A 72,089-nucleotide genomic window follows, 5' to 3' on the forward strand; every position below is an offset into this window, starting at 1 on the left:
GGTGAAATCCATCAACTATTACAAAAGACGGTTGATGGTACATAACTTACTAGATTATGCATGCAAGGCATTGAAAATGTTCAATAGTACGCAGTAAGTGTACTGAGTTGAGAAGCCAGGGGTAACACAAGCCTAGTGTTCATCATAGATTTTTTACTACCAAGAGAAACCAATTCTTCTCCTTTTTTCTATTTCAATAAATCCCCCTTTTTACTTTCCCATACTACCTGGTGAATTAAATAAATTTGATAAGAATTCCTGGCCTATTCTCCGTGTGATCGACCCCAACCTAGTTGGGTTACTATATTTGGTAGTGACTGCTTCATCCTTCAATTGAAGGTATACTTGGGGCATTATCAGTTATTTAATTTTTTTTATGCACTGACTTATAAGGCCAGTTTTGTAGTGATAGTATTTCCTTTCTTTATGTTATTATCATTTCAAAGTATGTACTTTCTTATTTACAATTTTTGGAGCATTATACAAGGTTGCCCTTTACCTTAACTTAATTTATTTATCTTGCATCTTTATTATACTTATATTATGGTATAGCTCAGTCAACAAATAATGCCTAGTGAGTACCTATGGTTCAAATCTAGGGTAAAAACTCAAAAATGGAAAAAGAGAAGAAGATGGGATCATGACGCTAAAATTATCAAAAAATCAAATTTCTACATGCAATCAAATTTTCAAAAACAATGAAAAGTCATCATATAATATAGAATTTTTAAAGATACTTCAATTAATAATTCATTATGCTGGAGTAGTACTTCATTCGTCTATTTTACTTGTCTGATATACTAGAAATAAATATCTAACAATATTTATTCAATTTAAAAAATAAATAGATAATTTTTACACGTTTCTATCATTTTGCCCTTAGCAATACAATCATCATCAAATTCAATTTCTCAAAGTATTAAATTTGAGTAATTCATTTACTATTTCTTAGTAAATAATGAACAACTCCTGAAAGTGGGAGTAGTTAGCTTGTTGATTTCAAAGTTAATTCAACTACGGGGGACCCAATCCCTTGCATTTGAGTTGGTCAATTTGACGCGTAAGGAGACATGGGCCAATGTTAAAAGGGTATTGTACGCCTTAAATGACACAATTACCCATAGACAGATTCAGCTATTTGAATTAACAAATGGGCAATTCCGTCCAGTAAAAAATAAGATGCGCTGCTTGGAAAAATCTTATATACGAGAGCGGAGCCAGCAAAAAGTAGGGTAGAAGAAGAAAAGAGAACGGCTTTCTAATCATATTCTTTACAGCTGCTACCCCACTAACCGGTTAAGCAAACCCTTCGCCACAAACTGCTCTCTGGCAATTTTGTCTCCCATAAATTTTTTCTATTTACTTTATATTTTGAAATCAGAACCAATATTTTCTGGGTTTTTTTGTCTGGAAAGCCTAGGTTTGTTTGTCTGGAAAAATCCTTATTTTCTTCTTCCGCTTTGGTGGAAATATTACAATTGTTAGATTGGAAGGTTAGTTTGGTTTGATTTGCATATTTGATCTGAAAATCAACATGGTTATATAAACACTAGAAGTACAACATATAAGAAGAAAGATGTGGGGTATTTCTAGATGTTGTGAGAAAATTTACACGGCTGCAGAAGGGGGATCTGGTTATTGTTCCAAGAAGAAGGACGATTTATGTAATGAGGTAATTTTTCAAAGCTTCCTAGTTCCCCCTCTTTTTACTAATTTGTACTGATATATTCCTCAACTTTCCTTTTTTTTTTCTTTGTAATTTCGCATATACTTCTCTATAATCTGGAAGGCAGAAACTTTTCAATGGTATTATAATCAGGGACCCCGATGAAAATTTATCATATTTCCAGCCCATTGACATATGATCTGATTCTAGATTTTTTGACCAGTAATTTTCTGGGGGTTTTCTCTTCTTCTTTTTTCTATTTTTAAAAGTTTCACAGAAAAAAAAGTTTTCTTTGGAAGAGGAAGCTGCCTTCCAAATATATTCTTGTTCATGGTTATTTACTTGTGATTTAAACAAAAGTGCCTTTGCAACAAGTATTATTTTTCTTTTGGTTGAAGCTTGTTCTTTTAAACGTAAACGTCACTGATTTTGAAAGGGACATGTTAAGATAAATTCTCTAATCTCACTCTCCTTATTGCTATTGCTATTCAGTTTGAATATATGTTACAGTGTGCATTAACTATTTTATTTTGGTTTTTAATTTTAAGTCCTCTTGCTTGTACTGGATATTTGCTATTCATATTTGAAAACTTTCTTTTGAAGTTCTGCAGCTTTTACCTAGTAAGAGAGAGTGTAATAATGCATGTAGATATATATTGTATATTTCTGTTTATTAAGAACTGTTCTTAGTTTATCTCTAACAAGAGATTCTGTTGAATGCAGGAAACAGGACGAACCTTGAGCATGTCGAGACTAAAATGTATTTTGCGTGGCTTGGATCTTAAAACATATATCTTTCTCTTTGTGTTGATACCAACATGTGTCTGGGGTATATACGTCCATGGGCAGAAAATCACCTACTTTCTACGGCCTTTATGGGAAAAACCACCAAAGCCATTTAATGAAATGCCTCACTATTATCATGAGAATGTATCAATGGAGAATCTCTGTAAACTTCATGGCTGGGGAATGCGTGAGTACCCGAGGCGGGTCTTTGATGCAGTGTTGTTCAATAATGAGGTTGACATGCTTACCATACGGTGGAAGGAGTTATACCCTTATATTACAGAGTTTGTTCTACTTGAATCAAATTCAACTTTCACTGGATTACCAAAACCTTCTTACTTTGCTAATCACAGGGATAGATTTGACTTCGTCGAGTCAAGATTGACATATGGACAAATTCCTGGGAGATTTAAAAGAGGAGAAAACCCTTTTGTTGAGGAGGCTTATCAGAGGCTTGCATTGGATTATCTTCTCAAACAAGCAGGTATTCAGGATGACGACTTGTTGATAATGTCGGATGTTGATGAGGTACCTAGTAGACATACCATCAATCTCTTGAGGTGGTGTGATGACATACCCTCAGTTCTTCATCTTCGATTGAAGAATTATCTTTACTCTTTTGAGTTTCTTGTGGATAATGATAGCTGGAGAGCTTCTGTACATCGCTACCAATTGGGTAAGACAAGGTATGCTCATTACCGACAGTCGGACATCATCTTGGCAGACGCAGGGTGGCATTGTAGCTTTTGCTTCCGCCACATAAGTGAATTTATATTTAAGATGAAAGCATACAGTCATTTTGACAGGGTCAGATTTTCTCATTTTCTGAACCCTAAGAGAGTCCAAAGGGTTATCTGCAATGGGGATGATTTATTTGATATGCTGCCAGAGGAGTATACATTCAGGGAAATCATTGGCAAAATGGGACCAATTCCCCACTCTTATTCTGCTGTTCACCTACCGGCTTTTCTTTTGGAAAATGCAGACAGGTATAAATTTCTTTTGCCGGGTAATTGCTTGAGAGAAAGTGGGTGATGTAGCTGGACTTTTGTTATATTTTCTTTTGGTGAATGTCGAGGGTGCAGTTTCATTGTTCGTTACTCCTTAAAAATCAAATGACAATCCTGCGGAATGTCCAACAGTTGCTATCATACTGCAGAAACTTTTGGAATGTTCGGATGAATATTCAGATTTGGGGAAGTCCGGGGATTTTTGTATATAGCTTTCTTAGACATGGTTTTCTCAGGACAAATGGGGAGTTTGCTGTTGCAGAACTGCTATTGAAACATGTGCATAACTCTGTATGCTCTAGTATATCAATTCCTGATTATGTTCCCAGATAACATTTACATTCACGGGCATCCTCTGTTGGGAAATTTTGGACCCGTACTAATTTATTCACCTTTCTTGTGTTCCTTTTTCTTTCTAACCTTGTACTTTCATATCACCAATCCCCAACAAATTTGATGATTTAATTAACTTTCTAGTATGCATCGAGTTGGTATTTAGATCTTTGAGGAGAGATTATTTCAGCTTGTGTATGTACACTTACATTCCCTTGGTATGACAATCCTTGTGTTGAATATTTAACAAAAAAAAACAGAAGTATGTGCTGTTCAATGGCTGCTGCCACCAAGAACTGCACATGACACCTTTTCTGGGTGCATTGGAAGAATCTCGTTATCACAGTGCATGAAGCAAAATGGTAGGTCATGGTTTTCCCCCTTTCTTTTTAGGGATCCGGCTGTATGAAACTCAAATGACCCCTTTGTAGTTTGTTACCGACTCACACATGTAGGCTCGGGTTAAAACACTTTACCAAGTTCTTCATTCCAAGGAGTTGCGATTGATGGTCTGTTTGGTTAAGGTTTTTTATTTTTTTTGGGTCCAAACATGTACTTAGTTTTAAAAAGTGAGGTGTTTGATCAAGCTTTTGAAAGAACTTAACTGTTTTTAGGAAGCAGCGGAACTTATTTTTTATAAGTTAAAAAAATAGTTTCTTCTAAATGCATATTTAAATTGTACTTTTGAAAGAAAAAATTATATTTAAAGGCACTTTTAAAAAGTTTGGTTAAACATTAATTGTTGCTTAAAAGTGCTTGTTGAATTTATTGACCAAATGTGAATTGTTTCTCATCAAAGTCTTTTTCGAAAAACACTTTTAAAATAGTGAAAACCATCTTGTATGTATTTATTAGATTGTTTATTGTAAGTTATAGCAAAACTTTTTCATAATTATTGAATTAAAAAAATAATTACAAATTATAGCAACTTTTTAAAAATTAATTTTTTTAATAAAAAATAATTCTTTTATAATTATCAGTCAAATTATCTCCTAATTTTTAGTTTTTTTATGTCCATCTCTTCTGGTTAACTCTTTTGATAATTATGGGAGGAATAATTATTGATTTCAATAATTATCTTTATTTTAAAAAAAAAAATCTGTGTAAATAATAAATATGTGTCTCTCTCCTAAATATGTATATCTATTCCTCTAAATAACCGCATCAGAGAAAATTTTGGTCAAACAGTCTTCCCTATTTATACATGTTTCTTTGCTTTAGAATATATATTCTTTTTATTGGTAAATTCTATCAAGATATTTTAACTTTTCCCACTTTACGAGGCTCTCTGTCAGTTTGTCTTTGGACTTCAAAACATTCCAAACATTCACTTGTAATAGCTTTAATTTTGTAACCCTCAAAACGTCAAGGACTTGTGGAATTCTTTGAATGATAAAACGAATTTGGTCTAGACTCTGTCGAGCAATGCATCTCAATCAAAGTATTTGGCCTTTTGTTGTGTCAGATTAATGACTTCTTTTGATTATATATATTTTTTTAAGTTTAAGAAATTATGTTGAAATCAATTTATATATTCATTTCATTCACTAAATAATACTTCTTACCTCATTAGCAATGCATGTTAATCATATTAAAACTGCTATAAAACAAGATTTTTTATTGTATGAAAAATGGTGCTCATTAGATTATATTCATTATATAAAATATGAGGCAAAAAAAGTGGTATTCTTATATTTTTTATATATATATAAAATGAGTATCCCGACAATAAAAATTAGTATAAAAATTGGTGCTCACTAAATTTTATATTATAGTAAATGTTTTAGTTTATGAAATGGTGTACAAACTGGTATCTATGAATTTCAATATTCAATTTATGAGATATATTTTAGAGATATACTTAATGCAATCAATTTTCAAAGTGATTTTTTATAGGATATACTTGTGTGGAATGTATTGAAAATTGTATGAAAAGTGGTGTTTACCAAATTTTGTATGTTATTAATTATTTTAGTGTATGAAATAAATATACAAATTTATATATAAGGTTGTGATATTTAAGTTTATATGATACCAGTTGTACACTCATTAGTTATATATATGCTTTGCTATTCAAATCAAAATTCTATCCCATCTACTTTCATATTGAATCAAGAATGAATAACCGATTTCATCTTTCATACTAAAGAAAAGAAAAATTCTATCATTTTTCAAAATTTATATAAATTAAAAAAAAAAAAACTTAAAGATGGAATCTTTGATTATGTCTGGAGAAAGTTGTGCATATATATATATATATATATATATATATATATATAACATCAAAAAATTTAGTAAATTTCCACATAGTGGAGTTTGAGGCGTATATATATATACCAATAATAAACAGATAATAATAAAAACTGATATAGTAAAAAGTAGACTAAACAATAAACTAAACAGGTAATATTATCAAAGTAATAGAATGAAATAATATTGGTAGATAATAATAATAATAATAATAATAATAATAATAATAATAATAATAATAATAATAATAATAATAATAATAATAATAATAATCTAGACAGATAGTAATAATAATAATACTAATATATATTATATTATCTATACAGAACAATAATATATATTCATGATAATAATATATATATATAATAATAATATATGATAATAATAATATTATATATTGTATATAAATTATGATAGATAATAGAACAAATAAAATTAAGATGATGCACTAAGGAAACTAGTATAAATAAACAAGTTATTAAAGTAGGTAAGTAGGTATGAAATTAATGCAGAGTTAAAACGGTTGTGTTTTAATATGGTGTAAAATCCTACTCAGTACTCTCTCATTCATTGTCCTTAGTCTAGTGTAGTAGTGATGTTATAAGGATCAAAATATATTTTCTCCCAACAAATTAAATTATTTTTTGCATTTTTTGATTTTATGATTTTTTTAATTTATACCCTGTTCAACTCTTTCTCTTCAGTTTTAGGTATTTTAATAATATATTCTTTAATCACACCCCGGGAGAATAACAATAGTCTTTTTTTTCATATTCATCGGACTTTCCAAATTCTTAGAAATTTACAGATTAATCCATCGTTATTGCTAAAACAATGTGAGAATAACTATATACTAGGGGTATATTTATAAGTAATTTACTAATTTTACAAGATTGAAAAACTGGCGGTAATCAGCTCAGTGATCCAGATCTTATAATATTAACAACACGTCTACTAATAATTAAATATATACTAATAAATAATTAATTTTATAAGATCGAAAAACTGACGGTAATCCGCTCGGCGATCCAGATCTTATAAGACTCCATCCTCTTTAAAAATAGAAAGACCCATTGTATCGGGTAAAGATACAGTTGGTCTAGCTTAAACGGTAGCTGGTAAAGACTTCTCAAATTCGTTAATAGGTGTACGTTCCCCAATGAATACAGAAAGACCTACTGTATCGGGTAATGATACAGCTAGTCCAGCTCAAACGGTGTGTGTATATATATATATAACCTTGACGTGTTTGCATAACCTTAATAGTAATATTTTTAGCTCATTACGAGTCCACACATAGACTTAAATGTCATTTTTAGCATTAATAAGCCTTATAACAGGACTTTCAGCATATAGCCTGAATTGAAACTATTACTACAAGATTATGATATGCAACCTTAGTATCATTGGTTGATAAAATTCTTATTAAGTATTCAGTGCCATATTATATTAGCATCTTAGTATGTAATAGTTAAACACAAAATATTTAGTCAGTCATTTAGGCTAATTTAAAGGAAAGATAATAAAGTAAGCAATAGAAAATTAAAATGCCTTAAAACGAAAGAGCTTGATCAGTGCCTTTTGGAGATTTGAACAAACTTTTATTAATGAATGAATATATTACAATGGGAGCAGAAAATAGTAGAAGGAGTGAGGTGGTTTCTAAAATCTGCCTCCGAATACATAAAATGAAATTATTTTATAGAGGATTCTCCTTGATAAATGACAAACTAGAACTAAAAGCATGAAAAATGTGACATCTCTTATTCTACTCATACATCATTACTATATTGACTAACATAATTTATTTGTTACATCTTCTTTAAATATTCTTTATGAAAGCTATAAAATGCTTTAAAAAGCTGACTTCACATGTCATTGCCCCCAATAATTTTATGATGTGGGGCCTTGTATTTCTTATAATTGCAAGAGATGATATATCATATGACTGAAAAATATATTAAAAACATATATTGAATATGGTTTGATCAATTGGCCTACATATTAAAAAACTAATATTATTAAAAAGCATGAAAACTATGGGAGAAGTCTCTTCTAAACAAGACTCTTTTAAGGATCAAAACTTTTCCTCCAAGAAAGAAATTTGTCAAGTATGAAAAAGTTTATATTTTTCTTTCAGAAAAAGTAAAAGTAATTATGGTATTACTTTTATTTTCCTTCTAAGAAAAATAAAACTTATATTTGGTAAGAAAATCTGGGCAAAAACCCTAACAAATCTTCCCTTTTTGGCTTGATTTTCTTGGCATAATTTGATCCACTTTCTTCGCGTGCATGATGTTTGTTCTTCACATAATCTTCATCAGTGTTGCTTGTCATAGTTAAAAATAAGATTTAAATATCATGGTTAAAAGTAGATTAAAAATTAATATTTTATTTTTATTTTTAAAGGTACAGGAATAGTATTGTTGAAATATGTTTAAAACTTCTTCTCCACATGTAGTTGGATAAAAAATCTTCATTATCATCAAATTGATTGCAAATTGATTAGAAGCGCCTTGAACTTGTCTTCTACCTCATTTTACTAAACCACTGTATCTTTAAACCACAGGCTCTGATACTACTTGTTGGGTTCGAAATCGAGAGGGCGTCATGTGGAAGCTTAGAGTTTACAAAACATATTAGATGAAAAACATATTAAAAATATATTAAAAACACATTATTGAATATGGTTTGGCCAATTGGCCTACATATTAAAAAACTAATACTATTGAAAAACATGAAAACTATGGGAGAAGTCTCCCCTAAACAAGACTCTTTTAAGGACTACATTGTGAATGTTGTTGTGTTATGATATAGGAAGGGGGTCTTCTATTTATAGAGTTTCAAAACCTTTCCTCCAAGAAAGAGGTTTTCCAAATATGAAAAAGTTTTATATTTTTCTTTCAGAAATAGTAAAAGTAATTATGCTATTACTTTTATTTTCCTTCTAAGAAAAATAAAACTTAAATTTGATAAGAAAATTAGCGCAAAAACCTTAACACAAAGCCCTTGCAAATTAGCTTGCATTCGGATTCTTTGGTGGAGGTAGATTATGGTTTAATTAGAGTTTATACTCATTTAATTGTGTGTATGCTCCTAAATTGAATGTTTTTTTATTGATCTTTGGACATACTTGAATTTGATGATATTTGAATTATTGAGACTTATATAAATAATTATTGAAAATAACTTGATGGAATTGCCTTATAATTTTAAGTGTACTTATAAATTTAGTACATCGTATTGTATCCTGAGAGAGTGTGAATTTGATAAAATATACCTAATATGGTTATGGGGGATCGGATACCGCGCCGTTACAAATATAATATTGATATGACTTATTTATGAAGGATCAGATACCACACTAGTACGAAACATGAACGTAGATTGTTCTCTGGAGGTCATGACTAGTTGGAAAAAAATAAGTTCCTTAGCATGTGTGTATAGATTTGTGTTGAATTTGAGAGGTTGTGTGGAATAATAAGCAGATAATGAGCTAATGGTATTCTAATTGCGAGATTTAGTAGGACATAGTTGTTACTTATGGTATTATTATTATTATTGTGGATGTTTACAGTATGGTTGATACTTTTGATGATTACGTGATTTTTTTATAAACATTATTTGGCTCGTTATTTATGTATTTGTTGATTCATTGAATACTTATTATGTGACGATGTCTGTCTACTTGTTATTTGATTTACGTTGTGTACATGCTATTAAATTGAGTCGACCTACGATACCTACCATTATATAGTGATTTGTACTGAGATTGCCATGTACTCTTCTTTTATTGAGTGCAGAAAGTGTTTGAGACTACACGACTTCACTTCTAGCATTTGATAGCAGATCTCGCTCCAAGGGTGAGGACTCCATTTTCAGACTGCCATGGATTATTCTATTAGTTCTTGTCCATTTTTTTGGCAATGAGACATTCCTTATTTTTCTTTATTTTAGATATCTCTTTTAGACATGGTTTTTGTTTTAGAATTTCTTGTACGATGACTTTTGGGTCTTGAGAAATGTCAATACGTAGTAGTTTGATTTCTGTATTAATAATGATTGGCTTTGGATTATTGTTATCAGGGTGGTTTTATGATAATCTCGTTTTAATATTGAATAAGTGATTAGATAATGGTTCGGTTTAGATGGTTCTCCCATAGAAAGATTAGTGTGGGTGCCACTTATGATTATTTGGGTCATGACAAAGTTGATATTAGAGACCTAGGTTCGCCGATCTTATCGTACATGAACATTTCTTGTAAAGTCTTACGGAACGGCATGGAGACGTCTGTACTTTTCTTCAAGAGGCTACAATACACTAGAAAAATACAAATTCTTCTTTCTTACGTGCTATTACTTGATTTCAATTAGTATTTGGCGATTCTAATTAGTATCTGAATTTTTTCATTCTTATTCTCGGACATGGTAGGAACCCAGGAAAATAAAGAAAGAGTTGAGGTGCTTAAACCAGCGATATGGGTTGCGGTTCAAGGTAGAGGAAAAATAAGGGAAGGATGAGGTAAAGAAAAGAGAGCAGCACCTGCCAAGGGTAGAGCTTAGGTGTAACACCTTGATTTTCTGGAATCGATACGACAAACGGTGCTCATGACCCTGAGGGACAACAAGCTAACCCTTTCTGATATCTGTAACTGAGCACTTCATAATATACTAAAATAAATGCAAAAAACTGGCGGAAACTTGCCATAAGGTTCAAAACATCCAAAATAATCATACTGAAAAACTGAATACTAATACATCTGTCTGAAAAGCCTCTAACTATCTGAACTGTGGAGCTGATGGGACATGTCCCCAACTAAATCCGTCTACTGAAAATAAATTGAATCTAATGCCATGATAAAAAATAAGGATCATCCTCGAATGAAGAAGACTCGCTGCTACGTCTACTGCTGTTGACTGAGTCTGGACTGCTAAGGGTGCTCTGGATCTCGCGCTTCAGAACCTATGGTATAAGACACCATAGCGCAAGAGAAAGTATGCGTCAGTACTTTGAATGTACTGGTATGCTAGATGAGATAAGGCTAAATTCAAGGGCTTATGCATGAACATAGCTTAACTGAATAATCATGAGAGTACTGAATAAGGACATATGTATGAATGCATAAATCACAACTGAAATCATCGTGACTCTGAATACTAATACTTGGATACTATTTTACTGACATCTGAACTTACTCTAATACTGTGATACTGAATAACTGAATTTTCTGATATTGATAACTGAGTACTGAAGTTGAGATCAGTCTTATCTAGCGAGTGATCTCTGAAACTAATGATACTGGAGCTGATTAACTGAATTTACTCATATCAATAACTGAATTTTGAGCTTGCTACTATCGACTGACTAAATCTGAGATCAAACCTCTCTAACGGATGATCTCTGAATCTACTACTAATGATAAGAAATGATTATGTCTGAGATCAGACCTATCTAGCAGAAGATCTCTGAATCTGATAATGAGAATAGTTAACTGAATCTGAGATCAGGCCTATCTAACGGGTGACTCTGGATCTGATAATAACAATAATTAACAGAATCTGAGATCAGGTCTATCTAACGGGTGATCTCTGGATCTAATAATGAGAATGATTAACTGAATCTGAGATCAGGCTTATCTAACGGGCGATCTCTGGATCTATTAGTACTGATACTAATTAACTTTATGAGAGACCAGGCTTATCTAGTGGGTGGTCCATGAATCTATGGAACTATCTAAATTCCTTACTAAGATAGGTGACTGTACCTGATAGTCCTGATTTCTGAGATCTACTCTGAAGACTGATACTGAAACAATAACTGTGGGAGTTCTCACTTAATTGACATGCCCCGAATCTGATCTAGTGGGGTCCAAACTATAACCCCAGCTAGAAGGGTGTCAATACCATGCCACGGATAAATACCTCTACTATGGTCAAGCCTCTCTAACGGGTGACCCTGAACAAGAAGTCAAGCCTAAGGCAATATGACAGTAAAGCCTTAATCTAACGGGTGACTCCTGGTCCTGTGCTGGCTACGTAGTTGTAGAGTTCAGGGACTTTTACTAATGACTCTGCCTCTCTAACGAGGAAACCATCATCCTTGCACTCGCTCGGTGCTAGTTACTACTCCCAACTGAAGGACTCTAAACTGATTCTTAACTGAACTTAGACTGAGCTGAATCTATTACTGATCATACTGAGTAACTGAGTTAAGCTGAGTTCACTTGATTCTGAAGACTGACGAAATACTACTGAATCTCGTTATCTGACTGAATACTATTGAGTTCTGTAACTTACTAAGTTTTACTGAAATCTGAATTGAATGCTGAATACTACTGAGGTCTAAAATGAGTACTGAGCTGGATTAGGCTGCATACTAAGATTACTGAGTTTTCTTAACTTTTGTCACTAACTAAAATCTACTGATCATAGCATGACTGAGTTTTATCTTGAGACTGACTCGGCTCTAGACAAGCAACTAAGTTTTTGGGTATAAATACCCCCTGGACTCGAAAGCATAAAGTAAATAAGACCGGACCACACTTGAATATCATGACAATAGACTTTCATTCACAACACAATCATTACGATATCTCGTCAATCAATTAAATGTCATAAACATGTAAAGGTATAGGGAATGCATACTAATATCTCATAGTTGTTCAATAAGGAATACACATGGATAGAATGCATGCAACTTATCATAATACATTCACTAAGGCATTTCAACAAATGCTTGGCATGCACTATTTATCACATAATTGGGGATTTCATGCTTAACATACTAAAAGGCACTATTCTCTTTACTTAAGCATTCTATCAAACATATGGGGAGCATGCTTTGATTATACCACGGATTCTATACTTAATTATCATGAATACATCAATATGATGCAACTTGAAGAGGGTTTATCATGAACATCATACAATTCATCACATACTAGAATCAACTCTTGAAATTAGTAGTCTAAATCATGAATTAAAACTCAACAATACAAAATTATGAACTCTAATACACATAAATCATGATATCTCATAAATATGTAAACCCTAAAATTTTGAAAAGGGTTCATGAACTTCTTGGGTGGAAAAATACTTTGGTCTTAGGGAGAAAATCTATTACTTTACTATTAGGAAAATAACTTGTATCAAGGGAGGTTCTCTTAATCGATATAAACCATGCGAGCTACATAGAGTTCAACCTTTTGTCCTCTTAAGGAAGAGACCCCACGTTGAGGAGGAGCATTATACTCTTGCTAGGGAGGATAACATCAATTCAGTGATCACTTATCTCGACCTCGAGCCCAATATCTCGGCCTTAGGCCCAAAAATCATCTCAGCCTTAGGCCCAACCTACGGTGGCACGTAGTTCTGGGGTAAGAACCGTAGTAACTTACCCAACTCGATGCTAAATACTACTACCCTTAGATTATCTCGCTCATCTCATGAAAATCCACTTTAGAATAATCTCATCGTCCAATAAGAACCCAATAATCAAATCTGTAATCTCATATAGTGAAGTGGATTTCAAAACTCCATGACCATTAGGTTAAATCATTTCTCAATAATCTCAGAATACTCATATCATGGGTTTTTATAGAATAAGAGTTCATAAAATTGCAAATCTCTAGTAGGGCTCAATAACCCATAATTCTTCTCAAGTTGAAACGCATCAAAAGCATAATAGATAGCATATAGATTCATAACTCATGTAGAAATATGGAAATTTCAGCAATTTATATCAAAATCTCAACATACTCATATACTCTAATATCTTAAACATTTCAACTATTAACTTCTCAAGGATTAAAATCATGGGGTATAGGCTAGCTGCAATTTCTCAAGAAAACATATGAAAATCATGCCATTAGACTTCCAATTCATAGGGAACATTAAAATATTGCAATCAATATTAATGGGTGAAAAACCCTAATTCAAATTCATGTAAAATCTCATAGATTGCAGAAAATCATAGTTTAAATAAGCCTTTAGACACAAGGATGAAAGGATTACCCTTGTTTAAAACCCCATATATGTTCGATTATGAAATTAGATAAACAAGCTTACTTTAAACTCTTCTTCTTACTCTTGAGAGAGAGTTCTTGCAACCTTTGAACTTGGGGAACTCAAATCTCAACTTAATTTATAGAATCTATGGTGAGTTCTTGAATTTCTTGGAGAAAGGTTTTAGATTTGCTCTTGAGGGAAAAACCCTAGTTTTTGGATGTTTGGGGAGATAATGAGGCTATCAAGTTCATTTGGAATATATATCTGAGGGTTAAAAGGGAAAAGACCTAAAATCCCCTTTTAAAAAGGACTTAAACATACTGAACGGGGGCTGCGATGATCGAAGCGACGGTCCGTCGCAAGTCTGATGGTCCATCAGGTCGTCCGTCGCACGAAGACCAGAAAAGGGACATACTGCCTCGATTCGATGGTCGAATTGATTGTCCGTCACAGGTTCGATGGTCCGTCGGATCATTCATCTCTCGATGGCCAAGATGATACCTCACTGCCTTAGTGGCGACGGTCTTAGCAATAATCCGTTGCAGCCTTGACGGTTTTAGCGACAGTCCATCACATCCTTGACAGTCCATCATCCTGACCGTCATACTTGGGCCAGGAAGGGGAGTTTCTGCCTTGATCGCGATGGTCCGAGCGATAGTCTATTGCAGACTCGATGGTCTGTCAAATCGTCCTTCGCACCTAGGTGATTCTGACAACTCTCAGTAAAACGGCCATAACTTCTCACCCCGATGCCGAATTTGGACAAAATTGGTATCGTTGGAAAGCTAATTCAATTCTCTACATGACAAAAAGTCAAATTTATGAAAATTATATATGGTTAAAACACCAATCACTTGGGAAGTCACTTCTTAATCTTTTAGGGCCAGAATTACACTTCGCTTGACACGCTTTAAGACTTAGACTACGAGGGAACTTTGCAGGGTCTTACAATATCTCCCCCTTGGAAATATTCACCATCGAATGTTGATAGTTAGACTAGGAACACAGGAAAACAGAGTACACATAGCCGAAGTAATTTGCTAAACGTCTCAAAATCTCTCTAAACTCTTGAATACCTCAGAAATCGCAAGAACTCATGCAAGAATAGATACATAGCTGAACTTTAGATTAGAAGGGCTGAATTAAGGAAGAATAATGTATTCGGATCGATCTAAACTCGTGGAAAAGAGGTGCGGATACTTGGATCGCATGTCTACTTCTGCCTTCCAAGAGCGCCGACTAGTTCCACCACAACACTTTGACCAAGAAAACCTCTTTGTTCCGCAGTCTACGGATCTGAAAATCTAGGATCTCAACGGGAATCTCATTGAATGAAAGACTATTTTGAATATCAGCACTCTTTAAAGGATCTACCACAACGGAATCACCAATATGTTTTTTATACATGGAGACATGAAAAACATGATGAACAGCTGGCAACTCTGCGGGAAACTCAATCTCATAGGCTACTTTCCCAACACGGCTTGAAACTCTATACGGGCTAACATAACTGGGACTAAGCTTTCCTTTTTTACCAAATCTCTTCACCCCTTTCATGGGTGAAATCTTCAAGTATACCAAATCACCCACTTTAAACTCAAGATATCTTCTCCTCATATCGGCATATGACTTTTGATGACTCTGAACTGTCTTTCACCTTTCTCTAATCAACTTAACTTTCTTCATAGCTTTAAATACTGCATCAAGCCCAATCACGACAGCTTCACCCACTTCAAACCATCCTATGGGTGATCTACATCTTCTACCATACGAAGCCTCAAATAGTGTCATGCCGATGCTAGCATGGTAACTGTTGTTATAAGTAAACTCTATCAATAGCAAATGCTCATCCCAACTACCTTTGAAATCAAGAGTACATGCCTTCAACATATCTTTCAGCATCTGAATGGTCTTCTCAGCCTGACCATCTGTCTGTGGATTAAAAGAGGAACTCAAAAAAACTTGGGTACCAAGACCCTGCTGGAACTCCCTCCAAAATTGAGAAGTAAATTGAGTGCCCCTATCTGAGATGATGGATGAGGGAACTCCATGCAGCCTGACTAACTCCTGGATATACAATCTAGCATAATCCTTAGCTGTATAAGATTTGTGCACGGGCAAGAAATACGCGGACTTAGTCAGCCTATCCACAACAACCCAAATAGAATCATGATGACGACGCAAAAGAGGTAACACGGTCATGAAGTCCATATTCACCACCTCCCACTTCCAAGTAGGTATACCAAACTCTTGTATCACACCACCAGGTATGTGGTGCTCTACCTTAACCTGTTGGCACATTGCATACTTTGCTACGAACTCGGCTATATCTTTCTGTATACCATTCCATTAATAGATTTCCCGCAAGTCGTGGTACATCTTGGTAGTGCCGGGATGAATAGAATACCGCGCGCCATGCGCTTCAGCCATAATCCTCTGCCTCAGATCATCAACACACAGAACACACAATCTACCTTGCACTCTCAACACGCCATCTTCCCCTTGGGAGAAAACCTCTACCTTTTGGCCCTTAATTGACTCCTTCAGTCTTACCAAACTAGGATCTCGGTCTTGCTTTTCTTCACTTTCGACACTAAAGAGGATTCAAAACTACTCTGCACCAAAGTACTTCTCTCAGCTGAATAAAGCAACCTAACACCTAATCTATCCAAACAATGCATATCACGAGTTAACCCTTTCTTACCTTCCTCTACATGGGCAACGCTACCCATAGACAACCTGCTAAAGGTATCCGCCACTACATTGGCCTTGCCCGGGTGATACAACATACTTATATCATAGTCTTTTAACAACTCCACCACCTCCTCTGCCTAAGATTCAACTCCTTTTGAGTAAACACATACTGCAGGCTCTTATGATCAGTAAACACATCAATAAAAACACCATAAAGATAGTGTCTCCGGATTTGTAAAGCAAAGACTATAGTAGCTAACTCAAGATCATGGGTTGGGTAATTCTTCTCATGCAGCTTTAACTGTCTAGAAGAATAGGCTATAACCTTACCTTTTTGCATCAACACATAACCCAAACCAATTCTAGAGGTATCACAATACACCACAAAACTATCTGTACCATCAGACAAAGTCAACACAGAGGCTGAAGTAAGTCGAGTCTTCAACTCCTAAAAACTTTTCCCATAAGAATCTGACCATTGGAAATTAACTTTCTCTTGAGTCAACCGGGTCATAAGAGACGCAATAGAAGAGAAACCTTCAACAAAACGATGGTAGTAGCCCGCTAGACCCAAGAAACTTCTAATTTCAGATGAGGAGATAGGTCTAGGCCAATTTCTCATAGCTTTTATCTTTTGGGGATCAACTCTAATACCTTCAGCTGAAACAACATGACCCAGAAAGGCTATAGAACTTAGCCAAAATTCACACTTACTGAATTTGGCGAACAACTGGTGATCTCTAAGAGTTTGCAAGATAATTTTAAGGTGATTCACATGGTCATTCTCAGTATGGAAGAATACAAGGATGTCATCTATGAAGACAGTGACAAACATATCAAGATATTGCTTGAACACTCGATTCATGAGGTCCATAAAAGTTGTTGGGGCATTGGTTAGCCCGAAAGATATGACTAGAAATTCAAAGTGACCATTGCGAGTTCGGAAGGCTATCTTTGGAATATTACATTCCCTCACTTTAAGTTGATGATAGCCAGATCTAAGGTCTATCTTGGAGAAATAACTTGCACCTTGCAACTGATCAAACAGGTCATTAATTCTGGGAAGATGATACTTATTTTTGACTGTGACCTTGCTAAGTTGATGATAGTCAATGCACATACGCAAGGAACCATCTTTCTTTCACACGAATAAGATAGGTGCACCCCAAGAAGAAATACTGGGCCTAATGAAACCTTTGTCTAAAAGATCTTTGAGTTGGTCTTTCAACTCTTTAAGATCTGCAGGTGCTATATGGTATGGTGGAATAGAAATTGGCCTGGTATCGGGAAGAAAATCAATCCTTAATTTTATCTCTCTATCAGGAGGTACCCCTGGGAGATCTTTTGAAAAAACATCTGGAAACTCATTAATAATTTTGACTAACTGAACAGTTGGAACCTCGAACTTAGTGTCTTTGACTCTAACTAGGTGATAGATGCAACCCTTGGATATTAGCTTTCTGGCTTTGAGATGGGAGATAAAATGACTCTTGGGAGATAAAATGACTCTTGGGAGATACCAAACTCCCGAACCACTCAAAAATTGGCTTATCAGGAAACTAAAACTTGACCACACGGGTACGACAGTCTATAGATACATAACAAGAATGAAGCCAATCCATACCCAGAATAAGGTCAAAATCCACCATGTCTAACTCTATCAAATCCGCAAGTATGACTCTATCAAGAACAGTAACATGACAATCTCTATACACTTGTTTAGCAACAACTGACTCCCCTACTGGTGTGGAAAAGGCTCAGAAATCTTTTTAGGACTTATTTTGAAATTCATAGTTACAAGTGGGGTCATATAAGAGAGACTTGACCTGGGGTCCAACAACACATAAACATCAAAACAAAAGACGCTGAGCATACCAGTAACAATATCGAGAGAGTCCTCCTGCTTTTGACGGGATGGTAAGGCATAAAATCTATTCTGGCGCCTACCGCCAGCATTGCTAGATAAAGCACGCTGAGCAGGGGCGGGGCGAGGTACAGGAGCTGGTGTACTAGTAGCCTGTGCCTGAGGTCGGGCATCTCTATTCCCCTATCTAGCAAGAGGATAATCTCTAAGTTTGTGGCCCTGCTTGACACAACCAAAATAGCCCCTCAAATCTATGAAACACTCATTGGGATGATCCCTACCACACTTAGCACAAGAAGGATAACGGGGCCTGTTACCAATACTATTCTGCGACCTAGAAATAAAAGACCTGCCTCTTTGCTACTGCCTGCCTCTAGGCATGAGAGCACTAGCTGATGAAGGTGCTGGCATAGACGGATGTCTCTGAAACTGAGGGCGGTTCCCTACATGGAACCTAAGCTTTCTAAACTCATGCTGCTCAGATCCAGCCCTTTTGTTACCCCTCACTTTATCTTTCTCTCTAATCTTATCCGTCTCTATCTGCTGGGCATGCATCATTAACCTAGATAGATCCATATCCCTATACAGCATCATAGTCCTACACTTCTTCAGTACCAACCCAGAAACACCGGTCACAAACTTGCTCATACTAGCCCGGGTGTCAGAAATCAAATTAGGAGCATACTTGGCCAACTGGTTGAACTTCAAGCAATACTCCTTAACAGTCATGTAGCCCTGTCTCAAGTTCATAAAATCCTTAATCTTTGCATCCCTTATCGTAAGTGGAAAAAACTTGTCCAAGAATGCATCTTGGAATACTTTCCAAGTCATAGGAGCAATATTCTCACCTCTACCCTTCCTCCACAATACAACCCAGTCATAATCTATGTCCTTCAACCTGTAAGACACCAACTCAACACTTTCTTCCTCAGAAAAATACATTACCTACATGATCTTTCTCACCTCCTCAAGGCACAACTATAGGTCCTCAGCTGCCTTGGACCCATAAAACTCTGGCGGATTCATCCGCATAAAATCATAAATCGTAGCCGTAGCTACATCACCTCCCTACTGATTAGCAACTGTAGCCTAGTTATTGGCCCGAACATTGGCAGTGACTGCTTGTGCTAATGCCTGAAAGGCCACCCAAAACTCGGTATGAGACACAGTCCCATTCAAAGGATCAACAGGTGGGGTTTGCTCATCATCGTTCCTATGGGTATTCGCTTTTCAGAGAGGCATTTTCTGAAATAGAAGAGCATGAATTATTAGATGAGAGGGACAACTGTAGGAACGATAGATTCTAAAAGAAAAAATAACTATTTCCTAAAACATCTCACAGCCTCTTGCTCATAGATGTGGTGCGCTACACACCGATGATCAAGACTCTACTTAACGTAGCTTATCAGACTCCCTAGGACTCCTTAAAATCGTAGGCTCTGATACCAAGTTTGTAACGACCCAAAATCACCTTTGGGGATGTTACATGGTGCTTAAGGCTACAAGTAGCCCCAAGCTAACCCTTTGAGCATGTTTCTACTAATAACACTTATTTCAAGATAAAATAATTCAAACACTAGGATATTCATATCATATGAAAGGAAATACGGAGAAAATTCTCGGTCCAAATGACCAAACAATACCAAAAAACCTCAACACAACCACAATCTAATAATTAGTCTGACAAAGACTCTACTAATCCAAGAACTAGAGATCTATTGGAACAGGTCCCCAACTGACTCGAAATGAACTAAAAGTAATAACATAGTCTCTCCAATGCTGAAATGTCTGACGATAGGTCCTCGAACCATGAGGACTCAACACTATAGAGATGTAGATAGAGGTACTCGAAAGTCACTGACGAGGCTGGGACTGAGCACCTGAACCTACATTATAAGACAATATAACACATAGACGTATATGTGGATCAGCACTTGGGAATGTACTGAGTATGTGGGGGTGCATACATTTCTATAAAACAACATCAATACTCTTTAATCAAATCATGCATGTAATAAGTAATGACTCACATGGCTTGAATAAGTATAAAATGTAAAGCTTATAAATCATGTAGAATGGAGCATGTAATACAAATCTCCTGAGTCATCATTGTTTATCTTTAAAATCGATAATCTTCTCTTATTCTCATTACCCATAGGCTAAAAAAAACTTTAAACAATACTTTCAACTCATTCATATGTCTAATGGAGAGTAAAACTTCTTTGATGCTCAAGAACTCATAACTCTTTTGAACTCAAGTACTTAGAATTTGGAATCATATAACTTTGAAACATACTTGAAGGTATTTTATTCACTTTAGAAAAATATCTCGTTTCAAACTTTAGGGAAATCATTCTATCTTAATGGAAAGATACTCTAGTTTAGGGAAATAACTTATCACATAGTTTTAGAGAAAATACTTATATCAAGGGAAAATACTTTGGTCTTAGGGAGAAAATCCGCTACTTTACTATTAGGAAAATATCTTGTATCAAGGGAGGTTCTCTTAACCGACATAAACCATGCGAGCTACATGGAGTCTAACATTTTGTCCTCCTAACGAAGAAACCCCATTTGAGGAGAGCATTATACTTTTGCCAAGGAGGATAACTTCAATTCTTTATCTCAGCCTCAGGCCCAATATCTCGGCCTTAGGCCCAAAAATTATCTTGGCCTCAGGCCCAACCTACGGTGGCACATAGTTCTGGGGTAAGAACCGTAGTAACTTACCCAACTCGGTGCTAAATACTACTCCCCTTAGATTATCTCGCTCATCTCATAAAAATCCACTTTAAAATAATCTTATGGTCCAATAAGAACCCAATAATCAAATCTGTAATCTCATGTAGTGAAATGAATTTCAAAACTCCATGACCATTAGGTTAAAACATTTCTCAATAATCTCAAAATACTCAAATCATGGGTGCTTATAGCATAAGAGTTCATAAAATTAAAAATCTCAAGTAGGGCTCAGTAACCCATAATTCATTCTCAAGTTAAAACTTATCAAAAACATAATAGATAGCATATAGATTCATAACTCATGTAGAAATCTAGAAATTTCAGCAATTTGTCTCAAAATCTCAACATACTCATATACTCTAATATCTCAAACATTTCAACTATTAACTTCTCTAGGATTAAAATCATGGGGTATAGGCCCAGCTGCAATTTCTCAAGAAAACATGTGAAAATCATGCCATTAGACTCTCAATTCACGGGAAACATCAAAATATTGCAATCAATAATAATGGGTGACAAACCCTAATTCAAATTCATGTAAAATCTCATAGATTGCAAAAAATCATAGTTTAAATAAGCCTTTGGACACAAGGATGAAAAGATTACCCTTGTTCAAAACCCCACATACCTTAGATTATGAAATTTAATGAACAAGATTGCTTTAAACTCTTCTTCTTACTCTGGAGAGAGAGTTTTTTCAACTTTTTAACTTGGGGAACTCAAATCTCAACTCAATTTGTCGAATCTATGGTGAGTTCTGGGATTTCTTGGAGAAGGGTTTTAGATTTGCTCTTGAGAGAGAAACCCTAGCCTTTGGATGTTTTGGGAGATACTGAGGCTATCAAGTTCATTTGGAATATATATATGAGGATTAAAAGGGAAAAAACCCAAATGCCCCTTTTAAAAAGGACTTAAAAATATTGAACGGGGGTTGCGACGGTCGAAACGATGGTCCATCGCAAGTCTGACGGTCCGTCGGGTCGTTCGTCGCACGATGACCAAAAAAGGGACATACTGCCTTAATGCGATGGTCGAATCGATGGTCTGTCACAGGTACGATGGTCCATCAGATCGTTCATCGCTCTATGGCCAAGATGAGACCACACTGCCTTAGTGACGACGGTCTCAGCGACGGCCTGTCGCAGCCTTAACGGTCCTTCGTCCTGACCATTGCACTTGGGTCAAGAAAGGGAGTTTCTGCCTTGGTCACGATGGTCTGTTGCAGACTCAACGGTCTGTCGGATCGTCCGTGCACCTGGGCGGTTCCGACAACTCTCAATAAAATGGCCATAACTTCTCACCCTAATGCTGGATTTGGATGAAATTGGTATCGTTGGAAAGCTAATTCAATTCTCTACATGCAAAAAAGTCAAATTTAAGAAAATTCTATATGGTTGAAACACCAATAACTTAGAAAGTCACTTCTTAATCTTTTAGGACCAGAATTACACTTCGCTTGACACGCTCTAAGGCTCAGACTACGAGAGAACTCTGCGGGGTCTTACAAAATTGCTCTTTGTATATTTTAAAAGTTATGTATGAGTGAAAGGACCTTACTACCTTTCTCCCTTTTTAATAAAAAAAACAACCACAAAAATATGCAGGTCAGCATCGTTGACCTCATTACGATAACTATCTTCCATGTCGTGGGGCTATTGTGGAGGCTTACTGCCTCCATGACCCAAAACTACACTAAAACCCATCCAAAAATGCCGAAACTCTCCCGGTAACCTTTTTACATCCCCATACATAATTTTAGTCAAAAATTAATATATTTTAAGTATGGAAAGGCTAAAAATAAAATACACAAAATTTAAGGGTGTTACATTATCCCTCCCTTAGGATCATTCATCCTCGAATGATGAGCTAGGACACATTTTCATACGAGAATAATAATAATGCACTAAAATCAAAAGATAAATGCAAATTATAACAAGAAAGAACGAAATTCATATGTCAAGCTTCTTCGTCCGTTACATGGAATAGAAATGGATATTTAGCCAACATACTCTCTTCCATTTCCCAAGTGTCTTCTTCCACTTTATGGTTCTTTGTAACACCCCATATAATTCTTAACTTGATTTCACTCCTAGTTGTTTGTATAGGTCTATTAAAGCCTGGAAATTTTTAAGTGTTGAGAGACTTAGGCTTATGTTGAGCCTCCTAACTTCGAAGGTTTTAAATTTGGTTTTTTCGATCCTAGACAGGGATTTTTGAGTCAATTCATGTTCAGGGGTGTAAAGGGCATGTCTCAGGGGAGTTTTAAATTTTTTAGCCGAGGATTGGGCCGTGTTTGGATCGTGAAAATAGTGGGTCACTGCGATTGCACCGCGTCGTAGTGCCTATGATGATGAGCTCCTTGGTGCGTTGCGGTGGGTCCCCAAATGGGATTCTTGTACGAGTTTAATTTCCTGAGGGACAATTATGTATTTTCTTATCAAATTCTATTCATCTAATCTCGATTAATAACATTATTAGGGAATGAAATTTCTCATTCCCTTCAAAATTACTATCAACCAAACCCTTCTCTCTTCCTTAAATCAAGAATCAATCCTCCTAAGTCCAATATTCTTAAGAAAGGTGTCAAGATTAGGGTTTCACTCTTCAAACTAAGGACTTAAGGTATGTGGGACTACCCTAAACTCCATGGGCATAGATTTAATTATTTTATCAAATTTAAAAATCCCTAATCACGTTTACAAAGAAGTGTTTTGATGTTGTTTTAAAAAGTATGTGTCATGGAATTGTTTGATGAAAATATATATTTTCTTGAATCACTTTTCATGGATTTAAAATTTAACTATATATATATATATATATATATATAAAGTTGATTTAAAGCATAAATGACTAAACTCCCTCACTTATTAAGATATCTTTGATTTCAAGTGTTGTGGATTCTTTAAATGCATGCATTTTCTTAAAGAAATTAGAGGGTGAATTCTTTACTAATGAACATGGAATGATACAGTTTATGACATATTGAGAGGGTGTTTTCATATGGTAAACATTTATTTTGTCAAATTAACAATTTCCACCAGTTCTAAGTAATACAAACATGATATGGCCTCCCTATGTTGTACCTTTGAGAGGAGAATATTTTGGAGTAAATTTAGATGAAAACATATAACATAAATCTTCATCTCACTTGATGTTTAAAACCTTGGGTGGTCATTAACATGATGATAAGTGAAAAGGGGTTATTTATATGTTATGGATTGATATGAATGACTTGCAAGTCGAGAAATAACATATCCGGTGATAATATGCCCCTAATGGAATAAGTGTTGTATGTTTTGAATACATGAAGAAATAAAGAATGATTTTAAAGAACTAAAAGTCACTACTGAAAATTACCCTTATGATACCAAACTTTTTGGCTTCTTCAATGCCACTGCTGCTCCGACTTCAATTTCATTTCTCAACTTTTTACTTCAATTTCTGAGCAATTTTAGGATTTTCTTCTTCAATATGGTGATTTTAAGGTTAGGATTTTCCGCTCTCAAATCCAATCAACACAGGGTTGTCAAAACTCCTGGTAATTTGCTCTATTATAACCTATTTTTTCCCTCTTTTAATTCATTTGGATTCAACATTGTTGTTATTTTTTTCTAAACCAAGACAGATTCTAAATTTAAATTAATGTGCATACTTATTATAATCATATATGAGTATGCTCAAATTGGGTAAAACGTTTCCAATATAAAGCACGCAGTAGTTTGGGTTCGTTGTAAAATTCCAATGATGGCAATTTGTGCCCTTGATTCATTGCTAATAGGTCTGGAGGAACTGAACGATAATGTTGCTGATTTGGATATTGCTGAACAGATGGAGCAAGATGGGAATTTGCTTGACGCTGTTTTTACGTTGCAAAAATTGGGTCAGTATATTGACCTAATGAAAAAGTTGAACATGATTTAATTGTGAATGTTCGAGGTAAAAGTGTTATTAAGGAAGTTGATGAGGATGCTGAATTTAAGTTTATAGAAGCATGTATTGGTTTATTAGTTGATATTGATAAGGAGATTACTATGATTCATGATTTCATACGTGATAATTATTGATTGAAATTTCTTGAGTTAGAGTCAGTTGTAGCTAATCCAATTGAATTTAGTTGTGTTTTTAAAAAGATTAGGAATAAAATGGATGTGAATTTTGTGGATTTGGAGGGATTGTATCCCGTGGAGATTATCGAGGTTGTTACTATTTCAGCATTAAGTACAATTGGTAAGGCGTTCACAGAAGATGTTTTGTATAAGATAGTACAAGCATGTAATAAAGTGCTTGCTCTTGATTCTACAAAGAAAAAGGTTCTTGATTTTATAAAAAATCGAATGGGATGTCTTGCTCCTAATCTTATTGTTGTTTTCGGGAGTGTGGTTTCTGTGAAATTTGTGGGTGCTGCTCGTAGTCTGTTGTCCTTGGAAATAATGTCTTGTGATGATATTGAGCTTCTTGGCACTAACTTAAGAATTTACCACTATTCCCTCCCCTGGAACCTTATTATACTGGTCCGTTAGGAGCAGGTTATATTAATCAATATGGATTGTTTAAGGGTACACTTCCTGATTTTAGGATCCTAACCTATCAACGGTTAGCAAAAAATATAAATTAGCTTCCAATATGGACTCGACTAGAGGAGACCCTACTGGAGAATATGGAATATCTCTTAGGGAGGAGATTCTCCAAGTGATAGAGGAATGGAAAAAACCTCGTCTGGTTCCAGTTCCAGATTCTACTGAATCTGAGCCTTTTAGGAAAAGAAGAGATGGCCGTGGTCCTGGCCATTTTCTTCCCATAAAGAAGAAACATGCATATAATATTATGAAGCTAGTTAATAATATAATCTTTGGAATACCTGAAAAATTCAAGGAGGGTTATGGTATGCTTGGTCAGGTTGGAAGTGGTGGCGCAGGCACAATGTCAAGTTCCGCTTTCAAGATATCAAATTCTGGAAAGCAGCTTGCTCGCAGTGAAATTCAAAGAAACTAATGATCTGAGGCTACAACTTTTTCTAAGAGTAATTAAATATTGTTTGATAGATTGGCCATGGCTTGGGTAAGTAAACTAGCAGTAGCTGTTACTATTAGTTCATCTATTTTTATCAAGTACTCTAGTGATTTCAAGCAATTTGTAATTTATGAATTATTATGTGCTTGGTCACTGGAGAATGATTAGGCATGACACGGAGCAACTGCAGCTTACTGAGGATATGACCCTAGACAGGAAGGTGTGGAGGTCGCGGATTAGGGTTGAAGGCTAGTGTGAGTGTGTGGTATGGCTAGGTGTTAGGAGAGTGTGGGGGTGGTAGTCCTCTTAGGTTTGTGAGTGTATTGTTTACTACTAGGACAATATCCGTTTTCCTATTTCTTATTTCGTCTTGCTCGGACTTTACTTATTTTGTATTTCCTTGGTATTTACTGTTATTATTTTATCACTTATTTCTATTGTGTTATACATCATGTTTCGAGTTGCATTATGAACTTGCTATACTATTCTCTCTCTTGAGTCGGGGGTCTATCAGAAACAACCTCTCTACTTCTTCGGAGGTAGCGGTATGGATTGCGTACATTTCATCCTCCCCAAACCTCACTGTGTGGGAATATATTGGGTTGTTGTTGTTGTTGTTGTTGGCGCTGGAGAATGATGTTGGTTTTTTTTTTGAAAAAAAAGAGTATGCTCACCTTGTAAAAGTTTTAGACTATGTATATAGTTTGAGGTGGAGTTACTTTTGATTAGTAGTGTATGAGCACATCCGGCACTGGGACCAATCTTCTGTTGCTTTTGCTTTTCAGATTGCTGAATGCCTTCAGAATAATCTTGAATACAGTGCTAATTGTGGAACGATTGTTCAGGTGTTTCTTTTACGCCATTTTCCTATGGTCTAAATGGCCACACACATAATCAAGTCCATTACATGTCATTGTGCTCTATGGAAGTTCTGATTTTAGTTTGATAATGTCCAGGGAGCAGTACCTCACCCCCTCGAGAAAATGACCAAGGACTTCTTTTCGAACATCAACAATATACTGAAGAAAGCTGCCGAGGAATTTTATACCAAAGTTTAAGAAATAACTTGCTTTAACCTGCCCATATAAACCAGAGGGAGCAATGTGAATAACGGTGAGTGCTTATTGATCACTTCGATTTTGGTCCCTCTAAATCTAACACTGAAGGTAATTTTTTATTTGATACCTTGTAGATCAAATTGAGCTTGTCATTTCTGGTAGGAATAAATGATGATATGGAACTCTGCACTAACTTACTTATATGAGCTTTAAAATATGTGTCCAAAATTAGGAAGCTTCAAGTTTCAATATGCTCTTAGGATGTGGGTGGAACTGAAATAGATGATATTTTTGCCGACTTTTGCTAATTGAGACTTGATCAATTTTAGTGGCTGTATGGGAGAATTTGGGCTAGATATCGAGCATATGGATTTTGATAAATTATTTTATTGCTCAGTAACTTCTTGTCATAGTCCAATATGTATCCATTTGGTATATTTTGACTAATTCGTGGCAAACTTGGTATTGTAAAGATGTGTAGCTAACTCATTTCTACTATCACACAGGACGGGAAGACACTGGACAATCAGTTGGAAGTTGCTGAAGGGATGAAGTTGGATAGGGGTTACATATCACCATACTTCATCACAAATCAGAAGAATCAGAAATGTGTATCGTTTTGGTTTACTAATCTTAGTTAAGCTCGCACATGTGGACAGTGAAGCACTTGCAACTCTTATTTTGAAAAATCTTTATGCTGGAATCAAGGTATGTTGCTGAAATATTTTCTCTGCTATTTGTTGTTTAACTTATCAGTTCGGTGATTATATATTGTTGGTGAACGCTTACAGGTTTGCGCCATCAAAGCACTGGGCTTTAGCGAAAATAGGAAAGCTAATTTGTAGTGCATACAAACTTGAAAAGTTGGAATTAGTCTCTCTCATCACAACTACAACAACAACAAAAAACCCAGTGTATTCCCACATAGTGGGGTCTGGGGGGTAAGATGTACGCAATCCATACCACTACGTCAAGAGAAGTAGAAAGGCTATTTCCGATAGACCCCCGGCTCAAGACAAGGAATAATAGACAAATACTTAATAAAGCATGGAACAAGATGGCGAGACTAGTAAACAAAGAATAGTAAACACATTCGTAATAAAGCATACAACAAAGTGTCCTAGCAAGAATAATACATCTACCAAGTAATGTCCTACCCCAATGACTCAAATTGGCACTAGCCTTCTATCCTAATCCGCGCCCTCCAGATCTTCCTATTTAAGGTCATGTCCTCAGTGAGCTGTAACTGCTCCATGTCTCGCCTGATCACCTCTCTCCGATATTTGTTCGGCCTACCCCTACCCCGCCTAAAACCATCCAAACCAAGCTTCTCACACCTACGAACTGGGGCATCCGTGTCCCTCCTCATCACATGCCCGAACCATCTCAATCGTACTTCTCGCATCTTGTCTTCCACCGAAGCCACTCCAAACTTTTCTCGAATAGTCTCATTTCGAACTCTATCACCCCTATTAAGCCCACACATCCAACGCAACATCCGTATTTCCACCACTTTCAATTTTTGAATGTGAGAGTTGTTGACTGGAAAACATTCCGCTCCATACAACATGGCCGGCCGGACTGCCACCTTGTAGAATTTGCCTTTAAGCTTGGGCGGCACCTTCCTATCACACAACACCCCCGAGGCGAACTTCCACTTCATCCATCCTGCTCCAATATGATGGGAGACATCATCGTCAATCTCACTATTCCCCTGAATCATGGACCCCAGATACTTGAAACTATCCCTCTTACACGCCGTCTGGGAATCCAACCTTACTACCACCTCGTCTTTCTGCCTCACGTCATTAAACTTGCATTCCAAATATTTTGTCTTGCTCCTGCTCAACCTGAATCCTTTAGACTCAAGGGTCTGTCTCCACACCTCTAATTTATCATTCTCACCCCCTGCGTCTCATCAATCAAAACTACATCATCTACAAAAAGCATACACCAAGGCACCTCTCCTTGAATACGCCGCGTCAACACATCCATCACCAAAGCAAACAAAAATGGGCTAAGAGTGGAACCCTGATGCAACCCCGTCAAGACAGAGAAATGCTCTGAGTCTCCTCCCTCCGTTCTCACCTGAGTCTTAGCTCCATTATACATGTCCTTGATTGCTCTAATATACGCCACCGGTACCCCACTCGCCTCCAAGCATCTCCAAAGCACCTCCCTAAGGACTTTATCGTACACGTTCTCCAAGTCGATAAACACCATGTGCAGATCTCTTTTCCTTTCCCTTTACTGTTCTACCAGTCTCCGCACCTGGTGAATTTTCTCCATCATCGAGCGCCCAGGCATAAATCCAAACTGATTTTTCGAGATAGCCACTATCCTTCTCAACCTCAACTCGACCACTCTCTCCCAAATCTTCATAGTGTGGCTCAATAACTTAATACCTCTATAGTTATTGCAACTATGAATGTCACCCTTATTCTTATAAAGAGGGATCATAGTACTCCATCTCCAAGCCTTGGGCATTTTCGCCGACTTAAAAATGCCGTTAAATAATTCGGTCAACCACCTTAAGCCAGCCTCCCCTGAGAACTTCCAAAAATCCACAGGGATCTCATCAGGCCCCGTCGCCCTACCCCTACGCATCCTGCGAATAGCCTCTCTTACCTTTTCTACCTTAAAACATCTACAATAACTAAAATCACGACACTCCTCTGCATGCTCCAGCTCCCATAAGATAATAACTCTATCCCCTTCTTTATTCAATAACCAATCAAAGTACGACTGCCATCTCTTCTTAATGTGACCATCCTCTACCAATACTCTAGCATCCTCCCCCTTAATGCATTTCACCTGGTCGAGGTCATGACCCTTCCTTTCCCTAGCCTTAGTAAGCTTAAACAACCTTTTTTCCCCTCCTTTCTCCTCTAACCCCGCATACACTCTCTCAAACGCTGCCGTCTTAGCCGCCGTGACTGCTAACTTAGCCTCCTTCCTAGCTATCTTGTACTCCTCCCTATTAGCTCGCTTCTCATTTTCATTCCTACTCTCACCCAACTTAGCATACGCCTTCTTCTTAGTCTCCACTTTCTTTCTAACTTCTTTATTCCACCACCAATCCCCCCGACAATGGCCCGCACAGCCCCTGGAAATACCCAACACCTCACTAGCAGTCTCCTTGATGCACCTAGCCGCCCTATCCCACATACCATCCACGTCCCCCCTGCACTCTCACACCCCCATTCCCGCCACCTTCTCCCCTATTTCGCCCACATTCACCGGTGTAAGGCCACCCCACTTAATTCTAGGTCTACCCTCCTCACCCCTTCTCTTCTTATCTTTATTAATACCTAAGTCCATCACCAAGAGCCTATGCTGGGTTGAAAGATTCTCAATCGAGATGACAGTCCTTACACAACACTATATCCCCTTTCCTAAGCAACAAAAAGTCAATTTGCGTCTTGGCTATCGCGCTTCGAAAGGTGATCAGGTGCTCCTTCTTTGGGAAGCTCAAATTCACCACTACCAACCCAAAGGACCTCACAAAATCCAACAGAGCAGTTCCCTCCTCATTTCTATCCCCAAAACCAAAACCTCTATGCACATCGCTAAAGTCTCCTAGTAACGCCCTAATATGCCCATTGAAATCCCCTGCTGCAACAATCTTCTCAGAAGTAGGCACTCCTCTCACCACCTCATCCAACGCCTCCCAAAACCGCATCTTCTCCTCCCCATCCAAGCCCACTTGCGGTTCATAAACACTACACACAATCAGAGTAGACCCCCCAATGATCAACTTAATAGTCATTAACCTATCGCTGACCCTCTTAACCTCCACTACCTGCCTTCTAAGCTCTTCATCTACTAAAATTCCGGCTCTATTCCTCTACCTCTCGCTACCATAGTACCATAGCTTATAACCATCCACATCCCTAGCCTTAGACCCTACCCACTTAGTCTCCTACACACACGCAATATTGATCCTCCTCTTTCTAAGAATCTTTACTAGCTCTATAGACTTACTTTGCAGAGTACCTATTTTCTAAGACCCAACCCGCAACCTATCAACTCTAGCAACCCGTCTTTCTCTACCTCCCCTAATGTTGGGCCTAGCCCCTTCTCCCCTACCCGCTCTTCCCTCCTCCCCCACCCCTATCACAGGCCCCCGCCCTAACCCCCTCGGACATGACCCTATCCTACCATCAATGCCCACAGCCACAACTCCTAGAAAAAACAAACAACAATGTTAATCAAGCAACAACAAGAAATATAAAGAACTAGCACAGTATATAATATGTAAAATAATAAAGAAAAAGTCAAACCCACCAATTATAACTAAGTCAAGCAATGGAATAAATCGGAAATATGCGACAACAGACAATTCCAACAAATTAAGCACAATTTAAGAAACAGGAGATAATACTAGAAATTATACGAAGAATGAAATAGCAAAGGTTAGAAGTCACCGAGTTACGCTTGTAGACCAAATCCTCTTTTCCTGTATGCTATGTTGGGTCCCAGCAAACTGATACCAACACTGGTCGCTGGGATAATTGACCGGAGCTTTGCCGGAGTGCCTCCAGAATCCGAAGTTGTGGGAACCAAATCTGGTTGGAACCAAAAGTACCGTCAGATGGACCCGCTGGATCGGTCACTTGTGACCAGAGCTGCGCGCTGCCTGTGTCACTGGAGTCGAGCCAACGATGACCTTGACCGCCTGCAAAAGCACGAGTGGTTCGAACGACGGAGGGGGATAGGAAATGGGAGAGAGAATTGGGGAGAGAGAAGGGGGAGTAGGAGTTATCCTTGCATGTTACCGGCGCTCCGACGCCGTTGCCGGCGTCAGCCGGTCAAGGGGCAGTGGTCGTGGGTTTAGTGAACGTTAGAGAGAGAGATTAGTACACTATAATATCACATCACATATTCTAATGTCTCTTTCATCACACATTAGAGAGAGAGAAGAGTAGTACACTATAATGTCTCTTTCATCACACATTTTGATAAATATTATTTCTCATATCTAAGTTCAAACTTAAAGTAAAGCTAATCTTCTTTCTTTCTGTAGTAGTACACTATAATACTTAGTAAGTAGTGACATGTATATAAGTTATAGCCCATTGTTTGGTGGTAATATATCATATTTATGCAGCATTATGAGGGGACACCCTTGCTTTCTTAGTATGCAGTGACAGGCACCACAGTTATACCCTATTTTTCGGTGGCATGGTATCGCAGATATGCAACATTATGTGGGGGTACCCTTGCTTATAGGGCACAGGCCTACACTAAGAAATTACGATAGTAGTGTGTATTTGTCTAAGTCTGTGTAAAACAACTAAAAAGATAGTAAGGGTCAGTCAGATCTCTCTCCTAAATGATCATGTTGAAGAATCAGTCAGATAAAAATTTTTTGAGAGGATTTTCTATTTACATGTTTTGATAGTTTTCAGTTTCGTTGTTGTTTTAGCTGTGGTCTACCTACATCAAGAGGCCAATGGTACTTACTGGAAATGGTGCTTGTAGCCATGGCGGTGATTCCAGTCTCTTTTGCTATATCATAAGTATTACAAATCTGAGCCATAATCTATCTAGCTTGGACTCTTTGAGAATATCGATGTTCGACACGAGTGTGGTAATATTTTTGAAAGTCTAAGCAACATGGACCTCGATTTGCGGAGGGTCTATTAAAAATAGCCTTTTATCTCCTCAATGTAGGAGTGAGGTTACATTGGGTTGTTGTTGTTATTGCAGCTGGGAAAGTGGCAGGTTTGAAAAAGCACAAAAGTTTCCGCATAAAAGGAAAAAAGCCTAGCTCAGAGACGGAATGAGGGTTGCAGAGAGTAGAGAGGAAAGTTTAAAGGTTTTTTGCTCCTCCCTACAATACCGGTGATTTCAATTTTTGCTGTGAAAAAGTTCATAAATTCAACAATCCTTTTTTCAGTTTAACTCAACCAAACGACCCCTTAATGTTTACTTGTTCTCTCTGAATTCTCACACACAAAGTGAGAATCAATAGTTGTAATAATTGTAGAAAAAATTCTGAGGCTATGCTGATTTTTCTTTTTCCTCCATGAAAATTTATTGTGCAGCAGAGTAATTGGATCTGTATTTTGATGAGGAAACCCATAGGGTTGATGACATGCAACCGGTGATTGAAGCCATGGCAGTGTTTCCAGTCTCTCTTGCCATTCGAGAAATGATACGTTATTCATCGACACAGGTGATCGTAAGCTGCAGTTGAGATTTTTATCAAAACAGGAAGGGATTAAGCTATTAAATGTATCATCACTAGAAGAAGGCCAAAGGTCTGTTGAATTCCACAGATTAATTGGAGAGAAGACGGCAAGGCTTAAACCAGATACATTGTGGGTATATAAAATGTTCATTGCTTCATATTGTTACTTGACAGGTGTTTGAGATGGGTGTTTTAATTTATATGCAGCGAAGTCGTAGCCCTTTCTTGTTACATTGATTACTGAATGTGAGTCCTTGGAGATATCAGGAAAGCAAAAAGCATTTGACTAAGTTGAATCGTGCACAAACTCTTAGGACATTTGTCTAAAATGAGCACAGGATGTGAGATTCTCATTTTTCAGGTACTAAGTACTATACTTACTATATTTATTGTCATTGTCAATTCTGTTTTCTTGCCTCTGTAGAATCTTTAGGTGGTTTATTTTTATTTCTTGTGAAAGTGAATACACAGAAAATATGTGTTTGCTTTGTTCCTGTGTAGAGATCCTTAAAATAGAACTGCATTTGCATATGGATGAATTCCATGTACATTGTATATATGTGACGATATAAACTAAAAAACAGATATGATGCAACTCATATATTAGTCTGCCTTTTACGCCAACAGCTCAAAATGTTAGCTCATATCTCCAAATTAGTATGGTAAGATTTATTTGAGTAAGCCAATGATGACAAAGTCAGATCGTGAAACTGCTACCTTATTTCCAAAGGTTACAAGTTTGAGGAATGTCACGTACTGTGACGATCCAAACTAAGGCCCTAGCTGTGATGGGTACCCCACACATATTTTTATTAGCAATTATTTAGTCTCATTAGAGGTTTATAAGCACATAGCAAATTAGAACACTTCCAGTTAGTTCTTATAATATTGGAGTAAAACATGTTCAATCGAAGCAACATGGACATTGAGGATCCATATAGAGGACCTCCATATAAGAGAGCATCAATCTTAACATTTAATGGCAGTTTCTCCACTTCTTATATAAGGCAGTTTCTCATTAAGGCAAATGGCATGACCATCTCTGGACGTTCAATTTACCTTCTTTAATTGGGGATATATATTTTGCATATGTTCATCTATACATCTTAAGATATTAGACTGCTATAATTTGTTCATCCACCTTTACATCTTAAGGCCTGCAGCTCTACAATACTCTTAACTTGGAAATTGAAAATTATACTATATACATGATTAAAATTATTTTTTATGTATATATAGTAGATGTTTCAGTGTTTCGTGTTCCGTGTTCCATGTTTATTACGAATCTGTGTGCTTTCCTCTGCTTTATATTCCTGCATTCCCGCTTTACTCTGTTTTATATTCCCTATGGGTGCCGTATTTATGTTATGTCATCTGCTGCTGTGCTGTACTATGTGTTTGTGTGATATCTCGTAACTTGAGCCGGGGGTCTTTCGGAAACAGCCTTTCTACTTCATCAGAGGTAGAGGTATGGACTGCGTACATCTTACCCCCCCCAGACCCCACTAAGTGGGAATACACTGGGTTTGTTGTTGTTGTTGTTGTATATAGTAGATGTTGTATCCCCTTCGGTTAGTTCGTATGTTCACTCGTGAAACCCCTTGGTGAAAATCCTGGCTCGTCACTGCTTTCCATCGCTGGTACACAGCTTCTATAGCATTCTTTGGAACAGTTTCTTGGTAGGCAGAGAAAAATTGCAAGCTATTTGTTCCTTTCTTAGTATTTCACTCTGCAGGGGGTAATGAGGACTCTCTATTGGGCATCCTACGTCAATACTGAGTTCACAGAATTAGTGGTAACTGGTTAATTTGGTTGCTGAATTGCAGTCATAGATCGCTATAAGATTTACGGCCTACTTTTTAATCCATTTAGGATGAGAATCACAAAAGCTCTGACTATGGAGCTCCTCCATTCCATCTCTCATCAAATTTCTTCGTCAGCCTGCTAGTGATTCATCAGTTTTGGCAGCTTGATAAAGGGTTTGATGCCTTAGAAAAAGAGCAACAGTATATCAACATGTCTTCTTCTTATCTGACCGAAAGATTTCATATACTTACTATAGGTACATTTTATCACTAAAACATTCTAAATGGCTTGGTGACACACAATCGAGATCTATCACAAATTTTGTTCCATTCTTGTGAAGTTCTATATTGATAGGTTAACAGTTTAACTAAAATTTATTGGTGAAAATAAAGTTTCCTGTGTTACTTGAAGTTTGATTCTGATTTGCAGCTTCTCCCATAAAAAATGTCAACCAAATAAGTATCAAGTTTGGGATGTGTACTATTGGTCAAAGCCTGTACAAGTCCTTCATTGTCCCAAAACTTGAGCATTTCTAGTAGCTTGAAACTAGAGGTTTGTCTCAAAATCTTTTTGTGCTTTTCCTCTTTTCTGAATTTTAGCGTTAACCATTTTGCAATTCTTAGTGATTGCATCTCAAAGTGAACTAGTTTATAAGTGAGGAATCACTGCTTTGAATACTTTGCGATTCTCTTGCTAAGCAATCTTCTTCATTGTTCATGATAAGACCAGCAGATGTCATAGAATTGTCATAGAAACGTCTGATGCAATTTTCATGTCAAGATTTCTCATTAAATCCTTTTTAACGTCCTCCACGTATGAGGCTATGATTTCTAACCTGGATATGATCCCTTTCTTCGTCAAAGTCTCCTGACGATATTTTTGAAAAGACTAATATCATCTTTTTATTGCATTGGTTCCATGCCCCTCTGTTATTCGTACTTAGCAATGACTTCCTTAATTGAATCAACTATTGTTTGTTCATGGATATGTCCTTCACCTGTCTTCTGATTTAATTTATTCCAGAATTTTGTAAACAATATTCTTTTGAGGCATTGAAAATTATTAAGATTCAATTTTACTTCCACAGACCATTTCATTATCCATGGAATAGAGAACTCAATAAAAAAAATACATGGTAGAGATTTCTTTAAAATAGATATTATCTCTCTTCAATTTTATTAATGTTGGAGATACTTCTAACATAAAGTATATAAACTTTTAAATGATTCTGGTAAAGTTTTTATGGATGGTCCATGGTGAATCCACCATTGTCCAGACCAATTAGGAATATTTTGATTAAAAAAAAATTTCACAAATTTTTATAAACCATGAATGTTTCTTATTAGGATTTTCATATAAATGCTTTATTAAAGCTTTCGATATAATCTTAGTAATTAAATTTGACTGAAAGTTTTTACTTTTCTTTAAGAGTACTAATACCCCATTCCTCAAGAGTAAAAAGCTTTTTAATAATAATTTTTGAAAAGCTCTAAACTTTTATAATATTTTTAGTTGGGTCAAAATGCTGAATTTTAGTTGATCTTGTGTGAGAGAGTATTGTCTCAAAATGTACCCCGTACTTATACTCAATAGTAACATATGATGTAGTATCTAAGTACCTCTACAGTAATTGTCATAGATCGTCTTACTCAATAGTAACATATGATGTAGTATCTAAGTACCTCTGTAGTAATTGTCATAGATCGTCTTTCCATTTTAAATCATTTTGATCCACGTTAAGTATTACTTCATTTGTTTCATTTTGTTCAATTCAATATTTTCGTTATTATCATTTGTCAGAGCACTTGAATATGAGGATATATCATTCTCCCTTTTTTTGGATTCAATAAACTCCAAAAAATTTTGATACATTTGTTGATCTTTATTAAGATCTAAAGCACTTGTAATATTTGCATATATCAATTTTTGACTTTTAATTTGGACAAGGACGTTGCGTCGGTCCATTTCTGATTGTCCTCTTCCCCTTCCTCTATTAGAGGAGGTTGAAAATTGTGATTTCATCCTATATAAGAGAAAGGACATCAATTTAAATATTCTCCGATGAGAAAGTCAGGAAGACTATTATCAGATCCCTTTAAATATTGTATTTCAAAATCAAACAGAGACATTTGTTTAGAAACATCATGCTTACAATCCTTATTAAAAATGAATTTTGCTGCTTGAAAATCATTTTTACTAAAAAAATTTGATTATATAAATCTCCTTGGAACTTCAAAACACATTTTACTATTTCAAGAATTTCTTTTGCAATAGTTGCATAATTCTTCTAGCTATTATTTTATTTTTTAGAATAGAATTGAATAATATAGGATTATTGTTTTAAAATTCCTCCATATTCAATATCAGAAGCATCTGTTTTCACATTTTTCCCCAATTAGGATTAGCTAGTGTAAGGCATGGTTGGTTATTAACCTTTGTCTTAATATTTTTGGCAGCTTGAGTATGATCTTCTATCTATGATTTTGGATTCTTTTTCAATCTATTATATAAGATAGATGTATCCTTAGCAAAGTCCTTTATAAAAGAAAAATATAATTTAGATTTCCCAAAACCTCTGTAACTGAGTTTTATCAGTTATAACATCTAGAAATTTAGAAGAAAATTCTATGCTTCATTTATAGGAATTATTATTCTATTGTCAATATTATGACCTAAGAACCTTACTTTTATTTGAAAAAGAGACATCTTGAGTTTAGATATTACCAACCCATTCTGCATAATAATTTTCTTAAATAAATCTAGGTGTTTAAAGTGTATTTCTATATTTTTTGAAAAAATTAGTATGTCATCAATATAAACTATCATAAAATTGCTATAAGGCATGAAAATATCATTCTTAATATTTTGAAATTTGGAGATAGCATTTTTGCAATTCAAAAGGCATCACATTCCATTCGAATTGGCTTATAAGAACATTAAAAACAGTTGTGTATTTATCAGATTCTGCAATTTGAATTTGTCAATATCCTAATTTTAAATCAAATTTTAAAATATTATGGCGTTGTATTACCTTTCTAGTAAATCTTTTTTATTAGGTATTGGATATCGAATCTATTTCAGAACTTTGTTGAGAGGTTTATAATTAATAACTAACCTTGGAATCCCTCTTTCCTGCTCTACTTGTTTATTAACATAAAAGGCAGTACATGACCATGGTGATTTAGAAGGTCTTTATAAGGCCATTATGAAGAAGAAAATCAATTTCTTTCTTACATAACTCTAAATATTCTGAGTTCATATGGCATTTTCTAACTTTAGTGTGAATATTATCTTCTCTAAAGTCATCTTCATATGGAAGACTAGCCACATATTTTTTTTCTTTGCCAAAAAGCATTTGAGTGCTCCCCACAAATTTCTAATGAAAATCGATTCTTAAAAAAATTTATTTTTTCATTTAATTTAGATTTTTTCAAAGTCTCTTCTATTGTTAGACTATAAATTTTATTTTAAAAAAAATCAATCTGTCTATTTTTGGAAAGTATTTTTTCTTTTATTAAATTTAGAAATCGCGTATATGGTGGCAAACACCATTCAAATTTAATTTTCTTGTTATTAAATATGTCAATTACATCATTTTCATTCCACCAAGTAATAGAATATAAGTGAACAAACAATGGCACCCCTAAAATAATTTTGTCACTAATATCTTTTACTAAAACAAAGGTTTCTGACATGCATGATTTGCCTTGAAAATTTTATATTCAACTCTCATTTTATGACCACTAGCATTTCTTAAAATATGAGTAGTTATATGAAAATATTTAGAAGGATTAAGCCTTCTTGTATACAATTAAAGTCTGCTCCACTACAATTAATGAGAGCTGTAAATTATTTTTTAAAGTTATAATCAATCAAAAGAGTTATCTTTGCATAAAATTCCTGACGTGTTATAACTTCTATTGTTTGATAAAATCCTTTTGCTGGTGAGTTAGGAATATTAGCTACAATATTTGTATCAAGATTTTGATTTCTAGAGTAGATATTCTTTTATCTAAGATGATATTATTATTTTTGAGGTTGGTGATTTCCTTTTTGAGATTATCAATCCTTTCCTTAAATTTTGGATTGTTGTCGGAGTATTAGCTACTTTCTCCTTTTCCTTGAGTAGTTTTCGAACTTCAGTCATAGTATAAGAACCCTTTTAAGAAGGAATTTCCTATTTTTCTTTAGGAGAACTAGTAGAAGGTTTTCCCATATGACGCATTATTTGAGATTTTAATTTTGGATCTTTATTAGTTTCTAGAAGTTGCCAAATTGTCATTCTCAAGAACATTAATTTCTAGATCCTGAAACTGTGAATAAATATTATAAAAGCATCATCTTCATCCTTGTTATCTCAAGGTTGTCCTATTTGATAGGGTAAATACTGATCTTCAGAAGACATATAATGCTCATTCTAAAGAACTCTTAATTATTCATCTGCAGAAAATTCTTCATCATCACTCTAATCCGGGCTTGAATTTTTCGGAGAAGAGCTTAATAGTATTTTATACAGAGATTGTTTCATCTCTTCATCTATGTTAAGATTTTTAATCTTATTTTTAACTTTACAATTCCTGTGTAATACCCCGAGAACTCTAACCAATAGTGCCACCATGACTCAAGCTCATGAGAAATAAATTATAGTGCTTTGGTTGTTTTCTGATCAAGGGTGATGTGTATTAAGGCCTTAAATATATCCTAGCGATTAGGTAAATCAAAACATCCTTTACCGATTGAATTCTTGATAAGGATTTTGGCATAGTCAACTTTAAACGAGCATATATCTTGTTACACTAAGAAATTTTGAGCTCATGACCCACCAACATATAGATAAATGAATTAGCTTTCCAACGGTACCAATTTCACCCAAATTCGGTATCGGAGCGAAAAGTTATGCCTATTTTACTCCAGCGTGTCAGCTTGGAAACTGTGTAATGATATTTCGTGAAGACTTGTCACAAGTCTGACGGCTTGTCACAAAATGTCGTCACCTTAAGCAGAAAATCACAAATTCCAACATTTTGTAACGACATTTTGTGATGATTTGTCACAAGTCTGACGGCTTGTCATAAAGTGTCGTCAACCTTAAGCAGAAAGTCATAAATTCCACCCTTTTGTGATGACATTTTGTGACGACTTGTCACAAATGTCGTCAGCTATTTTTTTAGCAATTAAAGGACGTTTTTGCCAGGGTATTTTGGTCTTTTCTCATATTTTGGAGGCCCTTATATATATGAGAATTCCCATCCAAACCCTAATTTCTTCATATTCTCTTCCAATTCTCTTAAGAAAATATATTTAAGGTTTCATTCAAGAACATTAATCTTCCAAAAATTATCCATAAATCTTCAAGATTTCTTCAAGAACCAAGTTCCTCATAGTGTGGGCTTCGAGAATCATTTATTACAAGTGCGGATAGAGTCTCAAGCACTAGAATTCATCCAATTTCAAAGATTAAGGTATGTGGGGGTTTTGAACAAGAGCAATCCTTTCGTTCTTGTACCCAAAGCTTTGATTTCTATTATGGATTTATATGATTTTGCAAGTGGCTTTATACCCAAATTACTTCATCATGAGACTATGAGAATATAAATTGTTCAAGCTCTGTTATACATGATTATTTTACTATTCCTAAGTTATGACTTGATATTTAATATTGTGAATTTCATATTTCTACCATGAGTTGATATTTTAAGTGCTTTCAAGATATGTGTCAAACTTTAAGCTTCCTTATGACAAATTGGATTATTGAGTATATTGATTCATGAGATTGAGTTGTTACAATGAGTCTTGATATTTCCTCGAAGTTATTGATGTTTCCATGATTTAATGAATTGATACATTTTGATATTGAGAAAGATTGATTTGATTTGAGTCGAGTTAGGAATCCATAAATTGATTATGATTTGATAAATGAGAAAGAGATTTGATTTGGTCTTCATGATAGACCTTTGTGATATTTGTGGTGGATTTCCTAACGCTTTCTGAGCTTGTGTCTGGGAGTAGTATTTAGTATCAAGCGGGAAATGTGGTATTTCTTCCCCCGAAACTACGTGCCACCGTAGGATTGGTATTGATATTTGTGGGCTAGAGGCCGAGTATGAGATTGTGATCACTAAATTGAGGTTGTACTCCCTGGCAAGAGTACGACGCTCCCGCCAATGTGGGGTTCTCTCCTTAAGAGGGCAAAACGTTGGACTTCATGTAGCTTACATAGTTTATGTCGGTTATAAGAACCTCCCATGTCCATAAGAGTTGAGTTTCTTGAGTTACCGAGTCACTCCGAGTCTTGAGTTGTTTATGATAATTCATGAGGTTTTTATCATATGATTTATTTACTATGAGATAATGAAAAGTATGTTTCAATCTAACTCAAGCCAAGTGAGCCATCATTGTACGTATGCATATTTTCATGAAATTGATGATGATATTTACATTGTTGCATGCATCCCCACATAATCAGTACATTTTAAAGTGCTAACCCACATAGTTTTTTAGGGGCTACATTTTCTCGTAATGTAGGTTCAAGTACTCAGCCGCAACCGCATTAGCGATATTCGGGTGTCTCACTACGTTTCCTCAGTGATGAGTCCTCATGGTTTGAGGATCGTGTCTATATTTTTGTGATATCATTTTGTTGTTATGGCTTTTAGTACTGTTGAGTCAGTTGGGGGTTTGTCCCAAAGGCTCCTTGATTTTGATGTATAGAGGCTTTGTTAGACTAGAGGGATAGTATGTAAAGACATTCAACATATATTTTGGTTGTACAGTTTATTAATCTCCAGTATCTCTCTTGAACCAGATGTGATATATCTCTTTATTATGCATGACTATTGTTGAATTGAGTTCCTTGAGGTAGTGTCTGGCTCTGAGGGTTAGCTTGGGGGCTACGTGTAGCCCTAAGCACTGTCTGAAGTCTTGAGATGGAAATTTCGGGGCTTTATAAAGCTTGGTATCAGAGCCTACGGTTTAAGTTGTCCTAGGTCCTAGGGAGTTTGACAAGCCACATTACGTAGAATCTTGATCATCAGTGTGTAGCACGCCGTATCTATGAGCAAGAGGCTATGGGACATTTTAGGAAAAGTGGTTTCTTTCTTTCTAAAGTTTATCCTGCCTACAACTCTATTTATCTGTGATTAACTCATGCTTTCTTATAATAGAAAGTGCCTCCTCGTCGAGCTCGTTGAAACAACGAGCAACCTCAACCCGTTGATCTCTTGAACGAGCATGTGTCTCATGCAGAATTTTGGGCAGTTTTTCAGGCACTAGCCCAAACATTTACCGCCAATGCTCAAGCTAATGCCCAGGATACTGTTCTGCCTCAACAAGAGAATAATTCTATTGCAGCTCGAGTTCGTGACTTTATGCGGATGAATCCGCCCGAGTTCTATGGGTCGAAGGTAGGTGAAGACCCACAGATGTACTTGGATGAAGTGAGAAAGGTCACCTAGATTATGCATGTGACTGAGGAAGAGAGTATTGAATTGGCTGCCTATCAAATGAGAGATATTGCATATGATTGGGTGGAGATGTGGAGGAAGAGTAGAGGGGATGATGTCGCTCCCATGACTTGACAGTTATTCCAGGATGCGTTCTTGGACAGATTCTTTCCTCTTGAGATGAGAGAAGCAAAGATAGAGGAATTTATGAATTTGAGACAAGGCTCTATGACTGTTAAGGAGTATTGTCTTAGATTCAATCAGTTATCCAAATATGCTCCTAGTATGATGGCCGACTCCAGGACTATCATGAGCAAGTTCGTGATCGGTGTGTCGAGTTACATTATAAAAGAGTGTAGATCTGCTATACTTAATAGGGAGATGGACTTTTCTCGATTGATGCTACATGCCTAACAGATTAAAGCTGATAAGGTGAAAGGGAGGGAGAAAGTAAGAGGGAATAAAAGAGCTAGATCAGAGCAACAGGGGTTCAGTCAGTCCAGATTCTATAAAGGGAAGCGGCCTCAATTCCAGAGATATCTGTTTATGCCCGCGCCTTCCTTAGTTAGTGCTCCCGTACCTAGAAGCAGGCATGAGCAGGGGAATAGGCCTATCCTGTCCAGGTCTCAGGAAAGTGTAAGTAACAGACCTCATCCTCCTTTATATGCCAAGTGTGGTAGAGATCATTTTGGCGAGTGTTTTGTTGATCTGTGGGGTTGCTTTGGTTGTGGCAAGTTGGGCTACCGACTTAGAGATTTTCCGTATACTAAACATGGGAGTTGAGATGCTCGTCCCCTGAGTCAGGTTACCAGTGCCCTCGCTCCCATAGTCCTTCTAGTTTCTCCTGAGGGCGCCTCTTCTAGTACTGCTGGTGGTTCGCACCAGAATCATTTCTATGCTATACCACCTCTCTAGGAGTAGGAGGATTCTTCAGATGTTGTCACTGGTATGCTCTGTGTCTTTCATTTTGATGTGTATGTATTGATAGACCCCGGTTCGAGTTTCTCTTATGTGACACCTCTGGTTGCTGTAAATTTTGAGATGACCCTGAACGGATTTCTAAGCCTATTCTAGTTTCTACCTCAGTAGGAGAATCTGATATTGCTAAGCGAGTGTATAAGAAGTGTCCTGTCACTGTCCTTCATCGGGTCATATGTGCTGATTTGATTGAGCTAGATATGGTTAATTTTGACGTCATTCTGGGTATAGATTGGCTTCACTCGTGCTATGCATCTATAGATTGTCGTACCCGAGTGGTCAAGTTTTAGTTTCCTGATGAGCCCATTTTTGAGTGGTCTGGGAGTTTTGTAACTCCGAAGAGCCATTTCATATCCTACCTCAAAGCTAGGAAGTTAATTTCCAATGGTTGCATCTATCACCTAGTTCAAGTTAAAGACCTCAAGTCTGAGACTCCGATTATTCAGTTAGTTAGCATTGTTAATGAGTTTCCCGATGTTTTCCCGGAAGATCTCCCAGGGGTCCCACTTGATAGTGAAATAGAATTCGGGATTAATCTCCTTCCCGGCACTCAGCGTATTTCCATTTCTCTATACCGTATGGCTCCCGCAGAACTTAAAGAGTTGAAGGAGCAACTCAAAGATCTCTTAGACAAAGGCTTTATTAGACCAGTGTTTCCCCGTGGGGTACACTTGTTCTATTTGTGCGTAAGAAAGATAGTACATTGCGTATGTGTATTGACTACCGTCAACTCAACAAGCTAACTATCAAGAACAAGTACCCTCTTCCTAGAATCAATGATTTATTAGATCAGCTACAGGGAGCAAGTCATTTCTCAAAGATAGACCTTAGATCCGCCTATCATCAGCTTAAAGTGAGAGTGTGATATTTTAAAGACAGCCTTTCGAACCCGTTATGGTCATTTTGAGTTTCTTGTCATATCCTTTAGGTTAACCAATGCTCCAGCAGCCTTCATGGACCTCATGCATCGAGTGTTTAAGCAATATCTTGATATGTTTGTCATTATATTCATAGACTATATTCTTGTGTATTCCCAAAGAGAGGATGATTATGCCATTTTAGAATTGTCTTGCAAACTCTTAGAGATCATCAATTATTCACTAAATTTAGCAAGTGTGAATTTTGGCTAAGGTCAATTGCTTTTCTGGGTCACATTGTTTCCGTCGAAGGCATTAGAGTCGATTCCCAAAAGACAGAAGCTTCAAAGAATTGGCCTAGACCTACCTCCCTGTTTGACATTAGGAGTTTCTTGGGTCTAGCTGGTTACTACCATCGTTTTTTTTTGAGGGTTTCACTTCCATTGTGTCTCCCATGACCCGGTTGACCCAAAAGAAAGTTAGGTTCTAGTGGACAGATGCCTATGAGAAGAGTTTTCAGGAGTTGAAGATTCGACTCACTTCAGCCCCAGTGCTAGCTTTACCCGATGGTACTGATGGTTTTATGGTGTATTGTGACGCTTCTAGAGTTGGTTTGGGTTGTGTGTTGATGCAGAGAGGTAAAATTATAGCTTATGCCTCTAGACAGTTGAAGTCTTATGAGAAGAATTACCTAACCTATGATCTTGAATTAGCAGTTGTAGTTTTTTCTTTGAAAATTTAGAGACATTATTTGTATGGTGTTCATGTTGATGTGTTTACTGATCACAACAGTCTGTAGTATGTGTTTACTCAGAGGGAGTTGAATCTTAGGCAAAGAAGATGGTTAGAGTTGCTAAAAGACTATGATATGAGTGTGTTGTATCACCCGGAAAAGGCCAATGTTGTGGTAGATGCTGTTAGTAGGTTGTCTATGGGTAGTGTAGCTCATGTAGAGAATGATAAGAAAGAATTGGCTCGTGATGTGCATCATTTGGCTAGGTTGGGTGTTAGATTGCTTGATTTCGCTGAAGGGAGTATGTTAGTTTAGAGTAGTTCTGAGTCTTCTTTGGTCTCGGAGGTAAAAGAGAAGCAAGACAGGGATCCTAGTTTGGTCAGACTGAAGAAGTCAGCTAAGGATCAAAAGGTAGAGGTTTTCTCCCAAGAGGGAGATGGTGTGTTGAGATTTCAGGGTAGATTGTGTGTTCCCGATGTTGATGATCTAAGGTAGAGAATTATGGCTGAAGCGCATGGCGCGCGATATTCTATTCATCCCGGTGCTACCAAGATATACCACGATTTGCGGGAAATCTGTTAGTGGAACGGTGTGAAGAAAGGCATAGCAGGATTTGTGGCAAAGTGTTCCACTTATCAATAGGTTAAGGAAGAGCACCAAAGGCTCGGTGGTTTAATGCAAGGGTTTAGCATTCCTACTTGGAAGTGGGAAGAAGTGAATATGGATTTCGTAATTGGCCTGCCTCTTTCTCGTCGTCATCATGATTTGATTTGGGTTGTTGTTGACCGGTTGACTAAATCAGCTGATTTCTTGCCACTGCATTCGTTTTATACAGCTGAGGATTATGCTATATTGTATATCCGTGAGTTAGTCAAATTGCATGGAGTTCCTTTGTCTATCATCTCAGATAGGGGTACTCAGTTTACTTCACAGTTTTGGAGAGCCTTTCCGAAGGGTCTTGGTACCCAAGTTCATTTGAGTTCCGCTTTTCATTTGTAGACTGATGGTCAGGCTGAGTGGACTATTTAGACTTAGAAGGATATGTTGAGGTCATGTGCACTTGATTTCAAAGGTAGTTGGGATGACCACTTGCCATAGATCGAATTTGTGTATAACAATAGTTTCCATGCTAGTATTCAGATGGCCCCGTTCGAAGCTTTGTATGGGAGAAGATGTAGATCGCCTATAGGTTGGTTTGAAGTAGGAGAAACAGTTGTGATTGGGCCTGATGCTGTGTTCGAGGCTATGGAAAAAGTTAAGTTGATTCAAGAAAGATTGAAGACCGCTCAAAGTGGTTAGAAGTCATATGCGGATGTGCGAAGAAAAGATCTTGAGTTTAATGTTAATGATTTGGTGTACTTAAAGGTTTCACCCATGAAAGGGGTGAAGTGATTTGGGAATAAGGGAAAGCTTAGTCCCCGTTATATTAGTCCATACAGGATTCTGAGCTGTGTTGGGAAAGTAGCATATGAGGTTGTGTTACCCGCGGAGTTGTCTAGCATTCATCCGGTATTCCATGTTTCTATGCTTAAGAAGTGTATTGGTGATTCTGTCATGGTTGATTCTTCCGAAAGCTTAGATATCCAGGATAGCCTTTCATTCGAGGAGATTCCAGTTGAGATTTTGGATTTTCAGATCCATAGGCTAAGCAACAAAGAAGTTTCTTTGGTTAAAGTGCTTTGGCGAAATCAATCTATTGAGCGTGCTACTTGGGAAGCCGAAGCTATTATGCAAGCCAAGTACCCTTACCTCTTTTCTGTGAGTTTGGAGCGAGCAGAAGGTGCCATTATTTTTTAATTCCGCCCCCTTCTTATTAAAGATTCAGCTGTATGTGTCTACTTCCATCACGAATTCGTGCATTTTGTATAGTATCCGAAGGTATAAAGTGAAGTAAGTCTTTGAGTGAGTCGTTCCAGCTATACGTCCTCATTTTTTCTAGTTCTTGGCCTATCTGGCAACATTTGGGGACGAATGTTTCCAAGTGGGAGATATTGTAATACCCCGAGAACTCTAACCAATAGTGCCACCATGACTCAACCTCATGAGAAATAAATTATAGTGCTTTGGTTGTTTTCTGATCAAGGGTGATGTGTATTAAGGCCTCAAAGATGTTCTAGCGATTAGGTATATCAAAACATCCCTTACCGATTGAATTCTTGAGAAGGATTTTTGCACAGTCAATTTCAAACGAGCATATCTCTTGTTACACTAAGAAATTTTGAGATCATGACCCACCAATAGATAGATAATTGAATTATCTTTCCAACGGTACCAATTTCACCCAAATCCGGTATTGGAACGAAAAGTTATGCCTATTTTACTCTAGCGTGTCAGCCTGGAAATTGTGTGACGACATTTTGTGATGACTTGTCACAAGTTTGACGGCTTGTGACAAAATGTCATCACCTTAAGCAGAAAGTCACAAATTTCAACATTTTGTGATGACTTGTCTCAAGTCTGACGGCTTGTCATAAAATGTCGTCAACCTTAGGCAGAAAGTCATAAATTCTACCCTTTTGTGACGATATTTCATGACCTTAAGCAGAAAGTCACAAATTCCAACATTTTGTGACGACTTGTCACAAGTCTGACGGCTTGTCATAAAATGTCGTCAACCTTAAGTAGAAAGTCATAAATTCCACCCTTTTGTGACGACATTTCGTGACGACTTGTCACAAGTCTGACAACTTGTCACAAATGTCGTCAGGTATTTTTTCAGCAATTAAAGGACGTTTTTGCAAGGGTATTTTGATCTTTTCCCATCTTTTGGAGGCCCCTATATATATGAGAATCCCCATCCAAACTCTAATTTCTTCATATGCTCTTCCAATTCTCTTAAGAAAATATATCTAAGGTTTCATTCAAGAACATTAATCTTCCAAATATCATCCATAAATCTTCAAGATTTCTTCAAGAACCAAGTTCCTCATAGTGTGGGCTTCGAGATTCATTTATTACAAGTGCGGATAGAGTCTCAAGCACTAGAATTCATCCAATTTCAAAGATTAAGGTATGTGGGGTTTTGAACAAGAGCAATCCTTTCGTTCTTGTGCCCAAAGCTTTGATTTCTATTATGGATTTATATGATTTTGCAAGTGGGTTTATACCCAAATTACTTCATCATGAGACTATGAGAATATAAATTGTTCAAGCTTTGTTATACATGATTATTTTATTATTTTCAAATTATGACTTGATATTTAATATTGTGAATTTCATATTTCTACCATGAGTTGATATTTCAAGTGCTTTCAAGATATGTGTCAAGCTTTAAGCTTCCTTATGTCAAATTGGATTATTGGGTATATTGATTCATGAGATTGAGTTGTTATAATGAGCCTTGATATTTCCTCAAAGTTATTGATGTTGCCATTATTTAATGAATTGATACATTTTGATATTGAGAAAGATTGATTTGATTTGAGTCGAGTTAGGAATCCACAAATTGATTATGATTTGATAAATGAAAAAGAGATTTGATTTGGTTTTCATGATAGACCCTTGTGATGTTTGTGGTGGATTTCCTAATGCGTTCTGAGCTTGTGTCTGGGAGTAGTATTTAGCATCGAGCGGGAAATGTGGTATTTCTTCCCCCAAAACTACGTGCCACTGTAGGATTGGTATTGATATTTATGGTCCAGAGGCCGTGTATGAGATTGTGATCACTAAATTGAGGTTGTACTCCCTGGCAAGAGTACGACGCTCCCGCTAATGTGGGGTTCTCTCTTTAGGAGGGAAAAACGTTGGACTTCATGTAGCTCACATGGTTTTTGTCGGTTATAAGAACCTCCCATGTCCATAAGAGTTGAGTTTCTTGAAATACTGAGTCACTTCGAGTCTTAAGTTGAAGAGTTGAGTTGTTTATGATGATTTATGAGGGTTTTGTCATATGATTTATTTACTATGAGATCATGAAAAGTATGTTTCAATCTAACTCAAGCCAAGTGAGCCATCATTGTACCTATGCATATTTTCATGAAATTGATGATGATATTTACATTGTTGCATGCACCCCCACATACTCAGTACATTTTAAAGTGCTGACCCATATATTTTCCTATGGGCTACATTTTTTCGTAATGTAGGTTCAGGTACTTAGCCGCAGCCATATTAGCGATATTCGGGTGCCTCACTATGTTTCCACAGTGGTGAGTCCTCTTGGTTCGAGGACTATGTCTATATTTTTGTAATATCATTTTGTTGTTATGGCTTTCAGTACTGTTGAGTCAGTTTGGGGTTTGTCCCAAAGGCTCCTTGATTTTAATGTATAGAGTCTTTGTTAGACTAGAGGGATGATATGTACAGACATTCAATAGATATTTTGGTTGTACAGTTTAGTATTCTTCAGTCTCTCTTTTGAACTCGATGTGATATCTCTTTATTGTGCATGACTATTATTGATTTGAGTTCCTTGAGGTAGTGTCTGGCTTCGAGGGTTAGCTTGGGGCTACGTGTAGCCCTAAGCACCGTGTGATGTCTCGAAATGAAAATTTTGAGGCGTTACATCCTGGCATAATAACTTATTCTCCCACATTTGTTACAAGCATTAGGCTTGTTAGATTTAATGAAATCTTTTCTTGGTTTAAAATCTTTCTTCTTCCTATATTTTTTCTTATTTCTCTTGTTCTTCCTATGATGAAACTCTTTCTTCTTTCTATGCCTATAAGGTTCTCTAGAACCCTTAGGAATATCTATGAAAAATTGTTCACAAAATTCTCCTACTTGTCTTTCATTAAGACGATATCTCTTAATTTGCTGGTTTAATCTAATCTCATTACATAAGGATAACTCTTCCTGAGTACAAACATTAATCAATTTTTCATATGTGTACTCATCATAATTAATACTTGTTGCAAATCCCTTAAGAGATTTTTTAACTCTTTCCGCAAAGAGCGTTGGTAAATCATCTATAAATTTAGATTTTCAGTGAGAATTGGTACTCTCTGGTAATTCCATGACTCTTGATAAGAACACATCTTTGTACCATCTAAAAGATGTAAGAGTCTTGCACCTTAAATTTTGAAGCATTGTTCTAATAGTCTCACTATTATCAGACTATCTTCTTGAAGAATGTTCCTTAATATTAAGGACTAACGTATAAACTGTATTTTGAATTGGCTGGCCATCTTCAGTCTTAATAGACTGTAAAATCCTAGAACGCTGGTCTAAGGTTAAATAATTATCCCACCAACCTTTTAATTGATCAGTAAATCCTGCAATAATCATTTTTGCAATAGTTTTATCACCATTATTATGAACTTTATAAATTGTACTATACATTAACATTCAGTGTACTACTGTAGAAATTTGGCTGTTAGTAAAGTCATCTATGTTCCATTCATAGATTTCATATCCATTATAACTATTAGAGGCTGTTATCTCTTGTTTCTCCAACAATACATCTTGAGGAGTAGATCTAGGATAGTAGTACATCCTTTGAATCAATTTTCGAGCATACTTTTCGGAGATCTTACGAATCTCACTAGGGACCTCATGATTATCTTCAAAACTATTAAGGTTGCTAATAGAACTAATTTTTAATGCATTAAATTTTTCTCGTAGCAATTTCTCTAAATGTCTCAAATTTTTATTTAATTTAAATTCTATAATATCGGGGGGTGGGGTGGGGTGGGGTTGGATACTAGTAGTAGCAATAGAAACTTGAATTCTCTTTTTATTATCACTATGATCCATTTTCTTTAATTCAGAAAATATTTTATCAATCCTATCATGTATATAAACAATTTGTTCGCCCAATATGCTCATATAAATAATAGCATAATTTTGCTGTTTGATCATTATATTAACATGTTGGGCAGTAATAATGGCAATATCATTTTTAAGTAATTTTGCAGATGCAATAAAATAAATTATTTTGTCATCTTATTCAATTTGAAAAGATTGTTGAGGGGGAAAAACTGACTTGGCGATTTCACCACTACTTAATATATAATCTTTTTTTAACATAGAAATATAATTATCAACATATTTTACCATGAACCATAGAACAAACGCAATGATTTTATTATGAGCAGATAGGTTTTTATAAAATTCTTTCTGAAAGAAATTCTTTTCTTCTTTATTAAAGTTTTGAAAAAATCAATTTTTAAAAAGTTCCCATCTAGATTTAAAGAATTCATTTGAGATTATTTTTCTTGTCGGTGATTCTGAAATTAATGTTGTTTTGATTCATTTCAAACCTGTAGGAAATTCATTTCGAATTTAGTTGGATCCACATCTGAAGCTATATTATCTCCATCTAATCTAATATTACTCACTTTATTGCTTTATCTAATTTGAGAAGTAGAGGCTCTAGACGAAAAATTAACAATATTATCAATAGGAGAAATATAAAAAAAGGTTGACCTAGTTTATTTTTGATTTCCCAAGGTATCTCCCAGCCCGACAGGCTAAGGACTAATCCTCCGTGGATCTGAGCTCCATTTAAGGGTTTGCCGCTGGCCAATTGGTTGCTGCATACACAAAACGGGAATCGAACCCCTGACACTTGCTTAAATGACCTAGTGAGCTAACCACTAGGCCAACCAAGCTTGGTTGGTTGACCTAGTTAATCTTATATGCAACACTAATATTATCAACTCTATTTATGATAGGCGTGGGATCAAAAAATCTAATTTTAACAGCACTATCTATGGTCTGTTCAACTTCTGTAATTTCACTATTCACATTATTTTGAGAAGGGGTAGCTTCCTCAAAAATCTATTCTTTGGAAAAGTCAATTTCATTTCATTTAATAGGTCTTCTAGTAATAAATTTTGACCTACCAAAATTGGTTTCTATTAAAATAATCTCATTTTTAAAATTCATAATTTTACACATAAGATTTAAAGTATATAAAGGTTTATAATAAATTCTATAACATATGCATATATATATATATATATTAACAGTGTGAAGATCCTTAGAAAAATAATTTAAACTTTTTGCCCTTCATTAAAAGACTCTTTTTTAGACAAAACTGTCTTTTCACCATTTCTTCAATTTATTATTTAATTATATTTTATTATATTAAATAGACTTCCTAAAATATATGAGACTCCTAAATATTAATTAATATTTTCCTTTCTACTGTTTAACTAGAAAAATACTTCTAAAATAGGATCTTAAAATATATAGGACTCCTAAATATTGATTAATATTTTTTTCTACTGTTCAACTAGAAAAATACTTCTAAAATAATACTGTTAAATACTTTTATAAATATACGAAATAAGATACATACCTCTTGAATTTGTAAGTCAGTCTTTTTTCCTTTTTACGAATGAAATTATTCTATGAATTGTTACATATGGTGAAGATAAATTCATCCATGGACAATTTGGATTTGGTTTTAATTTGCATTTTTTTTTCAAGTTAATTAATATAATTCTCAATATTTGTATGATCTATTTCACATTTATGTATGTTCTTTTGTTTTTGCTTTGTCACAGAAGTTGAGGTTGATGCTTTTTTATATGCATCTTGATGTTGTTGTAAATATTTATATTCATTGAATTATGTATGTTATTATGGAGTATTTTGTCAGTTTGATGCTCTCTCGATTTTTTAACTTTGCGGTTATACATTGGTAATTAAGGTTAATTTTTTTTTCTTATTGGGAGAATATGATTGATGCTCATCTAACTTAATTCGGTTGCATATCTAGATTGATGGATGCTTGATTTTCTAACCCTCAACTTCTTCACTGTTCTTGTCAACATAATAGAATTTAACGTGTGTGTATATATGTATCTTCTTTGTTTTCATTTAAGTCATTCTTTACCGTTCTTGCTCAGAAGAAAATTATTTTCATCAAAATTGAAGCTTTGTGATCACTATTGTATTGTTTTGTTTTAGATTGCAGGTCGCAAATGAATGTCGGTTGGCTTTGAAGAATTTCTTGTGTAAAGGTTAGGTTTAATGGTATTGTTTTGATATCTTTATTATCTTATTGTTTTATTTTAATTTAGAGATGGTAGATGAATGTCGGTCAACTTTGAGAAATTTTTTTAGGTAAAGGTTAAGTTTAATTGTATTGTCTTAGTATCTCTATTAGTTTATTGTTTTGTGATAGTTTATAGTTCGTACATGAATGTCGATCGATTTTGAGGAATTTTTGTGTGTAAACTTTAAGATTAATTGTATTATTTTGATATCTCTTTTATCGTATTATTTTGTTGTAATTTACAAGTGGTAGATAAATGTTGGTTGACTTTGAGAAATTTTTTTAGGTAAATGTTAGGTTTAATTGTATTATTTTGATATCTCTGCTTTGATGATTTTTTCTTATGTAAAGGTTAGGTTTGGTTGTATTACTTTGATAACGCTATTATTGTATTATTTTATTATAGTTTACAAATAGTAGCTGAGTGTCAGACGACTTTGAAAATTTTTTATGTGTAAAGATTAGATTCAATTGTATTGTTTTGATGTCTCTATTATTGTATTGTTTTATTGCAGTTTACAAGTGGTAGGTGAATGTCGATCGACTTTTAGAAATATTTTTGGTAAAGGTTAGGTTTAGTAAATAAATTCTCCATCTTTACATACTCAAAAGATATTGAATTTAATTATTGTATTCGTGTTTATTATTTAAACAAATATCCTATTTAGTGTAATGTTTGAACTTATTAAAGTGAGACACATGCGAAACACATACACCTAAACTAGTATATATATATATGTACATATATACATATTACTACTATATTAGAAATGAGCTATAGTTTCAACATGCCTGCTTCAGCAGACTGCTTGCTCCGTAATTTTACTATATCATCTCTAATTAATTATTATAAGTCATTTTTATATTAAAAAATAATATTATTTAACATAAAAGTAAAATAAACATTTATGATATATCTCCTTTAGCTGCTTCAATTATAATTTTACTAAATGTTATCATTAATTAATTATTATGAGTCATCTAAATATTCAAAAATAATAATATTTAATAAAAAGAGTAAAACAGATATAAAATGATAAATTAACTCTTGATATTTTAAATTAACTTGACGTCTTATATGAGACCTACTTAAATTTGTTCCACAAATATTTTTTATAGTAACTTGAGAAAATTGAAGGAAAGGTGTCTTTTAAGTCTTAAATGAAGGATTGGTGACATTGACCAACAGATAGAGTCAAACATCATTAGAAAACTTGATTAAGTTAATTGAGGACTTGATTAATATTTTCAAAATTTTCTAATCTTTTCAAAAATACAAATCAACCCACCCCACACTTCTCTAAAATCCTAATCAACCACTCTCTCTCTCCAGCTTCTCTTAACCAACAGTTCTGCAAAATTTCTCCCTCCAACCTCCGACGACAAATAGTTAGGCGAGTTTCTTTTCGAATTTCAACCGTCAATCGACGTGAATACTTCTCTGGCGATAATAATTTCGAGTTCTTCGTCCTCTCATTTTCTTTTTCACAGGTAAAAAATTATGAAGAAACAGAGGAACTTGAGCTAACTACTCTTTTGGTATTGAAATGTGGACTGAATAAAACCCTAATTTCTGGATTTCTATATTTTTCTTTTCATTGTCGTACTGATTTTAGAACGGAGAGAATTTGTCTAATTTATATTCTCTTCCTCCTAACCTCCACTGTAGGAGTGCATGTCTCCCTCACCTTATTGGATGGTATGACACCCCTCTTGGATTTCAACTCCTCGGCAGCTTCAACAATAGCCTCTAGCTTGTCGAGGAGTTTATCCTCTCTATCCTTGCACACTTTACATTTGCAATGAGAATATGAGGGTGAGGAGGGGTGAGAGGGCCACTATAAGGATGGGAGGGACCGGTGTAGGGGTGAGAGGGAGGACCTGTGCAAGGGATTTTTTCAAACATATTTATTTTTTGCTGAGCACCAACATGCTCATAATCACGACTGGAAGCAGAAGCAGAAGAAGGATGGCTGCCACCATCACAAACAACTCCACCAGCAACACCCCCAGAAGAAGTACCTGGATCTGTTGCAGTTTGAGTTAGGTCGTGAAGAGCTTCATCATCAGACTGACCTTGCCTAACTGCTCTTATTATGGATGTTTCTCCATCAAATTCCTTCTTTATTAACTCCACCATTGGGTCTTCTTTTGTATCAACAAGACCCAGAGTAAGAAAAGAAGTCATCCCCAGCTCATCAATAGTAGGCACGATTCAAGGATGCACAACTTATAAAAAAATGACAGGAGGAATTTAAATCATATAATAATAATTTGCAGTCAGTTGGGTTACATGGGGATCGGGTTATGTTAACATAGCCAACTTATGCAACAGACGATCTAGCTACTGCAATAGCTGATCTGTATGTTGAAATAGATTGATAATATATTGCATTAGAATACCCATCTGTTGCATAATTTACAATAGATGGGTAATCTGTTGAGTAGGGTTCAGAGAGCAAAGCAACATATGGTTAATCTGTTGCGAAATATGGATCGTCTGTTGTAACAGATTACCCATTGCACCAGTTGTAGTTGACGGATAATCTCTTGCAACAGATGGAACATCTGTTTCAAGATCTTTCTTTGAGGCAATTATTTTAGTTGAAAGAAGGCGTACTGCATCATCCGGAGGGTTAAAGAGATCAGCCTTATTAATATTTTTTTGCTGCTCTCTACTGCAGCCAACCACCTAAGGATCCTTGGATGAGAAACCTTATCCAGGTAATCCGTGAAATGCTTTCGGAGGGGAGGAATGGCTTCACATGCCCAAGCCTAAAAATTGTAAACAGGAAGCAAGCAAAAAAAAGTCACAAGTATATTCAATATAAATTAATGAATGAGTAAAAGTAGTGATCAATTTTACCATGAAAGCCGTATAATGTGGTCGTCTTTGGCTTTAGCTCTTTCAGTAAATATTTGACAGTCAAGTAGTAGCTGTCGTAGCCCCAAGGATAATTGTTGAATCTCCAAAAATCATTAGTAAGCACCAATAAATCACTTTCTATGACTTTTTTGACGTCTCTTGCCAATAAAACGGAATGGACAAACCAAACTAAGCACAATTTCTCCCTGTAGTACTTTGGTATGTCTTTATTCTTGAGATCCGCTATCAAATCCTTCACTTTGTATATAGGTCCAACAATGCCCAACAACTCATATTTTTTTACCTTGCATTTGTTGGACCCTTTGTGGGGTGTTTTCTTGATGACAAGTTCTTCTGGACGATCGCATCTCAAGCCCATCACAATGGCAAACTCTTTCAATCCAAAACAAACCGACATGCCACAGTAGTTGATCCAGACTTCATCCATATTATTTCCTCCCTCCTTTAGACCTCCATCATCCCCCATATACATGATCCTGCACTTGAGAAGGCCATGTACCATGATCATTGGGAAACAGAGAGGGCGGGCCCCAGACAGCTCAAGAAAGTGTGCAAAGCAGCTCTTCTTAAAAAGTCCATCTATGTTTTCCTTCTTCATAATGCTCCTAAGTTCGTCAAAAGGTTTCCCCAACTGACATTTAAGTACAAGATCAGCAAATACTGCATTAGGGTTATTCATCGGCATCGCAACTCAAAACTTGTCAATACTAATGGTTTTGACAGAATCATGCTGGAATTTCGATGTTATTTCACGCCACATTGGTGAGGAGGAGTTATCATTTTCCTCAGCTTCATTTTGCTCTAACTGAGATTTTTCTGGAAGTTCCTCCGAATCTATCTGTACTCTAGACTTTTTTGTTTGGTGATCAGAAGTTGATCCACTTTCTCCACTTTCTGTTTCTTTTCTTTTAGGAGACATCTTTTAACTACAAACAAAAGAAAAACAAAAAATACATTGCATTTGATGTCTGCATAATTTTTTTAAAAAAAGTAAGACAAATTTCAATAAATTATTCTTACAACATAACCAAAAAAATACTCCAACGGACAACCCATCAGTTGAAACAAATTGGGAACCCAAATCTGTTTGAAGACCTATTTAATATCTCCCCACAGATATTCCACCTGTTGCAACAGGTGGAGAAATTTCAATAAATTATTTTCTGCCACATTATAAGAAAATACTCCAACGGATAACCCATCAGTTGGAACCGATGGGGAATCTGTTTGAAGATCTATTTAATATCTCCCAACAAATCTTCCACCCGTTGAAATAGATGGACCACCACCACCAAAACCAATGCCATGACAATGCCACCAATACCACCACCAATGCCACCAATATCAACACCAAGAACACCAACACCACCGCCAAAAAACATAAATATCAACACCACCAACAATAGCCACCAAGAACACCACAAACACCATCCAATAATACCACGAGTCAACAAAACACAGAAAGAAAAACTAGGGTTTTCTCCGGTGCTTCCTACTTTTTTAGCATCAAAACTCAAAATTGTTAATCCATTCTCGAAGATAATACAATTAAAAATCTTCTTTTTTATCATTAACTAAAAATCTCTATTTTTTAGAATAAAGAACAAATGTAGAACTCTTCTCGAACTCTGTTACATGCAAAGATATAGAAAACAACGGATACAAGCAGGAATAAAGTCGAAAAAAACAACTATATGCTGTCGTAAGTAGGAAGAAAATTAACCTGTTTTGAAGGGTTGAGCAATATGTTGAGTAGTTGTTGCTTGTATTATTTGTATTGTTAGAGGGAGAGGACACCCCAAGAGAGAGAGAGAGAAAAGCGAGAACTTAAGATTTGAAATGAAAAGTTTTTTGCGCAAATGGATGATTTATATGGGTTGATTTGTAATTTTGGAAAAGAATGACAAGTTTTGAAATTGCTAATTTGGTCCGAATTGATCTTAATTAATTTTAAAAATTTTAAAAGATATAGTTTTTAAAATATTGAGTTGATGAGAACTCATTTCTACTCAGAGTGATCGATCGATGACTCGGGTCGGGATGAACGCAATACCAGTGCCATGCAATTGTAAAGACTCGATTGGATTTGTAGTTAACCCTGCGAGCTTATTCATTCATCCGTAGTTCCACCTAAATCAACTTAGGTACTATCACTATCCTAACATTGAGTTGATGAGAACTCATTTCAACTCAGAGTGATTGATCGACGACTCGGGTCGGGATGAATGCAATACCAACGCTATGCAATTGCAAAGACTCGATTGGATTTATAGTTGACCCTGCGAGCTCATTCATTCATTCCTAATTCCACCTAAATCAACTTAGGTACTATCACTATCCTAACATTGAGTTGATGAGAACTTATTTCAACTTAGAGTGATTGATCGACGGCTCAGGTCGGGATAAATGCAATACCAACACAATGTAATTGCAAAGCGTCAATTGGATTTGTAGTTGACCCTGCGAGCTCACTTATTCATCCCTAGTTCCACCTAAATCAACTTAGGTACTATCACTATCCTAACATTGAGTTGATGAGAACTCATTTCAACTCAGAGTGATCGATTGATGACTCGGGTCAGGATGAACGCAATACCAATGCCATGCAATTACAAAAACTCGATTGGATTTGTAGTTGATCCTGCGAGCTCACTCATTTATCCCTAGTTCTACCTAAATCAACTTAGGTACTATCACTATCCTAACATTGAATTGATGAGAACTCATTTCAACTTAGAGTGATCAATCGATGACTCAGGTCGGTATGAATATAATACCAACACCATGCAATTCCAAAGACTCGATTGGATTTGTAGTTGACCCTACGAGTTCATTCATTCATCCCTAGTTCCACCTAAATCAATTGTTATAAAATCTATTGCAACAAACAACTAAGATGTTGAAAATTTTCAGACAGGTACATATATATTGTAACAGATGACATATCTGATTTAATTATCAAATAGATATTTGCATCTGTTATGACAGATGACTGAGTTGTTTGAAATTTTCAAAAAAATATTTATATCTGTTGTAATAGATGACATATCTGATTTTATTAATTATCAAATGAACATTTTCATCTGTTGTCACAGATGACTGAGCTTTTGGAATTTGTAAACAGGTATTTATATATGTTATAACAAATGACTGAGCTGTTTGGATTTCTAAACAGATATTTATATATGTTTCAACAGATGATATATCTGTTTAAAAATCTTTTTATCTCTTTTAATTTTAAAGCAAGAAACTTCTGGTCCGAGTAGATAATATCAAGTAGTAGTACTTACTACTAAAGGCGATAAAAATGTTTCTTGGATATCTCAAAAGTGAGTTCATTGAGCAGTTTTGTCTTGTCTTTTCAATGTCAGTAGTCTTAGTCTTCCTAGTGCCCCTCTAATTATTAATGAAATTAATGAATATTGAAAACCTCCGAGTCTACGTACATAATACATCTATAGAAATTATCTCATCTCTTCCTTCAGCTGCAGTTTATTTGTTTCAACTCTCATCTTTTTCTCTCTCCTCTTTAGGGTCACAACCTCTTTTCTCTCTTTTATCTTCTTTTCTCATAAAGATATTTTTGGATCTAAACCCAGTCATATCTTTCCTCAACTTAAATTTCTATTTTGATCCCCTTTTTGATATTAAGGTATAGTTCATTATTGCTCTTTCATTCTCGTCTTCTTCTTTGCATGTTATTTACATCTAATTTTTTATTTAATTACTATTTACCCATATAACATTGATTAATTTTTTTTAAGGAACTTGTAAGTGTTGAATAAACAATCCAAGAATTTTTATTACAATATGAGAAAAAAGTTATTTGTTGGGAGAAGTTTAAAAACCTTATTGGCAGTATCATTTTTTTTGTATGTATTTTGTTTGTTTCATTATTGTTGATGCAGTTATTGATGTTGTTGGTGGGGTTGGTGTTGTTGAAACTTGTGGTGTTGTTGATGGTTCTGGTACAAAGAATGTTGCTTCTTTGTTGTTGATGTTGTTGTTGGAATAAAGGTTGTTTCTTTTTTGTTGATGTTTATGCTGTTGTTGATGTTGCAACAGATAGAGAAACTGTTCGAACAAATAAAACCACCACAAAGGCTGGTTTGATGTATTCCATCAGACTCTACATCTGTTGCAACAGACTCCACATCTGTTATAACAGACTCCACATCTGTTGCAACAGACTCCATATCTGATGCAACAAACTCCACATCTACATCAATTTTTTTCTCTTCTTTGTAGATATAAGGAACTGACAGTTGATCAACTTTTGATGGACTATCTCAAGAGGCTGTAGTAAAGATGGGATCGGAGGAATAAGCTGCTTGTAGATGGAACCAATTCATATGTGGGAGGTATGTATTACTGATAATGTTATCGTGGAAACACACATAGAGTGCACTGATTTTGTGAATGATGTTTTTACTGATTAGTCATAGATCGTTCAAACAAAATGTCTACAATTTTACAGTTAAGTTTGGTAGGTCTGAACTGATAAGGATGAGAGACCATGAATATGGTTCTGATAGCCTGTTAAGATTTAATGTCGGTTGTTGCTTATGTTTATTTGTCAAGCATTGTGAAGGGATCTATTTTTGTGTCATTGTAAAGAGATTCAATAGCGATTGGACTAACTTTTATGGTGCATTGGACCCTTAGAGGGCCTTCGAAGCTTAGCACTACATCTAATAAGAACGGAAAACCAATATATTTATTGCCCTAGCCAAAATTTATATGGCTGGGTTGCTCACTCGGGGTGATGATTTTATGTCAGAATGTGCGGTAAGAGAATGCTTTCAAAGGAAAATAGGTGGTTGATGGAAGACTATATCATCTGAGAGCTAATTGAAGAAGAGACATAGGGTAGAAAGTAACTTCTAACGAATCTGGCCGGTGAAATTATCTTAATAGATGCGAGATCTGAATCAAGTGCAAATATGAAAGTGTATCCGGTAATGTAATTTCATCTATTGTGTCTCAGAAAGAAAAATAATGCAGATGGACACTTTGCTAGGGAGCTGCGTGGTCGGGATTATTACCTAGATAAAAAATAGGAGAAGACCAACAAAGAAGCCTCACGGGCATCGAGGGTAGAAATAATGTATAGCAAGTCTAGAAAACTTATGCCAACAACAACTGCAGTTAAAATAAGGAATCTAAGCGAAGGTGACAAATTTCTGAATTTTAAATTTCATCTCATGCCTTCTTGTTTGTGTTTTCGATTAGGTTCACTGTCGTTGAACTGATCGGAAACACAAACGAGATTGAAAGGCAAATAGAGTATCATTGCTTCCTTAGCAATATGGTTATAATTAATTGTGTTTTCTTGCCTTGACATGCTTTCAACATTCCTTGGAGAAGATCAGATGCTTGCTGTAGTATGTGAATCCCGATAATTTTCAAGCTTGCCTTCAACTTGTTGATTTTGTATTCAAGATGGTCGTTGCCCTCTTCGAAGTTGGTAAAGAGTTCCTCATCTCTTGTGAGCTCGATCAGGAATACTATCTTTAAAGTTGTGGCATTCTAGAAGCCCTTCAGAACCCTTTTTTCAGAAGTCTTAAAGGATACATGGAGGGTCTATGTGTTTGTTTTAGGTCAAAATGTGTTGATGCACGTTGAAGATGTGGTCCCAAAAGTTGAACAACACACTTTTATCTACCGTTGCTCCATGCATCTTGCTCAACCAATTTGATAAATTAGCAAGCATGGAGTTACGTAGCGTGTGATCTAAACCGGCTCTACCAAGCCTATCAAACATTACGTAACTCTAAGCTCATTACTTTATCAAAAAAATATGACCGAGTTAGTGCATAAATCGAACGAGCTCAATCTCTCAGCCTTTCTGCTGATTGCTCTTCTCCAATATAGATGACAAGATATCTGCTATGCAAAAGTCTACACCGTCGCCAGACATGTTCCCAGGAAATCATCTCTGGCGATGGTGTAGACTTTTGTATAACAGATATTTTGTCATCTATATTGGAGAAGAGTGATCAGCAGAAAGGCTGACAGATTGGGCCTTTTTTCTATGTGCACTATCTCGAGCATATTGTTTTGATAGGGTAATGAGCTTGGAGTTACATAACGTTTGATAGGCTTGGTAGAGCTGGTTTAAATCACATGTTATGTAACTCTATGTTTACTAATTTATCAAATTGGTTTAGCAAGATGCATGGAGCAACGCTCAATAAAAGTATGTTGTTCAACTGTTGGGTCTACGTTTTCAACGTTCATCAATACATTTTGACCTAAAACAAACACAACGACCCTCCATGCATCCTTTAAAGCTTCTGAAGATAAATTGTTCTGAAGGGCTTCTAGAATGCCACAACTTTTAAGGTAGTATTCCTGATCGAGCTCACAAGAGACAAGGAACTCCTTACCAACTTCGAAGATGGTAACGACCAGGTTGAATATAGAATCAACAAGATGGAGGCAAGCTTAAAAGTTATCGGGATTCACATACTACAACAAGCATCTGATATTCTCAAGGAATGTTGAAAGCATGTTGAGGCAAGAAAACACAATCAATTATAACCATATTGCTTAGGAAGCAATGATACTCTATTTGCCTTTCAATCTCATTTGTGGTTCTGATCAAGTCCACTGTCGTTGACCTGATCGGAAACACAAACAAGAAGATGGGATGAAATTTAAAATTCAAAAATTGCCGCCTTCACTTAGTTTCCTTATTTTCACTGCATTTGTTGTTGGCGTAAGTTTTCTAGACTTGCTGAATATCATTTCTACCCTCGATGCCCGTGAGGCTGCTTTGTTGGTCTTCTTTTATTTTCTACCTAGGTGATAATCCCGACCATGAAGCTCCCTAGCAAAGTGTCCATCTGCATTATTTTTCTTTCAGAGACACAACAGACGAAATTACATTACCGGATACACTTTCATATTTGCCCTTGATTCAGATTTTGCATTTATTAAGATAATTTCATCGGCCAGATTCGTTAGAAGTTACTTTCTACCCTGTGTCTCTTCTTCAATTATCTCTCAAATGATATAGTCTTCCATCAATATTTCCCTCGAAAGCATTCTCCTATCGTACCTTTTGGCATATAATCATCAACCCAAGCGAGCAACCCAACCATATAAATTTTGGCCAGGACAATAACTATATTGGTTTTCCATTCTTATTTGATGCAGTGCGAGGCTTCGAGGGCCCTCTAAGGGTCCAATACATACTTAAAGTTAATTCCAATCGCTATTGGTTCTCTGCAGTGACGATAAATATTGATCCCTTCTCAAAACTTGACACGCATAAACACGAGCACCAACCGTCTGTAATTCATAATAGGGTATCTGGACCGTCTTCATGAGGTCCTCAGCCTTATTAATTTTGAACCCATCAAACTTAACGGTACAATGCAGGATCTTATTTGAATAATCAATGCCTAATCAGTTAAAAATTGCATTCACAAAAATATTTTACTTTGTATGTGTTGTCCCGGTAACCTTATCAGTAATACATACTTAACTCCCACACATATGATAGTGGCTCCATCTGTACGCACCTTATTCTTCCTAGCCCATCTATGGCTTAAATTGAATAAACAGATGACTAGCTTATTGCAACAGATGACACATCTATTTATATTGTCAATCAATTGGAGACATCTATTACAACAGTGATCAACCTGTTGCAGAAATCAAACAGATATATACATCTGTTGTAAAAAGATTGCCAGTATGTTGTAAGTTATCTAACAGAAAAAATATATGTTGTAAGTTATCTAACAGAAAGAATATATTTTGTAACAGATGTCAGATGATTTATCTGATGCAACCTATATCGAGTCACAACTCAATAAAAGCAGTTCTTGGAAAGAACTAATTAGTAATAATAATCTGAAAAGTCATGACGTATCACAATATTTCTTAATTTAATTAATTCATTACTTTTCACATTAATTAAAAATATAATTAATAAATGGAGGTGAACAATTAGATTATATGTTGCAACAGATATGTTATCTGAGGCAACATATTTAATATTTGTTGTAACAGATAATATATTTGTTGTCACAGATGTGTTATCTAATGCAACAGATATAGAATCTGTTTCCACAACTCAATAAAAACGGTTCTTCGAAAGACTAATTAATAATAATAATCTAAAAATTCATGACTTATATCACAATATTTATTTTCTTAATTTAATCAAAAATTTAATTAATGTATGGAGGTGAATAGTTGCTCCTTTTTGCCTCTCATTCAAATTCAATCCTTTATAAATAGGTCCGCCCTTACTCAATCGTTTATTCAAATACACACACTATTTATTTATTGCATCTCGTCTTTCATATTACACTCTAGAAGATAAGATTATGGCTGACCCAATGTGGGACGTTGCTTTTCTGCAAGACGTCGTGAATGAACTTCGAAATCAAGTTCATGATCTGCAATAGGAATTGGGAAGAGTTAGATCATGAACTTGATTTCGAAGTTCATTCACGACGTCTTGCAGAAAAGCAACGTCCCACATTGGGTCAGATCAAGAATGCTCCGCGAGATATGTAGGCTGAGGAGGGCCTTGTTGCTACTTTCGATTGAAGATTGGCCGGCTGGCAATGATGATACTGATAATAATAATAATAATTAGACTATTATTTTTCTTTTAGTCTATTATATGTATTTTTATTTGTTTAATAAATAAATTATGTTTGATCTTTGACGTTTTAATTCATATTTAATTTTCATTCTGTCTATTATCTTCTCAACAAATATTTCGACGATTCGACGTAAAAAGCTATAATTTAAAATCCAGTAGCAATAGTAAGATTTATTTGTTGGGTTTGTGCAGGGGTTGATTTGTGTTGTTTCAAATAGATTAATCATTCGTTGCAACAGATAATTAGTCTGGTGCAACAGATAAACATTCTGATGCAACAGATAATTAGTCTGGTGCAACAGATAAACATCCTGATACAATAGATAATACGTCTGATACAACAGATAATATGATGATACAACAGATAAATAGTCTGATGCAACAGATTACTCATCTGATGCACCAGATGATTGATCTGTTTAAATTGTGGGCACTTGTGCTGGATTCATAATCGGGGTTCTATCCATTATTGAAAAAACAGAAGTGTACCCAAATGGTCAATAAAAATAAAAATCATAATTTTACTTACCAAAGTAACCTATGAAGTAATGCCAAAGTGGAAAGTGATGTAGTAAACAAAATTTAACCTAAGAAATTGGTCAGATCACAGTAGTAGCGTTGTACCAACAATTATAGCAGCAAGAACAAATGGTCAACAAGAAGAAGATGAAGCAGAAGATGACGAATAAAGCAGCAGAAACAGAAATAGCTAACAACAAAAATTGCTAAGAGAGAGAAAACAATAATGGATGAGAAGAGAGAGAAATACGCCTTTTTTTCCTCCGTTTCCCGTTATTTTAGGTATACATTGGGATCAAAGTATAAATATTAAAACTTGTGGGTTATTTTAAAACTTCCCCAACTTTCTTAATACATAATAAAGTAATTGTCACCTCCAACTAATAATTAAGACTTGTGTCACCTACACCTCATTTTAAAACTCTTTTGTCACCTGTGGCCCAAACCCCCTAGTAACTTTGTTATGTCACTTTTTACTAAATATCTCCCCAAATTAATTATTATTAGTTATCTAAGTTCTAAAAAGATAAATAATATTTTTAAAAAAGTAATATGGACAAAAAATGATAAATTAGCTCTTGATATTTTAATTGAACAGGCTTCTTGCTTCGTGAATTTACTATATCACCCTTAATTAATTATTATAAGTCATTTATATATTAAAAAATAATAATATTTAATACAAAAAGTAAAATAGACATTTATAACATGTCTGCTTTAGTTGCTTCAATCATAATTTTACTAAATATCACCACTAATTAATTATTATAAGTCAGATAAGTATTAAAAAATAATAACATTTAATAAAAAAGATAAAATAAATATAAATTGATAAATTAACTCTTGATATTTTAAATTAACTTGACGTCCTATATGAGATCCACTTAAATTTTTCACTTATCACTTTTTACTAAATATATCCCAAATTAATTATTATAAGTCATCTAAGTATTAAAAAATTAATAATATTTAATAAAAACTTATATTGACATAAAATGATAAATTATCTCTTGATGTTTTAAAATTAACTTAACGTCTTATATGAGGCTCACTTAGGTTTTTTTTTCACAAATATTTTTTATAGCAATTTTGCTATATCACTTTTTACTAAATATCTCCCCTAATTAATTGTTATAATTCATCTAATATTAAAAAATTAATAATATTTAATAAAAAGATAATATAGACATAAATGATAAATTAACTCTTGCTGTTTTAAAATAACTTGACGTCTAATATGAGGCTCACATAAATTTTTTTCACAAATATTTTTTATAGTAATTTTGATATATCACTTCTAATTAGTTGTTGTTAGTCATTTAAAGCTTGTTTGCTTCATTGTGTCAATCGTGATTTTACTATATCACATCTGATTAATTATTATGGCCATTTAAGCATTGTGTCACTTAAATTGACATTTGTGATTTATTACCTCACTTATAAAGGATGATAAATAGATAGCAGATCAACATGATTATTAGTGTTGTCTACTTAGATCTTCTCTTTTATATTTCTTTATTAATCTATTGTATATTTGAGAATTACGTAAAAGTATTATAAATCATATTAACTAGCAACATAAAATAATTAAAAGGACGTAAAAAAAAAATTATTTGACTCTCTAAATTTTGTTACTGCCACATAAATTGGGATACAAGAAAAAATATTATAAATTACAATAATTAATAATTAAAAATATTATTAAAAAATATGTAAAAAATTTAGTTAACTCTCAAAATTGTATCAATGCACTCAAAAATTAGACATGGAGTGTAATATATATTATTTAAATTTTTTTTGTAAAAAGTATATAAATCACAATAGTTAATTTAAAAATATTCTTCACGTTGGGCCCGTGCTAACACGAGCCATATCACACCTAGAGAGAGAGAGAGTGTGTGTGTGTGTGTGTGTGTGTGTGTATATATATATATATATATATATATATTACTACTATTAATAAGAGTGAAGAAGTAGGCAACACTTCGTCAACATGCCTGCTTCTTCACCTGCTTCAGCTGCTCCGTAATTTTACTATATTATTTCTAATTAATTATTTTAAGTTACTTATATATAAGAAAATTAATAATACTTAATTTTAAAAAAAGGAAAAATAGACATTTATGACATGTTTGTTCAGCTGCTTCAATCGTAGTTTTATTATATCACCATAAATTAATTATTATAAGTCATCTAAGTATTAAAAAATTAATAATATTTAATAAATAATAAGATAGATATAAATGATAAATTAATTCTTGATGTTTTAAATTAATAGGACATCTTATATGAGACTCATTTAAAAAAATTCACATATATATTTGCTCAATGATTTTACTATATTACCCCTAATTAATTATTGTAAGACATTTACATATAAGAAAATTAATAATATTTAATAAAAAGAAGGTAAAATAGATATTTATGACATGTCTACTTCAGCTGCATCAATCGTAATTTTACTATATCACCCCTAATTAATTATTATAAGTCATTTAGGTATTAAAAATTTAATAATATTTAATAAAAAATAAAATTGACATAAACGATAAAGCTCTTCGTCAACATGCCTGCTTCTTCACCTGCTTCAGCTGCTCCGTGATTTTACTATATTATCCCTAATTAATTATTTTAATTCATTTATATATAAGAAAATTAATAATACTCAATTAAAAAAAAAGATAAAATAGACATTTATGACATGTCTGTTTCAACTTCTTCAATCGTAGTTTTATTATATTACCTCAAATTAATTATTATAAGCCATTTAGGTATTAAAAATTAATAATATTTAATAAATAATAAAATAGATAAAATGATAAATTAATTATTGATATTTTAAATTAATAGGACATCTTATATGAGACTCATTTAAAAAAATTCACAAGTATGTTTGCTTCATAATTTTACTATATTACCCCTAATTAGTTATTGTAAGACATTTACATATAAGAAAATTAATAATATTTAATAAAAAGAAGGTAAAATAGATATTTATGAAATGTCTAATTCAGCTGCTTCAACAGTAATTTTACTATATCATCCCTAGTTAATTATTTAAGTCATTTAGGTATTAAAAATTTAATAATATTTAATAAAAATAAAATTGACATAAAATGATAAATTAATTCTTGATATTTTAAATTAACATGACATCTTATATGAGACTCATTTAAATTTTTTAACAAATTTTTTCTTATAGTAATTTTGCTATATCACTTCTAATTAGGTATTACAAGTCATTTAGGACATATCCTCTTCGCTGCTTCAATCATAAAATTTGGTTGACTCTCAAATTTATTTCAGTGCTATTTAAATTGAAATAGAAGAAAAAGTATTATAAATCATAATAATTTAAAAATTAAATTATTTTAAGAATATAATTGATTATCAATGCCTCAAAAACTTGGATAAGGAGAGTAACATATATTATTTAAAAATTACATAAAAAATATTATAAATTACAATAGCTAACAATTTAAAATATTTAAAAACATATTAAGAATTTGATTGATTATCTAAATTATATTTGTGCCATATAAATTTGGGATAGTTTTGGCATTTTATAATTTACATGTTTTATTGTTTTAATTTAGTAATTTGTTGATCCAAATGATGTTTTCGAATTTAACATGTTTTAAAAATTTAATGCTATGTTTATTATAATTTATTTACTTTATTTTGGTCAGTATTATATATTTAAAAATTATGCAAAAAGAATAATTATAAGTCATAACTATTAACATCTTATAATATTTTAAAAACATATAGTAAAAGTATGATTGACTTTGGAAATTCTAATAGTGTCATATAAGTAGCGACAAAGCAAGTAAAATAAATTATTTGAAATTACATTAAAAGATACTAAAATCACAAAGATTAACAACTTAAAATAATTTAAAAAATATATATTAGTAAAAAAATTTGATTGACTCACTAAATTCTAAAATTGGGACAAAGTGAGTAAAATAAATTACTAAATTACATAAAAGATACTATAAATCATGATGATTAGCAACTTAAATTATTTAAAAATTTATATTAATAAAAATTTGATTGAAACTCCAAATGCTATTTGTACTACATAAATTGAGATAGCGTAAATAACATATGTTGGGCCCGTGCTGGTACGACCTATGGTATCTAGTATATTAAGAATTTCATATTTGTTTATGTAGGTGATATTTTAGTTTTTAGCAATAACATGCGAGAACATTTTGGACATTTGCAACAAGTTTGTAAATTATTTGTTGACAATGAAGTTATAATAACTAAAAAGAAAATGGACTAATGTAAAAATAGTATTAATTTTTTAGGAGTAGTTCTTGTTGATGAAAGAATAAAGTTACAACCACATATATATATATATATATATATATATATATATATATATATATTGTTGATTTGTTGAAGGAATAAGAAGGAGAATTGAATTGTTGAAGAAGAAGATGCTTATTTAGTTTAAAAATGGAAAAAGTAACCGTTTCAGAGAGATTTTTGGAAATACCATCTTTTTTTAAGGATAAATTTTCTAATTTTTATTTTTAATTTATTTTTCCTCTTTGTTTGGGTATTTTTTCATTTTGATAAAAATATATTTTTTTGAAATTTTATTTTAACAAATTGCTATAGATTGCAATCTTAGAAGTTTTTCTATAACTTGCAATAAACAACCTAAGGTTGTATATAGAGTTTTTTACCCTTTAAAATAAGCTGATTTTAAAAGTTTGGCCAATCGGACTGAATCTATTTAGAGGTATGAAATTCCAACCATTCTGTCAAACCCATTAGTGCTGGTATGTCATGATCTACATTGACACAAGTCTCCGACATCTTTTTCTATTAGCCAAACATATCGGCATCTCCTAAACTTGACGCGAACTTTTATTTTGACAATTCAATTAACTATTATTCATTTTAAACACTCATAGTAGTGCTCTATTGTGTCATTTTGATTTTTTTTTTTGCAATCAACTAATATTTTAAAGTGTGTGCACTACAAACGTTGATGACATGACATAACAACCAATTAAAAGGAACATGTGGCATTTTTTGTATAAAATATTAATTTAAAAATAAATTATAATTAAAAAAACTAATTATACCTAATTTTCGACTTCCTCTTTTCTTCCAAGTTTTTATTTTTCTGTGATGTTACACCTCACTTCTCTGATTTCTTACTTCTTTTTTTTTTTTGTTCCTTCTTTCATATTTGTTAGTTTAACCTATGGAGGAGCTAGGTCGGCGGTTGTCAATGAAAGTTGAGAAATTGTTTTAAGGAGAAATGTTAGATGGTTACAATGGAGGAGAATGAGAGTGGGGTGACAAATGTGTTTTTTATATGGGTTAATGGAGGTGTTCTTCAAGCCACCATCTTCACCCTCCACAGGGAAACTTTCCACCATCATCACTCCACCAAAATTCATTCAACAAATGAACACCCATTAACAGAGGAATCAATTCACGTCACACAATTTTAAAATTTCAATATTTCATCTTAAAAATTATTTCCTAAGTCTTAAGTTATTTATTTTAAGTTGTGAATTTGGTAGATTAAGGTGGAGGGAGAAAGAGTGATGAAGATGAAGCAAAAAAAATTATATTTTTCATAAAAAAAGATAAGCATCCTGGCTCACTTAAGGTGTGTGTGTTACACTCACTTTACCGTGTCAAAAAAATGTGTCAAAAATGACACAGTGAGATACTAGTTTAGGTGTTTAAAATTAATAACAACTAATTAAGGTGTTAAAGATGTCAAGTTTAGGAGGCTGACAATGTGTGTGACCTTTTCGATATATATATATATATACACACACACTCACACACACACTCTCTTATTTATAAGAGAAAGAGAGAATGTGATATTTTGGTAGTCCTCGCATACTTTTTTTTTTGTCAATTTTATTTCTAATTTAAATTTTTTTAATTACTTTACAAATTTTCATCCATTTTGGTAAATTTGAACAATTATATGGGCTCATTAAATTCTACAAAAGTGACAAGTCATGGAAAAATGATAGTGACACCATAAAATACTATTTATACAATCAAATTCAAAATTCATTCAAGAGTTTATTGTCTTTCTATTTTGTGAAAAATTTTACTAATCTTATTTCAAATTTTAATCTTATTTAAAAAATTTATTTTCCCTAACAAATTTAATATGGACAAGTAATTAAAGTATCTTGACATTTCCTTTCTAATTTAGTAAATGCTTAATTATTAAATAACAAATTATTTTTTATATAGAGCTAAAAATATTTGAAAATTTAATTTTAAAAAAATATAATTTAACTTTTCAAATATTAATGATACTAAATAATGAGAGTACTTTTTTTTCACATTTTCTGATGATGAATTTTTGTAACGCCCCAAGATCCCATCCCAAGACGTCACTCGGTGCTTAAGGCCACTGCGACCTCAAGCTAACCCTCTGAGCCTGTCATCACCTCTATAACTCACTATGACAATAATCAAATTGTAATAAAGAAGAATAATCATGTCATGAACATACTGGAATACAAAGAAATACTATCTTGTACAATCAAAATACTGAAGTTCTGTACATACTAGTACTCTAGTCTGAGGAGCCATTGGGATAGATTCCCAATTGACCTGTACTAAACTGGAAATAAATAACCATCTACTATCAAGACAAAAATTAGGGACATAGGTCCTCG

The 72,089-nt window shown here is 34.7% G+C and overlaps 1 protein-coding gene and 1 long non-coding RNA gene across 11 annotated transcripts; both read left to right on the top strand.

Annotated features, from left to right (window-relative positions):
• Positions 1-1,221: 1,221 nt before the first annotated feature.
• LOC107870753 lies at positions 1,222-3,960 on the top strand. The gene is made up of 2 exons (XM_016717378.2): positions 1,222-1,672; positions 2,390-3,960. The coding sequence occupies exons 1-2, from the start codon at positions 1,577-1,579 to the stop codon at positions 3,485-3,487; spliced, it is 1,194 nt and encodes a 397-aa protein (XP_016572864.1). The 5' UTR covers positions 1,222-1,576; the 3' UTR covers positions 3,488-3,960.
• A 19,896-nt stretch (positions 3,961-23,856) lies between these two features.
• Positions 23,857-49,798, top strand: LOC107870751. Of its 10 annotated transcripts, none has more exons than XR_007055913.1 (10): positions 24,391-24,890; positions 25,131-25,232; positions 26,249-26,410; positions 27,148-27,207; positions 27,319-27,475; positions 27,927-28,128; positions 32,849-33,013; positions 33,133-33,241; positions 33,471-33,746; positions 33,824-34,922. It is a non-coding gene; the product is annotated as an uncharacterized LOC107870751 (long non-coding RNA). The 10 variants fall into 10 exon arrangements; XR_001674321.2 differs by lacking the exon at positions 26,249-26,410 and adding an exon at positions 49,518-49,798 and having other exon boundaries at positions 24,395-24,890; positions 33,824-33,977; XR_007055908.1 differs by lacking the exon at positions 26,249-26,410 and adding an exon at positions 41,924-42,289 and having other exon boundaries at positions 24,395-24,890; positions 33,824-33,977.
• Positions 49,799-72,089: the final 22,291 nt, after the last annotated feature.

Source organism: Capsicum annuum, chromosome 5, assembly GCF_002878395.1.
Source record: "Capsicum annuum cultivar UCD-10X-F1 chromosome 5, UCD10Xv1.1, whole genome shotgun sequence".
Taxonomy (NCBI): Eukaryota; Viridiplantae; Streptophyta; class Magnoliopsida; order Solanales; family Solanaceae; genus Capsicum; species Capsicum annuum.

Excerpts from the sequence above, each read along its gene's own strand:
- LOC107870753 (XM_016717378.2), top strand. The coding sequence starts at position 1,577 with ATGTGGGGTATTTCTAGATGTTGTGAGAAAATTTACACGGCTGCAGAA. Across the intron at positions 1,673-2,389 it reads AGGACGATTTATGTAATGAG|GAAACAGGACGAACCTTGAG; the intron begins GTAATTTTTCAA and ends TGTTGAATGCAG.